Source organism: Gordionus sp. m RMFG-2023, chromosome 5 (genome assembly GCF_954871325.1).
Source record: "Gordionus sp. m RMFG-2023 chromosome 5, tfGorSpeb1-WG-v2, whole genome shotgun sequence".
In the NCBI taxonomy this organism is placed as follows: Eukaryota; Metazoa; Nematomorpha; class Gordioida; order Chordodea; family Parachordodidae; genus Gordionus; species Gordionus sp. m RMFG-2023.
Genome location: NC_088779.1, coordinates 14,255,947 through 14,328,035, shown reverse-complemented (window position 1 = coordinate 14,328,035; position 72,089 = coordinate 14,255,947). Strand labels below are relative to the sequence as shown.

General features: G+C 25.4%; 1 protein-coding gene across 1 annotated transcript; it reads left to right on the top strand.

Moving 5' to 3' along the window:
• The first annotated feature begins 49,202 nt into the window (after positions 1–49,202).
• Positions 49,203–52,002, top strand: LOC135929364 (proliferation-associated protein 2G4-like). The gene is made up of 12 exons (XM_065465907.1): positions 49,203–49,355; positions 49,400–49,528; positions 49,575–49,680; positions 49,721–49,793; positions 49,835–49,991; positions 50,030–50,108; positions 50,152–50,230; positions 50,763–50,841; positions 50,881–50,932; positions 50,983–51,077; positions 51,119–51,246; positions 51,293–52,002. The coding sequence occupies exons 1-12, from the start codon at positions 49,259–49,261 to the stop codon at positions 51,401–51,403; spliced, it is 1,185 nt and encodes a 394-aa protein (XP_065321979.1). The 5' UTR covers positions 49,203–49,258; the 3' UTR covers positions 51,404–52,002.
• Positions 52,003–72,089: the final 20,087 nt, after the last annotated feature.

Below are 72,089 nucleotides of genomic sequence, written 5' to 3'. Positions count from 1 at the left end.
CATTCGGTCAAATCATAATATTTTCAAAATATTTTTTAGGATAATGTTTAACACCTAAATATACACACCAAAAATGAAGAGATTTTCTATGTATAACGCCAGCAAGACAGTATTTCGGTTTTAAATCGGTTATCGGTCAAATCACGATATTTTTAAAATATTTTTTGGGATAATGATTTGCACGTATTTATAGATATATTAACCAAAAATGAACATTTTCCAAATAATATTACTACCAAATTTGGTAGATCGAATATTTAGTAAGTGGTCGGTTTTGAGCTCGCCATTCGGTCAAATCATAATATTTTCAAAATATTTTTTAGGATAATGTTTAACACCTAAATATACACCTATAAACCAAAAATGAAGAGATTTTCTATGTATAACGCCAGCAAGACAGTATTTCGGTTTCAAATCGGTTATCGGTCAAATCACGATATTTTTAAAATATTTTTTGGGATAATGATTTGCACGTATTTATAGATATATTAGCCAAAAATGAACATTTTCCAAATAATATTACTACCAAAATTGGTAGATCGAATATTTAGTAAGTGGTCGGTTTTGAGCTCGCCATTCGGTCAAATCATAATATTTTCAAAATATTTTTTAGGATAATGTTTAACACCTAAATATACACCTATAAACCAAATATGAAGAGATTTTTTATGTATATCGCCAGCAAGACAGTATTTCGGTTTCAAATCGGTTATCGGTCAAATCACTATATTTTTAAAATATTTTTTGGGATAATGATTTGCACGTATTTATAGATATATTAACCAAATATGAACATTTTCCAAATATTATTACTACCAAATTTGGTAGATCGAATATTTAGTAAGTGGTCGGTTTTGAGCTCGCCATTCGGTCAAATTATAATATTTTCAAAAAATTAATTAGGATAATGCTTAACACGTTATTGTTCACGTATAAACCAAAAATAAAGAATTTTCCATGTATAACGCCAGCAAGACAGTATTTAATCATTGGGCCGGTTTCAAATCGGTTTTCTGTCAAATCACGATATTTTTAAAATATTTTTGGGGATAATGATTTGCACGTATTTATAGATAAATACACCAAAAAATGAACATTTTCCAAATAATATTAACACCAAATTTGGTCGATCGAATATTAGTAATTGGTCGGTTTTAAGCCCGGCATTCGGTCAAATCATAATATTTTCAAAATATTTTTTAGGATAATGTTTAACACCTAAATATACAAGTATAAACCAAAAATGAAGAGATTTTGATCAATAACGCCAGCAATATGTTCCTTACAAACTTTCTACTATTTTTCGCTTCTAAACCTACTCATTAATTAATTCTCAAAGAAACCTCTATTTTTAAAATTTTTTTTAGGTTTTTCACATGTATTTACACCCAAATACAAAAAAAGCGCTATCCAATATTTATTCTGGTTACCTAAGAATATATTTTCATATTTATGTATTTAACGCCCTCTTATGGATATAAATTTGTTAAATTTTGTAATTGAAAAATAAAATATAAGTTGTAATAAGCTAGTAAATATATTTTTTTTCCAATAAAATTAATTAAAAATAGAATTTTAAATTATTTGATATTTATTATCAATTTTTTAATTAATTAAAAATTGATTTATGTAAAATAAATAAAATGTTTTAGAAAAATTTTTTTAAAAGATATTATATCATCAAATTATGATTAATTGCTTTTTAGCAAGACAGTTTAGCAAGACAGTTTAGCAAGACAGTATTTAGTCATACCGCTTTCGACTTTTAGACCTTGCGTTTTTTTTGATTTTTTTGAAAGTAAATGGTAAATTTTTTATTAAATTAAAATAAAAATACCCCCTCTCCCCCCCCCCCGTTTTGGTACAAAATATAATTTAAAACAAATCAAAACAATGAATTTTATATGCCAAAAAATAAAATTATTCCCCTCATTCCCAGGTGCCAGCTAGGCGTTAACAAATTATAAGAATAAAAATAGATTAAGTTATTTATTTTTAAATTTTATAGAGTCTTATAAAAATAATTAAAATTGAAGGTAATATTTCGTTAAGAGATATTGATGATGGTGAGGATAATTTTAATTATTGATAATATAGATATAGATTCGCCCACAAATGCACTCCACATAGAACTTGATAATATTCATGAAGGTGCTAATATTCATACAGTTACTGCTTTATTAATGGCAGGTAAAATTAGTAAAAGAAAAATAGGGAGACCTTTAAATGAAACTCCTAAATTACAAAAAGGTTCTAGGTTATTTCAGGTAATATCATAAGTTAGATGATAATATAGGGCATTGGCCAGAAGCGTCCAAAACTCGAAAAAGGTGTAAACTATGTGTTAGCGTATATTCAAGGACTAAGTGTGAAAAATGTGAAATTTATTTATACTCTAACCAGAATAGAAATTGTTTCAAAACTTTTCATAATAAATACATATATATTTTTTTATACATGCAATTCGCTCAATGATGTCAAATTGTATCGTGATTTTTTTTTTACCTGTAAACTATGAAAAAAAAGTAGAAATAAAATTTGTTTTTTAGTTTTATTTTAAAAAGTCGAGCTTTAAAGGGTTAATTTAGAAATTAAATTTTTGATTAAATTATATTTGGTTGAATACAATTTTTAAAAAATGGAATTTTTAAGTTTTTTTTCAAAACTAAATTGATAGTAAGTATAAAGATACTGTAAGCACTGGATTACGTAGTAATTAACAAATATAAATTAAATGGTAAATTTTTTTAAAAAAATATTTTTTCAAAGGGAAAAGGCTAACATTCTAAACGTAATTTTAATTATTTTTATATCATTGAACTAAGAATTAAATTCTCTATCCAAAAATGCTGTGTATTTTTTAAATGTTTTACGTTTTTGTTTTTACACCATTTAATAAAGTCATTTGAAATAAATTGTGGACCAGGGTTATACTCATTTTTCTAATCTATTTATTCAATTCTTACTTGAATCTTTAATTCTATCGATCTCGATATATTATAAGTATGCATCAATTCCTACCAGTGTCATTTTGGGTCGATTTTTCGCCCAAAAATTAACTCAATAAGTACATTAACAACATTAACTATACACAATATTTTATGGAATCAAAAGGCCGATAGTTTTCACATTGCAGTAGAAAATAGTTATGAAATCATAAACAATGAAGGAATCAATATTCGTGGGTTTGACACAGATTCAGATGTAATATATTTCGATAGTATAAAAATTTAACAATTTTAAAAATATATAATATAATATATCCTTTTTTTACGGTATGACTAAATACTGTCTTGCTAAACTGTCTTGCTAAAAAGCAATTAATCATAATTTGATGATATAATATCTTTTAAAAAAATTTTTCAAAAACATTTTTTTTATTTTACATAAATCAATTTTTAATTAATTAACAAATTGATAAAAAATATCAAATAATTTAAAATTCTAATTTTACTTAATTTTATTGGAAAAAAAATATATTTACTAGCTTATTACAACTTATATTTTATTTTTCAATTACAAAATTTAACAAATTTATATCCATAAGATGGCGTTAAATACATAAATATGAAAATATATTCTTAGGTAACCAGATTAAATATTGGATAGCGCTTTTTTTGTATTTGGGTGTAAATACATGTGAAAAACCTAAAAAAAAATTTAAAAATAGAGGTTTCTTTGAGAATTAATTAATGAGTAGGTTTAGAAGCGAAAAATAGTAGAAAGTTTGTAAGGAACATATTGCTGGCGTTATTGATCAAAATCTCTTCTTTTGTTTATACTTGTATATTTAGGTGTTAAACATTATCCTAAAAATTATTTTGAAAATATTATGATTTGACCGAATGCCGGGCTTAAAACCGACCAATTACTAAATATTCGATTGACCAAATTTGGTGTTAATATTATTTGGAAAATGTTCATTTTTTGGTGTATTTATCTATAAATACGTGCAAATCATTATCCCCAAAAATATTTTAAAAATATCGTGATTTGACAGAAAACCGATTTGAAACCGGCCCAATGACTAAATACTGTCTTGCTGGCGTTATACATGGAAAATTCTTTATTTTTGGTTTATACGTGAACAATAACGTGTTAAGCATTATCCTAATTAATTTTTTGAAAATATTATAATTTGACTGAATGGCGAGCTCAAAACCGACCACTTACTAAATATTCGATCTACCAAATTTGGTAGTAATATTATTTGGAAAATGTTCATTTTTGGTTAATATATCTATAAATACGTACAAATCATTATCCCAAAAAATATTTTAAAAATATCGTTATTTGACCGATAACCGATTTGAAACCGAAATACTGTCTTGCTGGCGTTATACATGGAAAATTCTTTATTTTTGGTTTATACGTGAACAATAACGTGTTAAGCATTATTCCTAATTAATATTTTGAAAATATTATGGTTTGACCGAATGGCGAGCTCAAAACCGACTACTTACTAAATATTCGATCTACCAAATTTGGTAGTAATATTATTTGGAAAATGTTCATTTTTGGTTAATATATCTATAAATACGTGCAAATCATTATCCCAAAAAATATTTTAAAAATATCGTGATTTGACCGATAACCGATTTGAAACCGAAATACTGTCTTGCTGGCGTTATACATAGAAAATCTCTTCATTTTTGGTTTATAGGTGTATATTTAGGTGTTAAACATTATCCTAAAAAATATTTTGAAAATATTATGATTTGACCGAATGGCGAGCTCAAAACCGACCACTTACTAAATATTCGATCTACCAAATTTGGTAGTAATTTTATTTGGAAAATAATCATTTTTTGGTTTATTTATCTATAAATACGTGCAAATCATTATCCCAAAAAATATTTTAAAAATATCGTGATTTGACCGATAACCGATTTGAAACCGAAATACTGTCTTGCTGGCGTTATACATAGAAAATCTCTTCATTTTTGGTTTATAGGTGTATATTTAGGTGTTAAACATTATCCTAAAAAATATTTTGAAAATATTATGATTTGACCGAATGGCGAGCTCAAAACCGACCACTTACTAAATATTCGATCTACCAAATTTGGTAGTAATATTATTTGGAAAATGTTCATTTTTGGTTAATATATCTATAAATACGTGCAAATCATTATCCCAAAAAATATTTTAAAAATATCGTGATTTGACAGAAAACCGATTTGAAACCGGCCCAATGACTAAATACTGTCTTGCTGGCGTTATACATGGAAAATCTCTTTATTTTTGGTTTATACGTGAACAATAACGTGTTAAGCATTATCCTAATTAATATTTTGAAAATATTATGATTTGACCGAATGGCGAGCTCAAAACCGACCACTTACTAAATATTCGATCTACCAAATTTGGTAGTAATATTATTTGGAAAATGTTCATTTTTGGCTAATATATCTATAAATACGTGCAAATCATTATCCCAAAAAATATTTTAAAAATATCGTGATTTGACCGATAACCGATTTGAAACCGGCCCAATGACTAAATACTGTCTTGCTGGCGTTATACATAGAAAATCTCTTCATTTTTGGTTTATAGGTGTATATTTAGGTGTTAAACATTATCCTAAATAATATTTTGAAAATATTATGATTTGACCGAATGGCGAGCTCAAAACCGACCACTTACTAAATATTCGATCTACCAAATTTGGTAGTAATTTTATTTGGAAAATAATCATTTTTGGTTTATTTATCTATAAATACGTGCAAATCATTATCCCAAAAAATATTTTAAAAATATCGTGATTTGACCGATAACCGATTTGAAACCGAAATACTGTCTTGCTGGCGTTATACATAGAAAATCTCTTCATTTTTGGTTTATAGGTGTATATTTAGGTGTTAAACATTATCCTAAAAAATATTTTGAAAATATTATGATTTGACCGAATGGCGAGCTCAAAACCGACCACTTACTAAATATTCGATCTACCAAATTTGGTAGTAATATTATTTGGAAAATGTTCATTTTTGGTTAATATATCTATAAATACGTGCAAATCATTATCCCAAAAAATATTTTAAAAATATCGTGATTTGACCGATAACCGATTTGAAACCGGCCCAATGACTAAATACTGTCTTGCTGGCGTTATACATGGAAAATCTCTTTATTTTTGGTTTATAGGTGTATATTTAACGTGTTAAACATTATCCTAATAAATATTTTGAAAATATTATGATTTGACCGAATGGCGAGCTCAAAACCGACCACTTACTAAATATTCGATCTACCAAATTTGGTAGTAATATTATTTGGAAAATGTTCATTTTTGGTTAATATATCTATAAATACGTGCAAATCATTATCCCAAAAAATATTTTAAAAATATCGTGATTTGACCGATAACCGATTTGAAACCGAAATACTGTCTTGCTGGCGTTATACATGGAAAATTCTTTATTTTTGGTTTATACGTGAACAATAACGTGTTAAGCATATTCCTAATTAATATTTTGAAAATATTATGGTTTGACCGAATGGCGAGCTCAAAACCGACTACTTACTAAATATTCGATCTACCAAATTTGGTAGTAATATTATTTGGAAAATGTTCATTTTTGGTTAATATATCTATAAATACGTGCAAATCATTATCCCAAAAAATATTTTAAAAATATCGTGATTTGACCGATAACCGATTTGAAACCGAAATACTGTCTTGCTGGCGTTATACATAGAAAATCTCTTCATATTTGGTTTATAGGTGTATATTTAGGTGTTAAACATTATCCTAAAAAATATTTTGAAAATATTATGATTTGACCGAATGGCGAGCTCAAAACCGACCACTTACTAAATATTCGATCTACCAAATTTGGTAGTAATTTTATTTGGAAAATAATCATTTTTGGTTTATTTATCTATAAATACGTGCAAATCATTATCCCAAAAAATATTTTAAAAATATCGTGATTTGACCGATAACCGATTTGAAACCGAAATACTGTCTTGCTGGCGTTATACATAGAAAATCTCTTCATTTTTGGTTTATAGGTGTATATTTAGGTGTTAAACATTATCCTAAAAAATATTTTGAAAATATTATGATTTGACCGAATGGCGAGCTCAAAACCGACCACTTACTAAATATTCGATCTACCAAATTTGGTAGTAATATTATTTGGAAAATGTTCATTTTTGGGTAATATATCTATAAATACGTGCAAATCATTATCCCAAAAAATATTTTAAAAATATCGTGATTTGACAGAAAACCGATTTGAAACCGGCCCAATGACTAAATACTGTCTTGCTGGCGTTATACATGGAAAATTCTTTATTTTTGGTTTATACGTGAACAATAACGTGTTAAGCATTATCCTAATTAATATTTTGAAAATATTATGGTTTGACCGAATGGCGAGCTCAAAACCGACCACTTACTAAATATTCGATCTACCAAATTTGGTAGTAATTTTATTTGGAAAATGTTCATTTTTGGTTAATATATCTATAAATACGTGCAAATCATTATCCCAAAAAATATTTTAAAAATATCGTGATTTGACCGATAACCGATTTGAAACCGAAATACTGTCTTGCTGGCGTTATACATAGAAAATCTCTTCATATTTGGTTTATAGGTGTATATTTAGGTGTTAAACATTATCCTAAAAAATATTTTGAAAATATTATGATTTGACCGAATGGCGAGCTCAAAACCGACCACTTACTAAATATTCGATCTACCAAATTTGGTAGTAATTTTATTTGGAAAATAATCATTTTTGGTTTATTTATCTATAAATACGTACAAATCATTATCCCAAAAAATATTTTAAAAATATCGTTATTTGACCGATAACCGATTTGAAACCGAAATACTGTCTTGCTGGCGTTATACATAGAAAATCTCTTCATTTTTGGTTTATAGGTGTATATTTAGGTGTTAAACATTATCCTAAAAAATATTTTGAAAATATTATGATTTGACCGAATGGCGAGCTCAAAACCGACCACTTACTAAATATTCGATCTACCAAATTTGGTAGTAATATTATTTGGAAAATGTTCATTTTTGGGTAATATATCTATAAATACGTGCAAATCATTATCCCAAAAAATATTTTAAAAATATCGTGATTTGACAGAAAACCGATTTGAAACCGGCCCAATGACTAAATACTGTCTTGCTGGCGTTATACATGGAAAATCTCTTTATTTTTGGTTTATACGTGAACAATAACGTGTTAAGCATTATCCTAATTAATATTTTGAAAATATTATGATTTGACCGAATGGCGAGCTCAAAACCGACTATTTACTAAATATTCGATCTACCAAATTTGGTAGTAATATTATTTGGAAAATGTTCATTTTTGGTTAATATATCTATAAATACGTGCAAATCATTATCCCAAAAAATATTTTAAAAATATCGTAATTTGACAGAAAACCGATTTGAAACCGGCCCAATGACTAAATACTGTCTTTCTGGCGTTATACATGGAAAATTCTTTATTTTTGGTTTATACGTGAACAATAACGTGTTAAGCATTATCCTAATTAATATTTTGAAAATATTATGATTTGACCGAATGGCGAGCTCAAAACCGACTATTTACTAAATATTCGATCTACCAAATTTGGTAGTAATTTTATTTGGAAAATAATCATTTTTGGTTTATTTATCTATAAATACGTACCAATCATTATCCCAAAAAATATTTTAAAAATATCGTGATTTGACCGATAACCGATTAGAAACCGAAATACTGTATTGCTGGCGTTATACATAGAAAATCTCTTCATTTTTGGTTTATAGGTGTATATTTAGGTGTTAAACATTATCCTAAAAAATATTTTGAAAATATTATGATTTGACCGAATGGCGAGCTCAAAATCGACCACTTACTAAATATTCGATCTACCAAATTTGGTAGTAATATTATTTGGAAAATGTTCATTTTTGGTTTATTTATCTATAAATACGTCCAAATCATTATCCCAAAAAATATTTTAAAAATATCGTGATTTGACCGATAACCGATTTGAAACCGAAATACTGTCTTGCTGGCGTTATACATAGAAAATCTCTTCATTTTTGGTTTTAGGTGTATATTTAGGTATTAAACATTATCCTAAAAAACATTTTGAAAATATTATGATTTGACCGAATGGCGAGCTCAAAACCGACCACTTACTAAATATTCGATCTACCAAATTTGGTAGTAATATTATTTGGAAAATGTTCATTTTTGGTTAATATATCTATAAATACGTGCAAATCATTATCCCAAAAAATATTTTAAAAATATCGTGATTTGACAGAAAACCGATTTGAAACCGAAATACTGTCTTTCTAGCGTTATACATAGAAAATTCTTTATCTTAATAAATATTTTATTTTTTATCTATTATATAATATCATATTAATCCAAAAAATAAAATATAATTTTATTAAATTAATGTCGATATAAGACATTTGATACAAAAATTATACCAAAAACAAAAGCGAAAAATAAATATAATTAAACGAGGATCAGATATCCCTAGTATTTTCATCTATATATATCATCATTTCCTCATATATTTTAAAATATATTTAACAAAATAGAAATTATGAATAATCAATTAAATTATGCGATGTAAAAAAAAATATTTTAAAAAAATTTGGTATTTGTGATGATATGAATAAAAATTAAAAAAAATTAATATTTGTATGCGATGTCAATAAAAAAAAATTTTAAAAATTTGGTATTTGTGACGATATGAATGAATATAAGTTACAAAAATATATTTAAAAAATTTGGTATTTGTGATGATATGAATAAAAATTAAAAATAATTAATATTTGTATGCGATGTCAATAAAAATGTGACGATATGAATGAATAAAAGTTACAAAAAATTAATATTTAAAAAATTTGGTATTTGTGACGATATGAATAAAAATTAAAAAAAAATTAATATTTGCATGCGATGTGAATAAATTTTTTTTAAAAATTATGATTAGGATGAAGCATTGTTTCGATACAAAAATCTATTGTAAAATTAAAAAATTGATTTAATAAATATGAAAAAGAGTACGAAGTTTAGGGCCTTATTATTTTTCAATTTTAATTTTTTTTATTGATACTGTTCTATTTTTTTTTTATTCTAATTTTTTGACATGGTTTTTTAGAATTTTTAGGCTTTAAAAGTATTAATTCCCCGAATGATGACATGACATTTTCTCTTTCCCGTTTTTTACTTCCTTTTATTAAATTTTCTACCTCTTTTTTTTATCTTCCTCACTAAATTTCTCCCAAATTGATAAATCTATCTGAAATGACTTATACCCCTCAGCCAAATAAAATTCTCCTCTTCCTATCAAAGCTCTTTCGAGATCTTTTTCTTGTATTTGTACTTTATTATATATTATATCAATTAAATTAATTAAATTACTTGATTGCCAATTTGTATAACTTTTAAATACATGATTCATGGACTCACAATTGTTGTTAGTCCATAAATCACTTATAATTTTATTTTTTATTGGGATAAACACATGATTGTACAAATTATTTTCTAAATAAATGTTAATATATTCTATAAAAAAATAGTAGTGATTATTTTCGCAAAATTTTCGTAAATTATTAAGTTTATCAAAAAAAATCTCATCAGAATTGGAAAATATCAAGCCATTGTTAACAAAAATTAAAAATATTATTTTATTTCTTATTACTTCGGGAACCTCCTCTTTATCTCTCAAATAATTTTTAATATTTTCTTTTATATGTCTTGTGCATAATAATTGCACAGAATTCGGAAAATTTTGTTTTATGGAGGTATGTAGAGCTTTTTCATCATCTGTCCCAAAAATTATATTGTTTTTATTAATTAGATTTTTTTTAAAAATTCCCTCTAAATCTGAAAAGAAATTATTATAAGTTTGATAATCTGCATTCCCATGCAAATAAACTGGGCCGAGAAAAATTGGATAGTCATTAGTAGACCCAAGTTTGATAGACTTATGCTTAAAAACTGAAGCCGTAACATATAAATCACTGAGATTAAATGTACGATCGAAACCAAGGATTGATGGATTATTTTCTGCACACATATATTTTATATTTTTTATCATTAAGGGTGTATAAAGAATAATAGAAGTAATTTTATTTTTTTTATGTATTACACTTTGTACAAAAGGGTGCTTTTCAATATTAGAAATTATATTTAATATATTATCAGAAAAATTATTTGAACAAACTATTTTATTTTTTCGATTGATATTATATTTTACATTTAGGAGCTGCTTAATATTATGAGGACTCGTTTTAAAATCATTATTTATAATTAAATTTTTATATAATTTAGGAATTTTTTCAGTGTTAATACTTTTCTCAATTTCCCTTAAAATATTTGGATGGGTACGTATATACTCTTTTTCATATTTATCTTCATTTATAACATTTACTGGATAAAAACCTAGATATTCAACTAAATACACGTTTTTTAAATTAAGTTTAGAGGTATTATCAAATTTATTTAAAATACTAATTTTTCTTTTATAGTTTTCATCCCTTTTTAAATAAGTATAATATATATTATATATAAACATGTAACTTTTATCTGGTGATTTAATTATTATGTCATATATAGGTTTATTATTCCTCCTAGTATATTTGCAAAGGCAATTATTATTAAAAACATATGGGCCTAATATATTATTTTTATCTAAGAAATAAATATTTTTTTTTAAACTGGATTTGACACTACTCCAAGCACCACAATCATCAACATATGCATTGCGATATCCAATATTTTTTATATTATTAGTATTATTAATTATATAATATTTATTATTTTTGATACCTATTGGTATAGAATTTAAAATATTTTTAGGATCTAGTAAAAGCTGTATTACCTGTGTAGTCTCGATAAATGAATTTTTTAAGATGATATCACTACTATCGCATGGTAAAAAAATTTTATTTTGTGAAGAGTTTGATGATAAAATGTTTTTTATTGAAAAATTAGTGAATTTTTGATTATTAGTATATTTATTATCATTAATTGGGGAAAATTTTATATTATTCAAATTTGATTTTATAGGTGTAAATTCATGCGATTCCTTAAAAGATTTATTATCATAATTACTGCTTATATCATTTATTGGGGAAGAGAATATATAATTTAAATTTGATTTTATAGGTATAAATTTAGGCGATTCGTTAATAGATTTTTTAACATAATTAACATTAATTGGGGAAAATTTTATATTATTTAAATTTGATTTTATAGGTGTAAATTCATGCGATTCTTTAATAGATTTATTATCATAATTATCATTAATTGGAGAAAATTTTATATTATTTAAATTTACTTTTATAGGTATAAATTTAGGCGATTCGTTAATAGATTTTGTATCATAATTATCATCAATTGGGGAAAATTTTATATTATTTAAATTTGATTTTATAGGAGTAAATTCATGCGATTCGTTAATAGATTTATTATCATAATTACCGCTGATATCATTAATTGGGGAAGAGTTTATATAATGTAAATTTGATTTTATAGGTATAAATTTAGGCGATTCGTTAATAGATTTTTTATCATAATTATCATTAATTTAGAAAAATTTTATATTATTTAAATTTGATTTTATTATAAATTTAGGCGATTCATTAATAGATTTTTTATCATAATTACCGCTGATATCATTAATTGGGGAAGAGTTTATATAATTTAAATTCGATTTTTTAACATTATCCGTATTAGTTATAAAATCATGGGATTCATTAATAGATATAGTATCAAATGAACTGTCAATATTAACTATTTTATCATGTGGGTTGAAATTAAGCTTTTGTAAATAAATAAAATGATTTATAGAAATATTTAAAATATCATTGGGTATACTACAAGATGTCCACATTATGTTAATTTTTATATCAGAACATCTGCTAACATCCCGACCATATATATCAAGGGTATAAGGACTTGGGCTTAATAAATTAAATGATAAAGGGGGACAAAAAGATTTAATAGGCGTATTTAAAGCCCCACTTAAAACAAAAATAATAATCATGCCCGACCAATCCCCTATTTTAAGTATGTTATTTAAAGTATGATTATAAGAATAAAATAAAATACGTTCTCTCATGGAAACTGGTACAATATAATTAACATTTTCTAAATCATAAAAGTCTCTATTGAGTATGACCTCGATTGCGGCTATAATACGAAAATAAATGTGGTACGTTTCTTCACCGAAAATTGCTAATGACACAGCACGATATAGGCAATTTCCATCCCCAATCGTTTTCCTTGGTGAAAATCTTAATAATATAGTTTGTTTTTAAAAAAATATTCATTATTTTTTAAACAATTAAAAATGATTCAAATAAAAGTTTAATATAGTTCATATTATCTAATCAATATTCATATAAAAGCAGATTTTCCTTTTAAACGGCCTGGCCGAATTTTTTAAAAAAAATACCAACCCGGGTAGAATTTTTATTTTACAAAATTTTTCGGTACGGCCATTGTCTTTTTTATATTTTAAAAAATTAAAACATGGCCTGCTACATATACCCGGGGCCAAGGATAAAAGTTGTAATATATATATATATTTATATTTACTTCAACAATATTGTTGGTTGAATTCTCTCTAATATATGCTTAGTAATTACATCAACATACCCGACTAATCCATTTGAAGAATGATACATCATAGGCACAATATCTTCACTTTTTATCTCTTTAAGAATTTCGAGAGCCACCTCAGGAGATGGCTTCTCAATTAATCTAATATAAAAAAAAATTAATATTTATAATTTTATAGAACTTACCGATTCATATAGGGCAGGAAATCAGGCATTTTATCACAAAAAGAATATTTATAATTATATAATAATAATAAATTTTAACGGAAAATATTTAAAATTATTTATTTATTTGTTTATTATTTTTTTATGCACATTAATTTTTATTTTTTTTAGGAATATGCCAAATTATTTTTTAAAAAATTATTTTTTTAAAAAAATTATAATTTTGTATAAATTTTTAATTTTTATGAAATAAAAAAATAACAGGAACCCGAGAATTTTCGATGGAGGTGAGGGGAGGGATGATTTTTTATAGAAATTATTTTTTTTGGAGATTAAAAATTTATTGTAATTAAGATTATCTGAGCTCGGTATTCGGTCATATCTTAATATTTTCAAAAAATAATTTAGGATAATGCTTACTTAACCTTATTGTTAACTTATAAACCAAAAATGAAGAATTCTACATGGAGAGCGCCAGCAACGCAGTATTTCGGTTTTAAATTAACCAAAAATGAATTTTCCAAATAATATTACTACCAAATTTGGTAGATCAAATATGTAGTAATTGGTCGGTTTTAAGCTCGGCATTCGGTCAAATCATAATATTTTCAAAAAATTAATTAGGATAATGCTTAACACGTTATTGTTCACGTATAAACCAAAAATAAAGAATTTTCCATGTATAACGCAAGCAAGACAGTATTTAGTCATTGGGCCGGTTTCACTTTCTGTCAAATCACGATATTTTTAAAATATTTTTTGGGATAATGATTTGCACGTATTTATAGATATATTAACCAAAAATGAACATTTTCCAAATAATATTACTACCAAATTTGGTAGATCGAATATTTAGTAAGTGGTCGGTTTTGAGCTCGCCATTCGGTCAAATCATAATATTTTCAAAATGTTTTTTAGGATAATGTTTAACACCTAAATATACATCTATAAACCAAAAATGAAGAGATTTTCTATGTATAACGCCAGCAAGACAGTATTTCGGTTTCAAATCGGTTATCGGTCAAATCACGATATTTTTAAAATATTTTTTGGGATAATGATTTGCACGTATTTATAGATAAATAAACCAAAAATGAACATTTTCCAAATAATATTACTACCAAATTTGGTAGATCGAATATTTAGTAAGTGGTCGATTTTGAGCTCGCCATTCGGTCAAATCATAATATTTTCAAAATAATTTTTAGGATAATGCTTAACACCTAAATATACATCTATAAACCAAAAATGAAGAGATTTTCTATGTATAACGCCAGCAAGACAGTATTTCGGTTTCAAATCGGTTATCGGTCAAATCACGATATTTTTAAAATATTTTTTGGGATAATGATTTGCACGTATTTATAGATATATTAACCAAAAATGAACATTTTCCAAATAATATTACTACCAAATTTGGTAGATCGAATATTTAGTAAGTGGTCGGTTTTGAGCTCGCCATTCGGTCAAATCATAATATTTTCAAAATATTTTTTAGGATAATGTTTAACACCTAAATATACATCTATAAACCAAAAATGAAGAGATTTTCTATGTATAACGCCAGCAAGACAGTATTTCGGTTTCAAATCGGTTATCGGTCAAATCACGATATTTTTAAAATATTTTTTGGGATAATGATTTGCACGTATTTATAGATAAATAAACCAAAAATGAACATTTTCCAAATAATATTACTACCAAATTTGGTAGATCGAATATTTAGTAAGTGGTCGATTTTGAGCTCGCCATTCGGTCAAATCATAATATTTTCAAAATAATTTTTAGGATAATGCTTAACACCTAAATATACACCTATAAACCAAAAATGAAGAGATTTTCTATGTATAACGCCAGCAAGACAGTATTTCGGTTTCAAATCGGTTATCGGTCAAATCACGATATTTTTAAAATATTTTTTGGGATAATGATTTGCACGTATTTATAGATATATTAACCAAAAATGAACATTTTCCAAATAATATTACTACCAAATTTGGTAGATCGAAACTATAGCAAGTGGTCGGTTTTGAGCTCGCCATTCGGTCAAATTATAATATTTTCAAAAAATTAATTAGGATAATGCTTAACACGTTATTGTTCACGTATAAACCAAAAATAAAGAATTTTCCATGTATAACGCCAGCAAGACAGTATTTAGTCATTGGGCCGGTTTCAAATCGGTTTTCTGTCAAATCACGATATTTTTAAAATATTTTTGGGGATAATGATTTGCACGTATTTATAGATAAATAAACCAAAAAATAAACATTTTCCAAATAATATTAACACCAAATTTGGTCGATCGAATATTTAGTAATTGGTCGGTTTTAAGCCGGCATTCGGTCAAATCATAATATTTTCAAAATATTTTTTAGAATAATGTTTAACACCTAAATATACAAGTATAAACCAAAAATGAAGAGATTTTGATCAATAACGCCAGCAATATGTTCCTTACAAACTTTCTACTATTTTTCGCTTCTAAACCTACTCATTAATTAATTCTCAAAGAAACCTCTATTTTTAAAATTTTTTTTAGGTTTTTCACATGTATTTACACCCAAATACAAAAAAAGCGCTATCCAATATTTATTCTGGTTACCTAAGAATATATTTTCATATTTATGTATTTAACGCCCTCTTATGGATATAAATTTGTTAAATTTTGTAATTGAAAAATAAAATATAAGTTGTTAAGCTAGTAAATATATTTTTTTTCCAATAAAATTAATTAAAAATAGAATTTTAAATTATTTGATATTTATTATCAATTTTTTAATTAATTAAAAATTGATTTATGTAAAATAAATAAAATGTTTTTGAAAAATTTTTTTTTAAAGATATTATATCATCAAATTATGATTAATTATGATTAATTGCTTTTTAGCAAGACAGTTTAGCAAGACAGTTTAGCAAGACAGTATTTAGTCATACCCTTTTTTTTATAATAACAATAAATCACAAATGATAAAATATATTTTTTATGTATAAATAATATATAGATAGAGCCCTTGACTAGCCAAGATGCTATTATATTGACTTATCACAGATTTCAGATATATCTACATCTAGAAAGTTAAATATTTCCAATGTATTCAAGATGACAACGACAAAATCTCGCCGAAAGTGTATATACTGCAATACACATTATTTAAATACAGCCTCAAGTATGTATAATTAAAATTTAATATACGATTATAATATATTTTTAGCAAATTTAAAAAGGCACATTTCTAAATCACATTCGCATTTAAAAATGGAAAACAAAAACAAAAAAAGGCATTCATTAGTGGGGATAAGAAATTTAGTATCTCACGAAAATACACAATTGAATAAATTAATTATGAGATATATTATAAAATGTAACATCTAATTTAATAAAATAGAATCTCCATATTTCAGAGATATTTTCTCTTTTATATTTAAAAATGAGAGAATATGGTGCAGGCAGACGGCTGCCTGCTATGTTAAAGATTTATATAAAAAATCTAAAAATAAAATTATTAAAGACCTTAAACAGGTCAATAGTAAAATCTGCCTTACAACGGACATATGGACCGGAATAAACTCAATATCTTATTGTTCTATAACAATACATTATATTGACAAAAATTGGAAATTTGTCAATTTCCTATTTGATCTAATAGATTTACCTCATCCACATACGGGTGAGGAAATATCAAATAATCTTTTATCCTCTCTCCATTGGCATACAAGAAAAAGTAATGTCCATTACTATCGATAATGCAAAAAATTTTCTCTCCTCTGTGTCTATTATGACAAAATTTTATATAGATAAATACGGTTATTCTCTATATAGCATTAGATGCCTGGCTCATATATTAAATATAATAGTGAGCTCAGGAATGAATATCATGAATGAAAAATTGGAAAAAATAAATAAATTCGTTAAAAAGTTGCATAATTCCCCCAAATTTATGAAGGAATATATGGAATTATCAGGTGGGACTCGTATACCACTTGATGTCGTCACAAGATGGAATTCCAACTTCTTAATGATTTCCATAATTAACAAAGTAATAACAAAAACCATTTTTAAATTTAATTTTATATTTAAAGAATATTGATGTGGTAAATGATTTAGGCAAAAAAGGCAGCCTTCCTGATAATCAAATTATTATAAATAATGAAGAGGCCAAATTTTTAAAAGATATTGAAATATTTTTGAAACCATTCTTCAATATTACCCAAGAAATATCCTCAGATACAAATTCTACAATTGGTTCGGCAGTTTTATTTATAGATGAAATTGTCAAAACACTAGAAGATGTTAGTGAAAATCATGAAAACGAAACAATAAAAAATTCTGCTAGTTTTATGTTAAAAAATCAAAGATATATATGAAACACATAAATACTCTTTCAAATTATATATCGTGTTTGTTAGACCCAAAGACAAAGAAAAAATTTTTGCCTAAATTTATAAATCTGATATTTTAAAAATTTCGAAACGTTATATATTAAATATAAAAGTACAATGTCAGGATCGTCAGCTACGATTACAATGAGCCCGATATGGAAGCCATGCCTTATTCTGTGCTTATACATAATAAACTAAGAAGTTAAATATGATTACATAGTTATATATATATTGTCTTTATTATTTAGGGCTAATTATGAAATTCCACAACATGCCACAGATGAAATAGATACATATTTAAAAGAGGAAGTAGCTAGTCCGACAACCAATGTACTCGATTGGTGGCAAAAAAACAGCTCAATATATCCAACTTTGTCTTTAATGGCCAGAGACTTTTTGGCTCAGCAAACTACGAGTGTTGCCAGGGAAAGAATCTTTAGCAAAACGGTGGAATGCATGACTAAAAAACGTAACCGCCTTTCATCCATCACTTTGAAGCAATGTTTATCTATTGATTGCTGGGACATGAACTTTTATAATGATATTATATTAACATTTTTTAAATATATATTTCCGCGTATTTTAATGAAAATATTTTTATATTATGTGTACGTTTATTTATTAATAAATTGAATTAAATTAAATGCGTCTTCCTTTGAATTTTTTTTATCATAAAGAATGCAGAATTTTTAGTTATTGAAGCGATATTTAATCATTGGTAAAAAAATGTGAAATAAAAATTTAAATAATTTTTATAGACTTTTCGTCTTGCCCTGCCCATATAAAAAAATTAAAACCACGCTCGCCCCCCATATAAATATAAATATGCCCATTCTTCAAATTTTTTAAGCATCTAATAAAAAATAAATTATTTAGTTTCACCCTTACTAAAAATTTCATAATTTAGTAAGCATAAAAAAATATTCGATTTAAATGATGATATTGCCAATTGTGTAAGTTTTTCCAAGGCCTTTTCAGAAATACCTTTACTATTTTTTTCATCAAAATGTAGGAAGTAAATATTACACATCCAAAATAAGTTCTCTTTTCGCCGAAAAAAACAGTTCTGATGTTTATAATTTTATCAATTATAGGACGAAATAATTGTAATCAAATCCAAGTATTTTTATTAACTCATTAATTTTTCCGACGAATCCGAAACAGTTATCGATAATGTGGTATATAAAATTTTTTTTATAAGAATATATTTTTTAATGTTTATCTATGAATTTTAAATGAAAAATAAAAGTTAAAAATTTGTTAGCCTTCCTATTGTTAAAATTTTTCAAAGATCCGTTAGCACTTTTAAAAATTCGAAAATATTTTAAATATAACAATTGTCACCTTTCTATGGTACATCTTCACTGAAATTTTATTTTAACATCTTTACAATATATATTTTTACCTATATGTTTTAAAAAAATCCAAAAAAGTTCACAAATAACGATTATGACAATTGTCACTTTTCTATGGTACATCTTTACTCAAATTTTATTTTAACATCTTTACAATATATATTTTTACCTATTTATTTTAAAAAAATTAAAAAAAGTTCAAAAATAACGAATATGACAATTGTCACCTTTCTATGGTACATCTTCACTGAAATTTTATTTTAACATCTTTACAATATATATACCTATTTGTTTTAAAAAAATTCAAAAAAGTTCACAAATAACGATTATAACAATTGTCACCTATCTATGGTACATCTTCACTGAAATTTTATTTTAACATCTTTACAATATATATTTTTACCTATTTGCTTTGAAAAAATTCAAAAAAGTTCAAAAATAACGATTATGACAATTGTCACTTTTGTATGATACATCTTCACTGAAATTTCAACTTAATATGTTTACGATATATATTTTTACCTTTAACCTATATATGCTGCTAACTAAAAAAATCAACTTAGTCGACTAAATTAGTCGTTTTAGTCGACTATGTTAGTCGTTTTAGTCGACTATATTAGTCGTTTTAGTCGACTATGTTAGTCGTTTTAGTCGACTATATTAGTCGTTTTAGTCGACCAAATTAGTCGACTAATAGATTAATTTAGTCGCTAAAGTTTTTAGTCGATTTCCATGACTACGACTATTAGTCGTAGTCGAAAGAACTCGACTAATTAACAACACTAGTCGACAGACATTTCTCAGCCGAGCGATATTTAGTAATAAATGATTTATTATGTGGTTAGCCGAACGACATTTTTCAGCCGAGCGATATTTAGTAATAAAATGATTTACAGTGTGGTTAGCCGAGCGATGTTTCCTAGCTGTGCAATATTTTCAGCCGAGCGACAAATAGACCCACCGATCCGATTTTTGCCTTTTTTTAGGATTTTTCTCTTTTTGAAATTTTTACAAATAAATACAAATTTATTAATAATCAAATAAAAAATATATTTTTTTATTATAATTTTGACTCACGAAAATAATATTAATTTTACGCAAGGTCTATAAGTCGAGAAGCTTGGTAATACGAAAGGATAAAAAATAATATTGAAAATACCGTAAAAATCTTTAAAAAAATCCGGGTCGTGCCCTGCAAATGGTACCTTTGCAGGGCTCTGTTATTCTTCTTAAAAAAGAGAATGTTCTCTCATTAGTTTACTATTGGGAAGAGTTGCTAATATATTTAAACCCTTTTAATACATTGGGAATATAATCTAAAATGTGTTTGAAATAATGCAGAGCATCCATAACATTTTTTGGGAATGTATCAACCATAGTTAATCTTATAAACATTTTACGTTTTTTAATTTTTTTTTATATTGTTTAGTTTGACTTGTGAAATCAGCAAAAATAAAAAACTAAAATAATTGAAGATCTAATGATTTATTTCCATAATTAATTCTTCATAAATATTACAAATTTATGTAATCTAGAATATTTTGAATTTTTTTTTTGATTAATCATAACTTTGCAGTTATTTCTATTTAATAAAATGCGAATAGAAGAAAAAGGAAAAGTCATAATATTCAAATGAATTAGTTACTATTATATCAAAGTTATATCGATGTGCATTATCTTAAATTGTAATTAGGAGGCATTAATTATCAGTAAAATCTTCTAAAATTAAAATAATCTGAGAAAATCAATAAAAAATTCTTAGCTTTCAGTATATTTTTTTTATCTAGATTAGAAATAAAGTATTACTTTAAATGACATAAAGCACACTTTTAAATTTTATGTTGGGGGGGGTTAACTTATTCTGCTAAAAACTTAACCCAAAAAGTCCGCTCCATACTTACAACCATGAGTGAGTGAGACCAGGAAGACTAATATATTTTCTATCACATCAGATAGAGGGTTACATGCTTATTAAATAAACAATACGTAATAAAATATTCTTAAAACATTCGCGTTTATGATTTAAGAAACTTCGTTTGGTAAATGGGTTCGCGATCAAAGTTTCGCTAAAATGTATTCGCTCTAAAGTATTCGCGGTTTAGGTTTCGCGGTAATAAATTCGCGATAATGAGTTCGCGATCAAAGTTTCGCTAAAATGTATTCGCTATAAAGTATTCGCGGTTAAAGTTTCGCGAAAATAAATTCGCTATAAAGAGTTCGCGATAAAAGTTTCGCTAAAATATATTCGCTATAAAGTATTCGCGGTTAAGGTTTCGCGGAAATAAATTTGCTATAACGAGTTCGCGATCAAAGTTTCGCTAAAATGTATTCACTATAAAGTATTCCCGGTTAAGGTTTCGCGGAAATAAATTCGCGATAATAAGTTCGCGATATTGTCTTCGCTATAAATGTTTCGCGGAAAAAAATTCACGGAATTGGTTTCGCTATATTACCTTCGCTATAAAATTTCTTCGCGATAAACGACATTCGCGATAAAAGTTTCTCGAAAAGGTGTTTCGCGATAAAAGTTTCGCTGAATTGACCTGATACGTTCGGGAATATCTAGATGCCTTAAATCAATGGGGTGGAGCAGGAAAAGGGTTGGAAAAGAACCCGATAGACGGAATTCCCCAGATGTTATAAATATTCGTAAAGAATATTGCTTAAAAATGATGAACGTGCCATTTCAAAATATATTCTATTTAGATGAAACAGGCTTCAATTCCCACCTCATTTCCCACTATGGATGGGCACCTCTGGGTAAGAGGCTATCCGTCAAACTCCCTCTTTCGAAGGGGAAAGACGTGTCGGTTTTATGCACCATAGGAATTAATGGTTTCAAAAAATACATGATTATAGATGGGGCATTTACATCAATAAAATTCAAAACTTACCTGGATGAATTATCATCCATTTTACCGTTAAATTCGCTAATAATAATGGATAATGCGCCCATTCACCGAGCTCATATAATAACAGAAAACTATCAAAATATAGTATATCTTCCACCCTATTCCCCTCAATTAAACCCCATTGAGAATGAATTAATATGACTTTTGATGATTATAAAGTTAGTGGACTCTTAGTATAGTTGGGATACGCTATTTTAGCTCACTTTATTATTTACTAGTGATGCGGAATTTCAATAAAAAGGATAGGAGAATATTCTGTAAAGAAGATTATGAAAATGCTTTAAATTTATATCCAACACTCAATCAGAAAGTTATCATTACATAACAAGCAAGATTATTTATATAATTATATATATTTATATAAAAATTTTTAGGCATTAAAATCAAATATAGCTAGATATTATCAAAAAAGAAGAAAATTAAAAATAATTCAATACCTACAATAGGGTATTCAATTCAAAAATGTGTTTTAATAAAGTGGAGGAAGAAAATATAGTTAATTACAAATTCCTCTAAAATCTTTTATGGACTTACCAAAAAATTCTCACCTTAAAATAATATCATATTCTAGTTAATAATTTTTAAGTATGAAATAAATATTTTTAATGATATTATTTTAAATGGTGAGATCATTATCACAATGATAATCTATTAACAAGTATATAATTTTTAAGTATGAATGAACATTTTATTATTAATTTAGTATTGTAAATAATTCTCAAAATTATAATGATAAAAAAAGTAAAGACAAAATCTCAAAAAGACTTATATTACCTCTGGGTTATAACACAGAAATGAAAATAAGTCCAGATTAAATATTTAAAATGTAAATATTTACATTATATGTCACAAAAAATATATAAAAAAATTATGAAAAGGAAGATTGGTTCCAATGCATGGGTTGTGTTATATAAAAAAAAAATTCGCAAAATTTAGGAAATTTAAAAAATTTGTAAAAAAAATTTTTTTTTTAACATAAAGTGAAAGATAAGTTATCAAATTTGGCATAACTTCCGTATTGGATTACTGACTTTAAATTTATTTAGACCTCTATTTTATGAGTGTTCCAACTATCGCATATGTGCGTCCCAACGTACAGAGTCTGTCATGGTTAGGACAAAAAATAATTTTTTAATCAATTTTCTAAATAAATATAGTCTTTATAAAATATTATTAATTATTTTAAATAGCCTATAGGGGAGACCGGGGTACATTGAGTACAGGGGAACGTTAGGACATTCTAATTATAATTTGAGCTATTATTTTATAAGACTGGAAATTTGAGCCTAACATAGATAATTTTGTCATACATGATTGGCTAAAAAAGATTTGAAAAATATTTTGTATTTTAATTTTTACAGAAGAAAATGTGTTTTGGCATACCAAAAGTAATAAAAAATATTTGCAAACTTTATCGTTTATATTTATAAATAAAGCTTCAAAAATCATAATAAATAGATTTTAGGAAAGCCTAAACCCTATTTTCCAATCTGGCAAACTTTCAGAATCAATAAACATGAATTAATATGATTTTGGATGATATTTATAAAGTTAGTGGGCTCGGTCATAGTTGGTCATAGTATAGTTGGGACACGCCATTTTAGCTCATTTTATAAACAATTTAATAATTTTATTATTAATTTAGTATTGTGAATAATAAATAATTAAATACTTATCTTTCACTATGTTTATGATAAAAAAATTTTTTTTACATTTTTTTCTTTACAATTTTTTTTTTCGCCAAAATAAATTTCCTAAATTTTGCTAAAATTTTTTTTATATAGTTATTGATTATGAATTATAATATTAACAATAAAATCATATGTGTCATAGTCTCTAGTTTTACTGGATTACTGATTTTAAATTTTTAAATTTATTTAGACCTCTATTTCACGAGTGTCCCAACTATCACATATGTGTGTCCCAACGTACACAGAGTCTGTCATAGTTGGGACAAAAAAAATTTTTTTTTTAATTCAATTTTCTAAAAAAATATAATCTTAATAAAATATATATTAATTATTTCAAATAGCCTATACTTTTGGGATTCAGAAGATATTTTAATTATTCAGATTAGTCTACTAATATTAAAATTATTAAGGTTTGAACGAAAAGTGTCCCAACTATCCCCGGTCTCCCCTACTTTTGGGATGATTCAGAAGATGTTTTACTTATTCCGATTAGTCTATATTAAAATTATTAAGGTTTGAACGAAAAATGTTCCAACCATCCCTAGTCTCCCCTACTTATAAAAAATTTCTTTTTGAGATTAGAAAAAATCAGAAACCAACAGTAAATGTTTTATTTTGATATGGCCGAACCTGTTTCTGTAAAAATATTAATTAGAAATAATTGAATATATTGACTATAATATATAAATCTTAATTGCTTTCATCATATCACTCTCATCCTTATTTCTATCCTTACCGTGTAAATAACTCAAGGCTTCAATATTTTTGAGTAATTATTTTTTTTAATATTTTTAGTTTATCAATTTATCTAACATAATAAATTCTGATATGAGTTTACATCGTGAAAGTCATGCCTATTACTGCAAATTGTCCAGCATCTATTATTTTGTGATATAATTTAATATTACTACTCCTACTGCTGAGAGCATTTGATTGCATAATTTAGATGAGCAATAATAGTGGTTTATATACCATTAATAATGGATGATAATCTTTTAGAAATTTATTATCTCACAATAATTTTTTCGAAGCTTCCATAACATCTAAGAGATATAGTTTTATGATTTGGATTAGTCGTTTATATTCTCTTCTTCAAGAATTATTGATTTGGCTGAGCCTACAATTTTTTCTTATTAGTCCATTCTATAACACATTGTCTAAAATTGTAGCAGAGGTTATATTATTTTCTGCGTGTTTTTTTAAACCATTATCATTTGAGGCAGTGTGTGAATTAATTAATCTTTTGTATCACTTGTAATTCTATAGCAAAATTATGTTATATCTGCAATAAAAATATATAATACTGTAATAATTAGATAATTAGATAAATATTTTGTATTAAAAAATATTGTCTTTAGAAATTTTTTTTTTCTCTTTAGCTTTCACCTTTTCTGGTGGTAAGCTCCTTTAACATCTCTCTCCACTTTATGTTATTCATACAATCATATTTATCTAATTTATACTTCTTTATATTGGCTCTAACTTTATGGCCCCATTGAAGTTTTGGCCTTCCTCTTTTACGTTTGTCCATCACTTCCAAACTCTCAACCTTATTTCCTATGTATTTCATAGGCCTTCTCATTGTGTGCCCATACCACCTAAGACTGTTTACCATTAACTTAGTCTTAATGGGCACTACCTTTAAACTACTTAGTATTCTTGTACTGCGCACTTTATCCTTTCTTGTTACCCCAGCAATCATCCTCAGCATTCTCATCTCTATAGTTTGTAGACTTCTCTCGTCAGATTCTTTGGTTGGTTATGTTTCCGAACTATATAGAATAGTTGGTTGTACTATGGAACTGTAAATTTTTCCCTTTAATTTGGGTGGGATTCTTTTGTCAAATAGCACTCCAGATAAAGATCTCCACTTTAACCACCCTTGATTAATTTTACTCTTTATCTCTTTTTCTATTGTGCCGTTTGTTTGTATAGTGGAGCCCAAATATTTGCAGCTTTCAATTGCCGATATCTGCCATTCATTTATATCAATACTCTCTGTTTCATCTTCTCCTATCACCATATATTCCGTCTTTTCTCTATTTAATTTTAGTCCGTGCTTATCTAGGATATTTATCCAACTCACTAATCTTTCTTTCATTTCATCCTTGGATTTAGCAAGTATCACAATATCATCTGAAAATATCATATTCCACGGAACTGTTTGAGGTATAGACTGTGCTAATACATCTATTACTGTAATGAAGAGAAGTGGGCTGAGAGCCTACCCTTGATGAACTCCTTCGGCTATTGTGAAGCCTGCTGAAGTACCTGTTATGCTACGGACCATTGTTGTATGGCCCATATACATCTCCTGTATTATTCTTATATATTTTTCGGGAACCCTTTTGTCGCGTAGCGCCCACCAGATAAATTTTCTTGGGATTCTCTCAAAGGCCTTTTCTAGATCGAGAAAGACCATGTGTAGCTTTTTGTTCTTTTCCCTGTATTTTTCACTCATTTGCCTAATTGCGTGGATAGCATCAGTTGTTGATCTTCCAGGCATAAAGCCAAACTGAGTCTCTCCTATTTCGATTATGTCTCTTAATCTTTTTTCTATTATTTTTTCGTATAGTTTTAGACAGAACGCAGGTTCAATCCTGGTAAGGAGCATAAAAACTTTCAAGTTTTTCTTGATGTTTAAAGACATTGGTATGATGAATTTCGTAGCTTAGAGATGACACCCCGGTCACCGACAGGCCTGGACAGCCGGGTGCTAAGGATACCTGTCCAATAAACAAAATGAAGGAAACAAATGGAAATATGAATATGAAAGCTAGGGCGTTCCCTCCAAGCGACGCGCAGGGTGTAGACCTACATCCTGTGAAAAGTAAAATAAAGGTCAAAGCAAAGAAGACAAGATTAGCAAGTTTGAATATTGGGACGCTTAAAGGTAAGACGAGAGTATTGGCATCAATGTTGAACAAGAGAAAAGTTGATATAGCATGCATACAAGAGACGAAATGGAAGGACAGAAGACTTTGATGATTGGAGATGGGTATAAATTGTACTATAATGGAATTGTTAGCAATAGGAACGGTGTCGGCATCATCCTCAGTCAAGATCTCCTCCTCAGTAGTAGAAGTCAACAGGATCTCTGATAGACTAATGAAGATAAAACTCTGCATTGGTCAATCAATACTACACATCCTTTCAGTATATGCTCCTCAAACTGGTTGCAAGGATGAAGAGAAAGATGACTTTAGAGCTACCCTTGATGAAGCTGTAATGGAAATCCCTAATGATGACCTGGTCATAATAGGTGGTGACTTAAATGCGCATGTGGGAAAAGCAAGAGATAGCTATAAAAGGCATCATGGTGGTTTTGGATATGGAGAAAGAAATGATGAAGGAGAGCACATACTGAAATTTGCGCAAGCCTTCGACCTTGCCTTAACCAACACCTACTATAGGAAAAAAGACAGTCATTTTCTTTTTAAATAAAAATGTTTTTTTTCTCACAAATTTGAATTATTTAAAAAATTATTAACTTTTATTTCTTTTTTTCAAATTTTGTTTATAGTAATATATTATATATAGCAAAGGGGATTGGGATGTGGAGGAAGAGAGAGGGGGTTAATTTTTATTGGTTTAAAATTATTTTACAAGAACAGACAAATTTCCGAATAGAGGAAACAACCTATAATAATCAGTAATTATTCCTCAGGACTGATAAGATTTTTTGAAATTAATATAGATAATACAATATTGACATGGGTTCGATGGATTGCCCATAAATCTGGTATATGTCTTAGAATGTTCAATCTAACAATTTTAAATTCTATACATGTTAAGGTCATCTGTAATCAATGTAGGCAAATAACAAACATCATTGAAATCTGAATGTCTTCCAAATTTCATCTTTTAATAACGAATTTTAATGGGACACTTTTTAATGCATTTAATATCTCCGTTCAAATGTTTCTTTATTTAAGTACATTAGGTTGAACTCCATAACCTTAAGTTTAAATGATTTTATATAAGATTGAAAGGATACATTAGAGCCTAAAATGGTCAGGGAACGTTTTAATATAATATAAATTGCTGCATTTTATCTTAAAATTTAATTCTTATATGTTTTATATTGATTAATTTTAAAACTGACTTTTTATTCTCTTCTTATATATGATTTATTTAATTTGTGTAATAAAAATTATCAATCTAAAAGTATTTAATCAAAATGATAAAGATTTCTGTGTCGCGGTTGATATAGATCATAGCCTACGAATTAAGATCTAGTTGACAATAGTAGGCTCTATATTTTCTAGGTTAAAAAATTCTCTCCTTGTATGTTAAAAAAATGTTTAAATTTTGACTCCTTATATGTTTATGTATAAAAAATCAAGAAGAAAATTAAAAAGTAAACTTGGTTTCTAGTCGAATATTATTGCAATATATAACTTATTAATTTACATACATCAAACAGAGTATAATTAAATTTATCATTTGCATAATAAGTAAAAAACATTTTTTACAATTACCCATTGGAATTTAAAAAATTAATTACAATATATATAAATTATCCATAAATTTAGTCATAGGTTCGTTTCTATTATTCAAACAAAAACAAAATAATTTTTCTTTGTGTTAATTTTAATTTGCATTCTAATTTAAAAAATAATTTTATAACGATGCCCAAATTAGACAAACTTGTGATTTACTAAAATCATAAGGCCATTTTCAATTCTATTAATTTTTATTTTTAACGAGTATGTCGTCAGTCTCAAAACCATTTAACTAACATTTTTAAAATTTTACAGGAGACAAAAAAAAGGTTTTTAATATTAATGATAAATTTAAATTTAATAGAAATAAGTTATTTGAATAATAAAATAAAATTATTCTTTATAACATAAATAAACATCCATTAAACAAATATTATAGAATGTGAAATATAATTTTACCTAAATTACAAAATAAAGATAGATTTTGAGGTTTTAAAATTTGAAATAAGGGATTATAAATTGATATTTTATTATGAACTTTTAATATTATGACAGAAAACATTCATAAACTCATAAATAGAAAAAACCATTTTGAAAATTTTGCTAGTTATACTGTTTTCAATTAATATCTTCATATTTAATAATTAATTTTATCAGATGAGAGTTTAATTTAGGTACAATTTATGATTTAGGAAATGTTAGGAGTATTTTTGTTTTTATAAAAAATTATATAATATCATTTATATTAATAATTCAAAAAAATATTATTCATTAATTATTAATATATATATAATTCGTAAATTTAACTTGTCATGATACGAACGACTAGAGTTGATATAGCTTGTGTTTATCAATATTGTTAAATGAGGCGGTCTCGTCAAACTAGGGAAAAAAGAGTATTAATAGTTATGATATTAAGAACAATATTAGGCAGGAAGAGGAATGAGGGAATTAATTAATTATGATGGCCAATAATAGTGAATTAAATTAGAACGCTTTTTTTAAGAAGTTATCATATTATTCATAATCTATAAAATTCGTAATTAATATTATAATCTTGATTTTACTTAATGATATGACTCGGAAATATATTTTGTTTAGCAAATCCAAGCTATTATGCAAGTTAAAATAAATTACCTTAGATGCATGCATTGCAAGACTGTTCAGATAGTACCCGTGTATTAAGCTTACAATATGATATAGAATCGTGAATTGACATATAACCAATTATATAGTTGCGGCTACTTCTAACTGAAAGTTCTTCTCTATGGAAAGAAAATTTTCACAAGATTATTCAAACTACTGGGTTATAAGAGAAATGAGTGATTACTGATTACTTAAATACGTGAAAAAAACGAATTTATTTAAGATTCGAGAAATCTAAAATTTTATCTTGAGCAACTATATGGAACCCATATAATAAATTATAATAAGAAATGATAATTTTTGGGAGAAAATTATAAGAACAAAAATATGAGGACTTAAAATAAATTCATGATATATTAATATTAACTTCAAATTAAGGTATTCAAATAAACAAAATTAATTTTAATTTAAAGATGAAGCGAAAGAATACATATATAAATTAATAAATCATTAGAATAATGACCAAAATCAGACTGATATATTTAAAAATAGTCACTATGTGTTTAAAAAATGGCATTTATATGACTAAAAGCTATAAATTCAATCATTTTGATTTCATGACCAATAACTAGGTACTCTTTTATATATTTTAAATTGCTGTATTCATATTTTAATCTACCAAAAACCATATCTAAATATACTCCAATATTTATAATTTATTGATCAAATGCAAAATTCAGCTTCAACCTATATTTTTACAACCAATGATGAATTTAAACTAAAAATTGATGAAAATACGATATTGTATTTTAACAACTTTTATCGGTACTACCTTGTGTATTAGTATTAACAATACAATTCATATATAATACTTTAAATTTTTAAAAGTCATAATGTCTTTTTAATGTTAGAGAAAATTTTTTATAAAAATGTGAAATTCAGAAAAAATTTAGGAAAAAATAAGCATAATGCAAAAATTCGAAAAAATATTTAGGTAATTTGAATATTTCAAAATTAAACTGAAAATATATAAATCTCTAAAGAATTCTATATAATAATTTCTTGAATTTTAATGACCGAACAAATGTTTATTTATTTTTTATAATTATAAGGGTATATACTGATCTAATTTACTTATCAAAATCTTAATATAATATTATATGACGATATATAAGGGACTAGAAAAATATTTATAAAATCAATTGATTATTACATATATTGAAAGATAGTATATCAAAAAAATATATGGTTTAAAATCGAAAACTAAGAATTTAGGTTTAAATTAATAACGCTGGTCATGCTCAGCAAACCCGATTGGTTGATTTTATAAAATAAATTTTTCTGTTAGATTTAAAAAATATAATTTAATTAAAATGAATGAATATAATAATGTATAAGTCTACATTTTTTTCATTTAAAAAAAATCTTTGTCATTGCAAGTTTATTAATTAACCCTATTAAATTATGACCTAATGTTTAAATGAAAATACTTTTTTCAACAATAAAAGAATTAATTTTTGCTTAAATTTTTTAAAATCTAATTAATAAATAAACCGTTTTAAATTTTATAAAATCATTTAAAGATAATAATAATATTAAAGATTTATACATGAAGTCAAATTAAGAACATTCCCCAGGCTCTTATAAATTTAACAAAATAGGTTTTAATACAATCATTATTTAGTATCAACAGATGATTCAATATTTAAAAATAGCTATTAAAAATAAATTGTTAATTCGAATTGGCCAATGAATGCGTAGATCAAATGAATATAAGGAGTTAATAATTATATCAAAACAAAATGCCAACTTTTTACTATGTGTAAAAATATCAAAGAGTTATCTATCATTTATTTCTTAAAGGAAAGGAACAAAAGAGAGAAGAAGCAGAAAAGGGAATGATTTAGCTTGTTAAACGGCTTGGGTCGATTTTTAAAAACGGTCCAATAAAGATTTCAGCCAAAATAATATTATGCAAGCCTCGAGATGGCAAATAAAGGTGATCTTTCGGCTACCGCTGAGCAAAATCTCCAGGCCTACATAATATTATTTTAGCCAAAATCTTAATATGGTTATTAAAAAATCGACCCAACTCGCGTTTAACAGCACTAGAATGATAAAATTTTTGCATTATAATTTTTATAATACATATTTTTACATTACATTTTATATATAACATAACAAGAAAAACAAAGAAGTGAGAACCAGAATATGTACTATTAATTATAAATAGAGTTTATATAAAATTTAGAATCAACATTCAAAAAAGTAAAAATATAGACTTCTTATCAAAATTAGTTATAATTATATAATAATTATAAACATCCTTTAATTATAGCTTTAAAAATATTCTAGTTAAATAGATATATTTGTTTAATTAAGTGCTCCTTTTTCATATTTAAATGCCTCAAACAAATTATTTATTTATCAAACAAATAATTGTTCATAGATCAATTCTCGATATGCATGATTAGTAGTTTTGATCATGTAGCAAATTGGAATATATCTTTGCCTACCATAAAATGCTAAGTAAATCCTAGACATCAAATTAACTTGGTGATTCAACTACCAAAAAATTATTTCTAAACCTGTCTGCTCTTGACTGTGGTAATATTTCCCTTCTTCAAGTCGATAGTAATAGTATTTAAAAAATGCCACCACCTACTTAAGGCTTGGGGTAGATCGAGAAGTTTAAATTATTATTAATAGTAGTTTGTTATACTTTTATTTTTAATTAACATGTAATAGATATAATAATTACTTTAAATCGAAATGTCATTAAGAATTATATAAAATATTATTTAGGCTAAAAAATTATCATGCATTTATATTTTTTTTACCTTTATGACAGAATTTTATATTAAATATATAAAGAAGAGAATTAAAGTCTTCCTTTTTTTAAATATCTACCAATTTTAACTATTAATTCTTGTCCAAATTTTAATAATTATCATGAGGAGGATTGTTAAACGAATATTGGTAAATTTAATTTAAAAAATTTATTTATTAAATTAAAAAATGAAATAATAAAGAGATAGACATATTATTTTGCCAATTTAAAAATATTTCATAAATAAAAGCTATTAAAATAATATTGGTAATATTGGTATATACAATAAATTATATATTAGCTAATAATATAATTAAAGCTCTATACTATACTATTAGTAAGCCATGAAAGAAAGAATTTTATTTGGAATAAAGAAAAGAATTTTAAAAATCAAAAATTCAACTTTAAAATTCATATATGAACTAAGTTGTTTTGTATCAATAGAGTTAAAAATAGCAGCGATGCCCACAATTTCACATTTTTTGAAACCTTTACCAATTCGTGGATATTAAAGAACCAATTAATTAAGCATCTAAACTAATATAACATTATCACAATTTAGTTTAATTAAACCACTCTATAGAATCAATTAGAAAATAAGCAAATAAGTATTGATTATTTAAAAAATAATATAATTAATTTTTAAAATATATCCTACTTTTTTGATATTGTAAATTATTATTAATATAATATTTATAAAAATATTTTACAGATTTTGCAGAAAACGAATTAGAGACTAATCATAATTAAATTTTTTATGTACTAGTTCGAACTTATTCATATCTCTTCACTGTAATTCTGTAGAATATAGTTTTAAAACATATTTTTTTAAATCTACTGATTAGGTTTGCAACCCTCTACAAGTCCTCAACTACAGGAGGGCATTTTGATCTTGCCCTCTTGAGTGTAAAGCAATATGCCTGCATTATAATTTGTCAAAATTATGGTTCTTAATTCTGAAAAGAGATTTTTCAAATACCTCTAGGGGATCTTTTATGAGGTTTTTTAAATATTGATTTTGACATAATGTGATGGTGCCTAATACTCTTGAAAATCTACTATAAGTTCCAAAGTTGTATTCTATTCAGATAGTAATTCTAAATAAAAAAGAAAAACGAGCTAGGAAGCACCACAAAGATTAAAATTGATAATAGTTGGTCTCTAGGCATATGCAGGGATGGGTGAAAGGGATTCCTCATTCCTTAGCAAATATGCAAGTTTTATAAATATCATTTTAGACAAATAAAAAATTATCACCCTGATGCCTAGCGAAAATTAATGTAACATATTAATAATTTTTTTAATATATAAATTAAATAATTTTTAAAAATAATGACTTATAAACTGAAATTTGCAAGAAGAAAAAAGCAGGGTTGTGGGTCCGAATTTGGGTTCAGAAATTTAAAATTGTTTGGTTGGGCATTTTGACATAACAGTCTAAACTTAGACCGATTTATGGGAACAAATTAAACCCGAGCTAATATGGACCCGGGGCGTGTTCGGACCTTTTTTAGAGACCTCTTTTTGAACTGTTATCAAAATTTCCACTAAATAGAATTTAAATTTATGAACCCGAATTCGGGTCCACAACTCAGGAAAAAGTGAAAACCCCAATTTTTTTTTATAAAATGAAAAATCAATAGGCAAGCCTTCCAATATAATTAATAATATGAAAATTTACACAAAATATATAATCCTCCTTAGAAAAATCTTGTTGAATGTAAAATTTTTTGTATTTTTTCATCCTCCAGTATTTTAATAAATTTGCCAACAAATATAATTTTTTCCCTGGTGCGTTTTGGAAAATCAGTATCGCTCTATATATCCCAAACCCAATAACAGAATTCATATAATTGAGGCAATTACTAGCCTATTACTTAATTTCACTAATTTCAATTTCACAGCCTTCTATTCACATACGATACAATATATCGAAGAGGGAATCCGATATATTTCTTTGAACAATTAAATTAATAAATTATTACACTAAATTATTATATAATATAGATATATTTTTTCGTTATATGTGCAATACAAATAGAAAAATAAATATTTTTTGATCTTTTATTATGTAAATAAAATATATGGTTTGACTAAACTACAAATGCCAAGGTAAACTGCAAATGCTTAGGTAAAAATAGGAAAAAATTTTTGTTATATTCTCTCTTAATTGGAGCGAGATTCATTTTCTTATTCTATAAATAACTTATAAAAAATTATATTCATAATTACATTTTAAATTTCTTTAATATTAAATCCGCAAGTTAGCGTATTATTATTTAATAAAAAAAAATTAAATAATAATACGCCAACTAGCGGATTTTATATTATTGTAATTTAAAATGTAATTATAATTATTAATGTCTATTCATTTATTATTGATTATATCTATAATAATATAATTTTTTTATACATATCATAAGAAAATGAATCTTACTCCAATTAATATAATTTTGCAGTTTACCTTGGCATTTGTAGTTTACTCAAACATGTGAAACACGTCAAACACCTTTTTAAATAATAATATAATATGATTTTAAAATATACTAAAACAAAGAAAATTTATAATTTTTTTCTTTAAATAATAATACGCCCACTTGTGGATTTAATATTAATAAAATTTTAAATATAATTAAAATTATTTTTAATTTATTTATATTAAAGGATTTAAACTATTTATTATGAGATAAAAGGAAATACAACTATTAATATCTATTCATTTTTTATTGATTATATCTAATAATATAATTTTTATAAGTTATACATATCATAAGAAAATGAAACATACTCCAATTAATAGAATATATATCAAAAATTTTACCTAAGCATTTGCATTTTACCTTGGCATTTGCAGTTTACCTTAGCATTTGCAGTTTAATCAAACCCTAAAATATACATTAAATAAAGATTTCACAAGTCATGTTCGAAACTTTAATATAAGAAAGGTAAATTTGATAGAAAATAAAATAAACAATGAAGAAATAAGTTTAAAATTATCATAATTTGACCTTAAATTTTACCCATAAAAAAATTGTATATTTTATAACTCATTCAGAAAGTTTCTTTAGTTTATATATAAAAATTAATTTTAAAGAAAAAAAAATATTTTAATTTTTTTTTTATAAATTTGAAAAGTTTTAAAAATAATTTATAAGTTTTTAAGAAAAAGAATAGTTTTAAATTTTTTTGTTATTTTAATTATTTCTGCTAGCAATATAATTATACATGAATGGGTTTAAATTTAATCGTCAATATGTGTCATTAAATCATCACAACACAAATTCTCATTAAATATTTTCTTTGTTATTTTTTATTTTTCAATATTATTTTTTAGCCTTTCGTATCATGCAGCCTTTCATAGACCTTGTGAAAAAAGTGTTTATAAAAAGTTTCGGGATAATATTATATTTTTATAACATATGATCAGTAATACTACGAAAAAGAAAATTTCTGGATGGATAAACACTTCCGGTGGAAAATTTGAAGTGGTAGAACGGTAAATATTATTTTATTTTAATCATATTTATTTACAGATTCTATGAACATTATATCTCAATATTGATAGTAATTATAACTTACACTAAAGAAATTAAACTTAAAATCAGCCATCACCCACCTTTAAAGTAATTACGGGTATAGGCTTTTTATTTGTCCCACTCCTTCTAAATTAAAGCCTATAGAGGTTTAAGCAACATTTTTCGAAATGTTGTGCCTACAAGTACGTGCGGCTTGCCCACAAACGTGTGGAGGGCTCCTCATATTTTTACTTTTATACCCAAATTAAATTGTTCCAATTAGATGGAAATGAGGAAAACCTAGCGTAGCTCTGTTGTGTATTCAACGTTAGAGGGCGATGCGCTATATATCACGTATCACGTATTTATTTTGTTATTTTTTAATAATTTTTATTTTTTTAATATTAATTTAATTGTTTATATTTTTAATAATAATTTTTCTCCAAGATAATAAATAAAAAAAATAAATTAAAATATTTTTATTCTTATAATTATCGTCTAGTTGGCACCAAAGGGGAGGGGAATAATTTTTTTTTTGGATAAAATTAATTGTTTTTTTATTTAATTTTTTTTTAGCAAAGCGGGGGGGGGGGGGGGGTATTTTTATTTTAATTTAAGAAACGATATTAATTTTTAGAATATACTTATGGAATAAAAGGATTCATTTTTAGAATAGTATTGTAATTGTAAAATTTCAAATCATGATTTAAATCAGAAACCTGTAGAGGTACCATTTGCAAGGTCCTGCCGGGATTTTTTTTAAAAAAATTAAAATTTGGGCTGGGTCGGGCCGAATTTTTTTTAAGAAAATTCGGGCCGGTCGAGTGGGCCTTAGAAATTTTTTTATATAAATTTATCAATTTTCTGATTAATTTTTTATGTAAAATATAAATATTTTATTTTATTTATAGAAACTAGATACATTATAATAAATATCGTTTAATTAGAGAAATTATATAAATCAATTTCTGTATTTAAATTAATTCGAGCCGGGCCGGTAAATTTTTTTAAAAATATTTCGGGCCGGGCCTGAAAAATTAGGCCCGATGCAGATCACTAATTCAAAGCTATTTTTTGAATATTTTGTTATATATTATAACCTTCTTATAGCAATTATATTGAAGTCATTATAATTGCAAAATATTGGTAACTAAATTATATAATAATAAAATAGTATAGGGGAGACTAGGGTTAAGTAAACCCTGGGGCTTGGAAAACCATTTAATCTCATTTTAAAATTAAATACACCAGAAGATTAAAATTTTATCCTAATATAGTTTTCATTAGTAAATGATTGCTAAAAATTTTAAATTTTCAAATGATTTTTATAAAATATATAATAATTTATATATTTTAAATATTATTGAAAAGTTTAAACACTCTTTTATAATTTGAATAAGTTTTATGAGTATTTATCAAATCTAGATATTAATTCAATCATGATTTGTCAATTTAGAGCTAGCGAGGTTTGCTAAACTATACACGTCAATCAGTTAACAATAACGGGCGTAGGTCAATCAGTTAACAATAACGGGCGTAGGCTAAAGTCAGCTCGTTTCAGCAAAAAAGATGAAAAATAAATATTATGACAATTGTCATTTTTCTATGGTACATCTTCACTGAAATTTTATTTTAACATCTTTACGATACATATTTTTACCTATTTGTTTTAAAAAAATTTAAAAAGGTTAAAAATAACGATTATGACAATTGTCACTCTTCTATAGTACATCTTCACTGAAATTTTATTTTAACATATTTACAATATATATTTTTACCTCTTTACTTTAAAAAAATTCAAAAAAGATCAAAAATAACGATTATGACAATTGTCACTCTTCTATGGTACATCTTCACTGAAATTTTATTTTAACATCTTTACAATATATATTTTTACCTATTTACTTTAAAAAAAAATTAAAAAAGTTCACTTATGACAATTGTCACTCTTCTATGGTACATCTTTACTGAAATTTTATTATAACATCTTTACAATATATATTTTTACCTATTTACTTTAAAGAAATTTAAAAAAGTTCACAAATAACGATTATGACAATTGTCATTCTTCTATGGTACATCTTCACTGAAATGTTATTCATCTTTACAATATATATTTTTACCTATTTATTAAAAAAAATTCAAAAAAGTTAAAAAATAACGAATATGACAATTGTCACTTTTCTATGGTACATCTTCACTGAAATTTTATTTTAACATCCTTACAATATATATTCTTACCTATTTACTTAAAAAATTCAAAAAAGTTCAAAAATAACGATTATGACAATTGTGACTTTTCTGTGGTATCTTCACTAAAATTTTAACATAACATGTTTACAATATATATTTTTGCCTATTTGCTTTAAAAAAATTCAAAAAGGTTCAAAAATAACGATTATGACAATTGTCACTTTTCTATGGTACATCTTCACTGAAATTTTATTTTAACATCTTTACAATATATATTTTTACCTATTTAATTTAAAAAAAGTTAAAAAATAACGATTATGACAATTGTCACTTTTCTATGGTACATCTTAACTGAAATTTTATTAACATCTTTACAATATTTATTTTTACCTATTTGTTTAAAAAAATTCAAAAAAGTTCACAAATAACGATTATGACAATTGTCACTTTTCTATGGTACATTTTCTCTGAAATTTTATTTTAACATCTTTACAATATATATTTTTACCTAATTACTTTAAAAAAAGTTAAAAAATAACGATTATGACAATTGTCACTCTTCTATGGTACATCTTCATTGAAATTTTATTTTAACATCTTTACAATATATATTCTTACCTATTTACTTTAAAAAAATTCAAAAAAGTTTAAAAATAACAATTATGACAATTGTCACTCTTCTATGGTACATCTTCACTGAAATTTTATTTTAACACATTTACAATAAATATATTTTTACCTATTTACTTTTCAAAAATAACGATTATGTCAATTGATATTTTTCTATGATGGTACATCTTCACTGAATTTTATTTTTACATCTTTACAACATATATTTTTACCTAAAAAATCAAAAATAACGATTATGACTTAATTTAGTCGACTTAATTAGTTCTTTTAGTCGACTTAATTAGTTCTTTTAGTCGACTAAATTAGTCGTTTTAGTCGACTATATTAGTTGTTTTAGTCGACTATATTAGTCGTTTTAGTCGACTGTATTAGTCGTTTTAGTCGACTATATTAGTCGTTTTAGTCGAATAAATTAGTCTACTTAATTAGTTCTTTTAGTCGACTAAATTAGTCGTTTTAGTCGACTATATTAGTCGTTTTAGTCGACTATATTAGTCGTTTTAGTCGACTATATTAGTCGTTTTAGTCGAATAAATTAGTCGATCAAATTAGTCGATTAATAATTTAGTTGCTAAAGTTTTTAGTCGAATTTTTCTACTAAAACTATTAGTTAGTCGTCTGTTAGTTGACTAAATTTTGTCGATTAACAACACTAGGTATATGTGTTGGATAAAAGAATTAAGTCTGCTTTTCTTTATCAAGATCTTTTCTCAAACTAGAAATAAGTTCAAGCATTCTTCCATTGTTGACATCTCATTTTATCCAGGGCCAATCCAATTTATAGCAAGGAAATTATTACGGATAGTATATTCATCTTTATAGATGTGTTTGAATCTATTGAAAATGAAAGATAATCAAAATATATATTGTAGGCTATATTTATACTGTATACCTTTTATCTAAGCCTTCCAGGATTGAATTAATAAGCAGCTTACAAAACTTGAAATTATTTAAAGCCATTTTTTTTAAGTTTTACGCTTATAATAGTTATCATGGGAGTGAGATATCCCAAATGCATTTTTTTTTCGCTCTCTAAAATTGAAATAGCCATAGTATTCGGTTTCATAACCTATAAAATCATATATATCCATGTCATCTTAATTAACACTAATACTATATCTATCCATGAACGACTCATAGGCGTAGCCAGGATTTTCCTAAGGTGGGGGGGGGGGATTAAAAAATCCCTGGGAGCTTCACCCACAGACACGCTTTTTTTTGGCAAGCCTTCGGCCGGGTTACCTTAGTCTATATATAGTTATATTATATTTTTACAAGATAGGAAGTTAATTTTAATAAAAGAAAAGCCTGGAACAAATATGAAATATATTTTCATTAGTTTGTATAAAATATAATGAATTACTTGTATATACATTAATATAAAAGCATGGTAATAATTTATTCCAAATAAGTATAAAAAATTTATTTACAAAAAGTAAGTAGTCATATAGTTGATATTCCTCTATTATATAGAATTAGTTACAAAAAACTAGGTAAAATTCCACTTTTACAGACATATTTGACAGTTAGAGAATATATTACAGTTAATATTTTAACAAATTTTACTAATCGATGCTCTTGATAATATATATAGCAACAATTAGCATTTATTTATTTAACGCCATCTATTTATTTTAAATAAAAAATGATATTAAAAATTAATTTTGTTATTATTCGTCCCACAATGCTTTAAAAGATATTTTCTGATGTCATTATCAATATTTTATAGTTTTCTGTAAAATATATAATTCGCTATATTGGTAAAAACTACTTGATTGTCATAAGATAATTGATAAAATTAGATATAATGTAAATATACGACATATAATATTCCATTTGTATTGTGCTTTAATTTTTTTATTTAATTTATGATTTAATTTTATCAATAGTTTTATAATTATATTTTACTTTTATTAAGATAAATAAATTAAAATTACTCACTTTGTAAAAAATTATATTTGATATATTATATTATTTAGTAATTTTATGGATCTATTATCTATATTATAATTTTCCGATGTCTTCACTACGTCATCGTGACGTCATGTCATTGCTACGTCATGTCATCGGTACGTATTTATTTTTATTTTTTTTATTTGCTGATTTTATTTATTTATTTTATACAAACAGATGAATGGAATTTCGAGAATTGATGGTGTACACATACCTAACATGGATTGAGAGATTTGAAAAATCGTCTTTGAATTGATAAAAACAATAATCCCTCAACTTTGTAAATATGAATGAAACTTTTTATTTCACTTAATCCTTTCTTTATTTTTTAGATTACCTTATCAATTTTCATCTCAGATTATCAATTACACATTAATAAAATCTCTACAAGATACTCAACTTGTATATTTATTTTGAACATACTCACAATTTTTGTCAGTATTTACATTACAATTTTTTATAATCATATTTTTCTTTCATAACCAATAATTAAGAAGATAACCAAATATATTCAAATATTTAAATATTATTATCCTAACCTATTTATAATCTCCAACCCTTTTAAATAACTCTTTCTATATTTTTTTCCCCTCCCTTAATGAATTTATTTATCACTAAATTTTATTATCTCATTCTTTTCCTTCTATCTCTATTATCTATTAACCACTAGTTCTCAAAACCTTATCAATTCCTTTAATTTAATTTTTATTAACTATATTATAATTTTCCAATGTCATCACTACGTCATCGTGACGTCATGTCATCGTTACGTCATGTCATCGGTACGTATTTATTTATATTTTTTATTTGTTTAATTTATTTATTTATTTTATACAAACAGATGATCCTATAACTTAAATTTTATATGCAACTGTAGGAGGCCATATTTAAACCAAATAGTAATATATTATTTACTATTGTTGATTTTATTTATTTATTTTATACAAAGAGATGATCCTATAACTTAAATTTTCTATGCAACTATGGGAGGCTATATTAAAACCAAAAAGTAATACATTATTTACTAAATATTACAAATTATTAATATTTTATATCTCTAGACTTGGAAAATTTTTTTTAAAATTAATGCAACTATAGGTGGCACAATATTAAGAAGCATATAATTATAAAAAAGTTTATCAAGCCCATCTCGACCCTTAATAATTTGTAAAAGATATTCCTATGTCAGGTGCAAGCTAATATAAATTTTGAGGTTCCAAGCCCAGTCGTATCAATATAATTTTTAAAATTTTTTCCCACCTAGGAGATAGTTAAATTTTTAATTGATTTATCATCACATGAAGGGTAAATATCTGATTTACCCATTAGTTTAAAATGTAAAAAAAAACATAAATTATATTAGGGCAGACCTTATTTTGTCATGATTCTCTAATAAATGCTTTACTCAGGCTTTCTCAGTTTCCCTTATTACCAATTCACATGATATTTTTCAAAATTAGTGCAACTGTAGGAGGCCATATTAAAACCAATTGTCAAAGTAATACATTATTTACTAAATATTATAAATTATTAAAATTTTATATAGAAATTCATAACTGAGTTAATTCAATAAATTTAATATCTCTAGGCTTGGGAAAATTTTTTCAAAAATATTATGGGTTGGGCTTAAAAAAATTTCTCAAAATTAATATTGGCTTGGTTTTCAAAAATTATTAGGGATTGAAATGGGCTTGAGAAAATCTTTTTAAATTATTAAGATCTTGGATGGAAATTTTTCCCAAATATTGTAGGCTTGAAATTATATTGGAATTTTTTAATGTTAAATGTTAGTCTTATGTTAATATTTTTATAAAGTATTATATTTTACCCGTAGACTAAATGGTAAATCAGAGATTTCCCCTTCATTAATTATAAATTTAATATCTCTGCCCCCCCCCCCAATTTTTTTATGATATCCCTCCAACTACTAGATGTATGCATCTAATATTGACCCATCTACTGGTTTACAGAATTTTAATGTTCGTTTTATTTCAATAATAATGTTTATTTATATTTTTGCCTGATTTCTTTATTTGTCTAGGCTAATCCAACCTTAATCCCTCACATTGCTACAAAACATGATGAATCTATTAAAGATAAGCAAAAAAAATAATGACAAATAAACAAACGCCTTGCCCGTTCTAGAGTTACTGGTAGCCAAAATAATAAAAAACTACTCTTGAAATAAACTCTGGAGGTTTATTTTATTTTTTTTGTTTTATATTTATATGTTTATTTTATTTTCACCCAGTTGCCTCCAAATAATATTTCTATCACCACTACCACAATCCCTATGAAACCTCTGCCTATTTTTTAACAAATATAAGCATTCAATTCCGTACTATCATTCACTTCACTAGGAGTTATTATAAATATTACTTTATCCAAATCTCTGAGAAACTTTCATGATTATTTAGAGGAATGTTTAAACTTGAATGTGCAGTACGGCCATTTTCATCAACTTTATTAATGGAAAAATATGCAGTAGTTCTGTCATGGCCTTTATAACTCTTACTACCTTTTTATGGTTGAGTTAACATTGTCGTTCATGATTCTATTTTAGAGGGGGCTACCAATGCTGACATTGACGGAAATATAATTCTGCGTTCTTCTTTTACCAGTATCCCAAGGCATAGGCATATGACTCATCTTTATCTTAACGTATTTGTACACTGCTTTGGTAATCCGTCATTACTTTCATCTACAACCCTAAATGATATGAAATTGTACATTAATTATTTCCTTTCCAGACAACCTTCCAGATTTATTTTGTCGCTTTTTCCATCAAAAATAATAATGTCAACAAGGATTTGCCCTTAATTTTATCAAATACACAACATAATAATTATTCCTTATTATTTTTTAAAAAAATTAGACTAAATTTATGTCAATAAAAAATATTTTATAATTTGCATATAAGTTTCATTAGTGTTTAATGTCATTTTTGTTATTTAAATAGATAGCATTTTTTTTTACTTAACATAAAATTTAGACAAATAATTTTTGAAATGAAAGACGTTCATTAAATTTATCCGAAAAGCTACAATAACCCTATATAATAAACAACAATTTATTTTTTATATATAATTATAATTGATCATATTACCAAAAAGTATAAGAGTCGGTTATTTTTATTTTATTTGTCATGATTCTCTAATAAGTGGTTTATCCAGGCCTTCCCACTTTCCCTTAATACGGAATTCACATGTTTTTTTTACATCTTAAACTAATTTGTAAATCAGATAATTCCCCTTCATATGATGATAAATCAATTCAAAATTTAACTATCTCCGAGGTGGGATAAAATTTTCAAAATTATATTGGATACGACTGGGCTTGGAACCTCAAAATTTATATTAGCTTGCACCTGACATGGGAATATCTTTAACAAATTATTAAGGGTTGAGCTGGGCTGGATAAACTTTTTAATAATTATATGCTTCCTAATATTGTGAACTTGGATTTGGCATGACATCTATCGTAAAAAAATAAATAAAAATCTCATTCCCCGTCATTTTTGACAGGCTTTCTACTAGTTTTTATAATATAATAATTTATACCTTCTTTTTCCCCCCTTTTTTAAGCTTATTTTTTAATTACCTTACAATTAATTAACCTTAATCGTAATAATATTACATTCATCTTGTTATTTTTTAACTTTTAGAATATCATAATAGGCCTGATAAGTCCCCCAAAAATTTTTTTGATGATAGCCCTCCAACTACTAGAAATATGCATCTAATATTGACCCATCTACCGTTTTTACATTATTTTAATGTTTTTTTAATTTCAAAAATAGTTTATTTATATTTTTGCCTGATTTCTTTATTTGTCTAGGCTAACCCTAATCCCTCACATTGCTACAAAACATGATGAATCTGTTATTAAAGATAAGCAAAGAAAATAATGACGATTAAACAAACGCCTTACCCGTTCTAGAGTTACTGGTAGACAAAATAATAAAGAATTACGCTTGAAATGAACTCATCTGGAGGTTTATTTTGTTTTTTTTATCTTATGTTTTATATCTATGTTTATTTTATTTTCACCCAGTTCTCCAAATTATACTATCACCACTACCACAATCCCTATGCCTCCGCCTATTTTTTAACAAATATAAACATTTAATTCTGTACTATCAATTCACTAGGAGTTAATATAAATATTACTTTATCCAATTCTCTAAGAAACTTTCATGAATATTTTTAGAGGAATTTTTAAGCTTGTATGTACAGTATGGCCAATTTCATCAACTTTATTAATGGAAAAATATGCAGTAGTTCTGTCGTGGCCTTTAAAACAATACTTACGACCGTTTTATGGTTGAGTTAACATTGTCGTTCATGATTCTATTTTAGAAGGGGGATACCAATGCTGACATTGACAGAAATATCGTTTTGCGTTCTTCTTTTACCAGTATCCCAAGGCATAGGCATATCATCTTTATCAGGACGTAATGTGTTTTGTACACTGCTTTGTTAATCCGTCATCACTTTCATCTACAACCCTAAATGATATAAAATTATATATTAATTATTTCCTCTCCAGACGACCGCCCAGATTTATTTTGTCGCTTTTTCCATCAAAAATTAAAATGTCAACAAGGATTTGCTCTTAATTTTATCAAATACATAATAAATAATCCTCATTATTTTTAAAAAAATTATCCTAAATTTATATGTCAATAAAAAAAAATATCTTAAATAATATATAAATAATTTGCATATAAGTTTCATTAGTGTTTAATGGCATTTTTGTAATTTAAATAGACAGCATTTTTTTTTTTACTTAACATAAAAAAATATATATCCCTTATCAAATTATTAACATAAAAAAATATATATCCCCTATCAAATTATTAACATAAAAAAATTTATATCTCTTATCAAATTCTTTGACAAATAATTTCAGAAATGCAAGACATACATTAAATTTATCTGAAAAACAACAATAACCCTATATAATAAACAACATATTTTTTATATATAATTTTAATTGATCATATTACACAAAAAGTATAAGAGTCGGTTATTTTTATTTTATTTGTCAAGATTCTCTAATAAGTGGTTGCCAAGGCCTGCCAGTTTCCCTAATACAGAATTTACATGTTTTTTTTCCACATTAGACTAATTGGTAAATCAGATATTTCCCATTCATGTGATAATATTAAAAATTTAATTATCTCCGAGGCGGGAAAAAATTTTCAAAATTTTAATGGGTAGGACTGGGCTTGGAACCTCAAAATTAATATTAGCTTGCACCTGACTTGGGAATATCTTTAACAAATTATTAAGGGTTGAGCTGGGCTTGATAAACTTATTTAAATTTATAAGATCTTGGATGCTTCCTAATATTGTAAGCTTGAACCTAGCATGACATCTATCGTAAAAAATGAATAAAAATCTCATTCCCTGTCATTTTTGACGGGCTTTCTACTAGTTAATAATTAAAATACATTACACTTTTGTCTTAAGACTTATCTTTGGCTTACATTCCATTTATTAAAAAACATTTTTGGACAAATGCCTTTTTCCAAAAATGTATAAATTATGATGAATAGTTTTATAAAAAAAATTTCAACTTTTACATTCTTTCTTTCAAATTATTGTTTAAGATATATACATACATTTTTGAGAGTCATGGAGTGGGGGGATATATTAGAAATAAACTTCTGAGGGGGGGGGGGTTCCCCTTGCCCCCCCCTATGGCTACGCCTATGGAACGACTTGTCGTTTTCTGAAAATCTCTGTAATTCAGATTTATCACAAGACTCATAAATTTTTTTGCAATTCTCCATAATAAGACTATGTATTAATTTAACTTATAGAAAGAGTTTCATCTTGTTACAACCAGTTTAATCAGATATCTTCCCATGTTTTCCTTAAAAATGGCTGCACAGTATGAAGATTGCCAATGCTTATTCCACAATAGCTTACACTTAGAAAATATAATTTTTGAAATGGTTTTAAAATGGACATTGTTACCTTCCTTTTCAATAACAAATCAACACTTGCAATGAAATGAGGCCACTTTAAAAAATGCCCACGAGGCCAGCGTCGCCAGTCCGATCCAGAGGTCTAACTATTTTAAATTACATTTAAAAGGATAGAAGAATATTCTATTTAGATAATAATGTCCATAATTATTTGCAATATATAGATTAGGTCAAAAATCAATATTACTGATTTACAATAGGTCTATAATAAAAGTATTAATTTTTAAAGCAAAATATTTTATCATATTTCATTTTAAAAATTTAATGGATAATCCTCCAATATCCTACACCCAAAGGCGTCTACTCCGTACCCCCCTCGAGAAAATTGCAAGCTGCCCCCCTTCCTTCCCATTTGTTCATGTAGACGTTACATATAATAAAAATTATATCATATAATCTGATACAAAATCATGTTTCCATATTCACCTACAAACATTCTAGGATGTTTCTCCATTTCCAAAAACCCAGGATGATTGTTATATATATCTTTTTAGGTAGCTAATCGTTACAATTATTTATACTATGTCAAAAAAAATGAAATCATTTTTACTAAGTTAAAAAAAATTATATTATTTTTACTAAGTTAAAAATATTCATACGGGAACCAAATATAAAATTATCATTTTTTATAATAAATAAAAAGAAAATTATGTGTATATATTGTTTAAATTTATTTTAAAAATAACCGTCTAGGAAGCAAATAAAAAAAGTACTTAATTTTTTTAATAAATAAAAGAGAAGAAAATTATTTATCTAGTCTAATTTAATAAGTCTATTAATTGAATTGTGGGTAGAGAAAGTGCATATGTAATATCTTTTATTTCTAAAATATAGCATTATAACAATTTCCAAAGGTAAAATAAAATAATAATTTTTATATGCTAAAACTTTTCATTTTATAACAATCATCATTGAAATAACATGATTGTTGCAGTTGTTCAAAATGGCAATTAAATAATTTAATTAACAATATATTATAAGGAATGGCAATCAATTTGGATTTTGTATATTTTGTTTTTATATAAATAATTCATATTTTTGAAAGGAATTGTATTTTGAAGAAGTAAATTTCTGGGTTGTTGGTAATAATAATAACATAATAAAAGTTAAACAGTTAAGAATTTGCGATATTTGATAAAGTTAAGAAAAGTATCTAAAAAATTAACAACATTTCAAAATAATGATAAATAACAATATTCGACTAAATATAATTAATTTAATATTAAATAATATTATTAACCAGTGAAGCCAAAATAACATTTCAAATAAAAAGATATAATATCTTAAATTTGATATTGTAACAGTATGGTTGAAAATTTATTCGAAATATATTTAAACTCATGAAAAAATTGATTATCCAAAAAGGTAAACCAACAACAACTAATTAACAAAATTTGGAGAAATTATCAAAACTTCTTTTCCTATCACAAACAAAGGCAGAGTAGTAATTTTTATCTTTAAGAATAATACAAACTTATAATAGAATCACAAGTCATAATAGTTTTTCCAATTTGTCACTGATTAATTAAACAAGTTTTTATAAAAAAAATCTAGCGAATTACTTTTATAATTTAGTTATCTAGATTTTCTCATAAAAAATGACAAATTCTGCACATTAATATGTACAATGTAATCTTTTAGTGTGGCTATGAAAATAAAAAAATTCTGCTTCCCTGAGACTGAATTTCACACATCGTCATTTGTATGATATAATGCATACAGAGTCTACTTCACTGGATGTAAAACCCATCAAAAATTATGCCTACCCCTCCCCCACTTCCCTTAATTTTGGCCGCCATTAGTAATTACACCTTTTTTATTATAATAAATTTAAAAAAAAATTACTTAAATTATTTTAGATTACTACCAACTATCAAAATATTGTGGAAAAAGAGTTATTTTTTGATAATGAATTCAATTAAAAGCCTTCTCATTTACAATGAATGCATCATTATAGTATATGGCATGAGTATGAGTTTGCTGAGAATGTCTAACCCTTTTAAATGTATTAGAAAGTTTTATTTGGAAAATAACGTCTATAATTGTTCATAATATATAGATTAGATCGATGATTAGCAATATCATTATATTAAAATAGGTCTATAATAAAAATATTAATTTTTACAGCAATATATTTTTCCCTATTTTATCAAAAAATTTGATAAATAACTTCTCAATGAATTTACCATACCCCCTACCTTCCTCGTGCAAACTATTACTACACCCCCCCCCCCCCCTCATGTACACTCTGAATGCATATAAAAATTAATATAAGAAAATTCATTTTGAAAATTAAAAAAAAATAATATACAAATTTAAATATATCGAAGATATACTTTTAAAAAATAGTTAATTTTTTTTAAGTTACATGAAACCATATTATCCAAGTCAATGTTTTTAATGTAAAATTACACGTGCGACTATCAATGTCAGAAATGATCAATCACTATATAATATTATAAAAAGTGTAATTTTCTAATACCGTACGAAATGTCATCCTCATCTACTAAATCTGGTGATGAAGAACAAACCATCGCGAATGACTTGGTTGTTACAAAGTATAACATGGCTGGAGAGATCGTCAATAGTAAACCCTTTTAATTGATTAAGATAAACTATTTTTATATATAGAAACTCTTAAATTAGTAATTGAAAAATGTGTTGAAGGTGCCAAAATACATGAAATATGTCTATTTGGAGATAAATTAATAGAAGATGAAACTTCTAAAGTTTTCAAAAAGAATAAAGAAATTAAGAAAGGTAATAAATATTTATTTTTAAGCTTAAAATGCTGTTTTCTTTTAAGGAATTGCATTTCCAACATGCATATCTGTCAATAATTGTGTATGCCATTTTTCTCCCCTTGTAAGCGATCATGAAATATTATTAAAAAGTGGAGATCTTGTTAAAATGTATATTTATTTTAGAGTTATTATATATTATCTTTTTTAGTGATTTAGGTGCACATGTGGATGGTTATATAGGGGTTATTGCTCATACTATTGTTGTCAATCATATATCGAATGTATTCATTTTAGATAAATATTAACATAATTTATTTTGTAGAATAAGAAAGTTGATGGCAGAATTGCTGATGTGATATTGGCAGCACACTACTGTGCTGAGGCTTGTCATCGATTGATTAAAAATGGCAATAATAATTCTCAAGTGACAGAAGCTATGCAAAAAATATGTGAATCATTTAAATGCAAGCCAATAGAAGGTACTTTATCCAAATTTTATTATCCTTGATTATTATAGGTATATTGATGCATCAATTAAAACAACATCAAATTGAGGGTGACAAATCTATTATTCAAAATCCATCAGACACACAAAAGTATATTCAATAGTTGGTTTATTTATTAAGAAATGAATTTCAGACAAGAACATGAAAAAAGTGAATTTAAAACTTATGAGGTGTATGGAGTTGATTGCTTAATTAGCACAGGTGATGGTAAGGTAATTATAATATATTATTTAATAGTTTTGATTTAAAAATGGATATTTGATTCATTTTTTATCAGCGATACACTAATGTAACTTTTTTTTACTGATACCAATAAAGTGATGTTGTCCAATATCAATTTTAAATGAAATATAATCTAAACCTTTTATTTATTTATTTTTTTTAAAAAATGAAATTTTCCAAGTTTCTATTATTTTTAATTTAAGTCATAAAATGCCTTTCAATTTTAATGAAACTTTTATATAGTTAATTTTCTTATTCTGTTAATTTCACAATAAAATTTTACAAATAAAAAGAATTAATATAATTTTTTTAATGTTCTTTCTTACCTGTTGAAATTTTAATAATTTTATTTATAAATTTATGGCTTAATAGGCAGGTTTTTTTAAATTGAATATTATTTTGGGGATTAATGAGTTAAAATTAAGCCAGTATTGCTTTTATTAGATACAAGATGCCATCAACCCTGTATACACATTATTAAATTGTTTATTTAAAGTTAATATAAATTATATGTTTAAAAAGGGTAAAGAAATGGATGCTAGGACCACTGTATATAAAAAAACTGATGAAATATATAACCTAAAATTGAAAGCCTCAAGAGGTATTTAACAGTAATTTCATATATATAAATTTTTTTAAGCTTTATATAGTGAAGTTGATAAAAAATTTGGATTGATGCCATTTACCTTAAGGTGTGTCACTCTTAATATATATATGTATTTTCATCCTGTTATAATTATAGGGGTTGTGAAGATGAAAAAAAAGCAAGAATGGGTTTACTTGAATGTGTCAATCATAAACTGATGATACCCTTTCCTGTACTTTGGGAAAAGGAAGGTCTTTTAAAAAATTTAATGTTATTTATACTTATTTTATAGGTGAATATGTTGCTCATTTTAAATACACATTATTAATCATGCCAAACAATAATGTTAGGATTACTTCTGGTCCATTTATTCTTGACAATTTTGAATCAAAATTTAAAATTGAAGATGATTCAATAAATGTATGTATTTTTTATTATTTATAGGAATTATAAAATTAAAATTAAGGCACTACTTAAATCATCAACAAAACGGGTTATAAAAAAGAAGAAAAAGAAAATAGACATTGTAGAATTAATGAAAGCAGCACCATTAACAATAAATGGAGAAGCTAGTTAAATTAGCATATGCTATCATCATATTTTATAAACATTATAAAAATATTTTGTAATAGATCATTTCAGAATTAAATAAATTAAATATGTAACATTAATGTATAATTTTTAATTGCTCACACATAGTTTTTTAATTAAGATTCAAAAATTTTGCTTGTTGTTTATAAAATCTCGTATTTTTTTATCTCAAAGCCTTTCAAGTGTTATTTTTCCAATAATAGTGATTGTTTAAAAATTTAAATCATGAACTTTGATTGTGAATTATAGGTTTAGATTGAAAATTATCTTCTTTTTTTACCTCAATATAATATTTCATTGAAATCACTAATCTGATTTGATATTTTATCTAATTATAGTTAATTACCTAAAAAGGCTGAAAGTTAATCGGAAATAAATACAAACCCAGAGTCTTCATTTAGTGGTTTGCATTCTTGATTTACCACATTTTTATGGAATTTGTAAATAATCATGTGAGAATAAATCACAGGTGGCAGGATTCATCGATATTTTACTTATTATTTTTACATAAATATTTTATAATAATCTAAATTCTTTTATTGCTTTTAATTTTTTTTCACAATATGTAATAGATCATAATAATTGTTTTGGTTGAATTTTATGAATAAAATTTATTTTAAAAAAGTATTCAATGAAAAATAAGATATATCAAATTAAGCCACATTTCTGGCAAATTTTACAACAAATATGAACTTAGTTCAGGAAATTATATAGGTGTGGATTGATCCTTTTAATCTTTGCAAAATCATTAAGGATTGGTTCATTTGGGCCCTCTTATTTCCTAATTTATATTTGAATCAGACCAACCAGAGATACCAAGCATGGCGAATCTGGGGGGGGGGGGCACCTTCAAAAATATGTCCCTTTTGTGAATCATTTTAAACTAATAAAAAAAATATACTCATTAGCCCCCTCCCCATCTTCTGTTCACCAAAAATATGTGCATATATCTTAAACAATAATTTTAAAGAAAGAATGTAAAAGTTAATAATTTTTTGACCTAAAACTAATGACTACAATTTATATTTTTGGAAAAAAGCATTTATATAAAAAATGATAAACCAAAAATATTATTTAAGAAATGAAATATAAGATAAAGGCAAGTCTATAAAAATATTCTCTAGCTAAATGTAAGCTAAGGATACCCAGAATAACGTTTTAGTACCAACCAATAGTATTTAATAAGTGCATTCAAAACAAATTCTTAAATTGTAGTGTAATATATGAGTGGGTGATTTGATCAGGGTTCGAGTCAGGGAAAATTTTAAAAAGGGGTTTGGTCACGAGTTATTTCAGTCGGCCAAATCCAGGTTCAATCCAGATTCATAATTTTTAAGAAACAAATCAATATTATATAAAAAATAATATCGAATTAAATTATATTTGCATTTTATAAGTTTCTTTCCCTAATTAATTTCTGCTAAAAAAGATATTTGACAAAGAAAATCTGAGATAATAAGATTATAACTCAAAGTATTAATTCAAATTATGTACTAGTAATTTTAATTAAGATCATATTAGCAAAATAATAAATATTTATTCAAATTTATAAGTAAAATTTTTGATACATAATTGATTTTGAAATAGCTTAAAATTTTTATGCTCTCCATAAAAATAGAAATATTTAATTTCTTATATTTATATTATTAAGGGATTAAATTAATTGATAAGGTATTTATCAGGAAAAAATCCCACCCGGGTTTACCTAAATATTTTAAGGCCCATGTTTGGTTAGGGTTCGGAAAAAGAACCCTGAAGCCGGGTTCGGTCCAGATCCCTGGATTTGATCAAAGAAAAAGGGAGATGATAGACTTACGCGAAGTGGCATATTAGTAAGAAATAAAAGCTATATTTTTTCTTATTTATACGCATTTTCCGAATCGATAAAAAGTTACGAAGTTAATTGCCAATATTTTTTGGTCAAGAAAATGTATATAAAAAGGATAAATCAATAAAAAGTTAAAAATTCATATGATGTTTACAATAGTTCTTTATATACAAATTCATAACTCTTTTTAATTAGATAATAAAAAAATCTTCTTTACACCTTTTGAAGGATCTTCAAGTGAGCTAGTAGACTTTGTACACTCAGACTCAAAGTTAAAAAATTCTAATTATTTACAGTTAATTGTAATACTTAAAAATCATGATAAATTTCCTTTTTTAAATATTTAAAGCCATAGATGACACATTCATTAAAATCATTCAACATTTTTATAATCCAACTACCAATATTTGAGAAAATATGCTTCTCACTTGAATTTAATGTCAGTAAAAAAGAAAGTTCTCCAAAATATAGGAAGGGTGGTAACTGTTCAATCACGGATGAAAACAATTGAACCAGATGAGAATTGTTTTTACTGGTAATTTAAAAATTATAAAAAAATTTGCCCGATTATATAGGTTCATATTTTATAAATTATGATTGTATTTTTTATACTAATATTCATTCGTGGGATGTGGTTTTATTTTTTTCTTTACCTTAAATTTTAATGATTATATCCTATATTAATTAGAGCATTATTTTTTTTTAAAGCATGATTGGTTTTTAGAAATAGTAACATTTAAATTTTTAAAAAAAATAATTAGATCTATGGAGATTACAGGAAAACAAGACTCCTATGGTTTGATTAGATCACATGTGGTCTTGCTGATGCTGCAAAAAAATATATTAGAATGCTTAGGGTCAAAATACATGTGAAGATGATGTACAACAGTATATAATAGAAAAGGTAAATAAGAATGCTGAATGGGCAATGATGCAAAGTGTTGCCACATTTCTCATTACCCCGATTATGGTGTATGACAACTATGGAGCTTTATTTGCTGGCAAATGTATCTGCTATTTAGATATGATGATGGAAATATAAAAAACATTTATATTAACAATTCTGGATCACATTTTGTTAATATTATTGATTTTGAAGATTAATTACAAATGTTGATATTTTTACTAATAGTATTTTAGTTGATTGTATTTGTCTAGTTTTTATGCATATTTCTTTTTATTTATCCTATTTAAAGCATATTATAAATAAATATATAGAATAAAGGTATCTTTTTTAATCATACCATTTTTATATACATTTCATTACAACACCATATAATCACACCAATTATGTTTACTTTAGATTAATTTGTATTGCTTATACAATTTCACAGTCTAAAAATAAATTTAGAAATTTTTTTAAAATCTGAACTAATCTTTTTTTTAAAATCATCAACTCAAAAATGACGATATTAAAAATTTAGTATATAACATGAATATCATTTTTTAAATAAAAAAAATTGCCACCAAATAAGTTTTAATAAAATGTTAAAATTCGTAATGAATATTTTAATGGCAAAATTTTGCCAAAATACATAATTTGACCAGTTTGAAGTAATTCTAGCAACCCTGAAGAACCATAAGAAAATCTCAATAAGTCTGTTAGAAATTGGTATAAATATTTTCCAAATGGTTCTTAAGTTTTTAAAATTATATTAATTTAGGTAAATTAATTAAGATTATGGGAGCTCATTAAGAGTAATTTATTTTTATAAACTCTATTTAAAAAAATATATCAAAAGATATAATTAAGAAATTTCAACATAATAAATTCAAAAAAAAAATTTATAATTTATAAATTTCAACATAATAAATTCAATAAAAAAATTTATAATTTATAAATTTCAACATAATAAATTCAATAAAAAAATTTATATAAAAAAAGAGAAATTGTTTGTAAATTTGAAGCTTGCTAGGGATTGTTGTGTGTCAATTTTAAAGAATAATTCATCCCAAGGTAAGAACTTTAATGTTTCCAAGTAACCTTTAAAATAAGACGTACAATATAATTTAAAATGTATTTCTTTATATTTATTATTTTCTCAATTATTTTAAATTTCCTAATTCATTGCCATCTCATTTTTATTTTATATACCAAAAATTAACAACTATAATTACTTGGAGTGACCAAAATTTAAAAAAATGATATATAACATTACTGAATAGATGTCTATAGATATCATACCTTAGAATATATAATTTACTATTAACAATAAATAAAGTCAATTTACTTTTTTGTGAATCCAATACTGTAAATCCTAGGTTTGTATTTGAAGCTTGCTAAGGATTGTTTTGTGTCAATTTTAAGAATAAGTCATCACAAGGTAAGAACTTTAATGTTTCCAAGTAACCTTTGAAATAAGACACACAATATAATTAAAAATGTATTTCTTAATATATATATTATTTTCTAAATTTCCTAATTCATTGCCATCTTATTTTTATTTTATATATCAAAAATTATCCTTAAAAATTAACTACAATTACTTGGAGTGGCCAAAATTTAAAAAAACGATATATAACATATTACTGAAAAGCTGGCAATAGATATCATCATACCTACGAATATATAATTTACTATTGACAATAAGGTCTGTACTTTTTTATGAATGCAATACTCTAAATAGTAATTTTAAATTCTGAGGTAATTGAGTTTACGATATTATTTATACATCCATTTTCTATTCTTTTTATATAGATATAATTAACTGCTCCTTTGAGCAGGAATATCAGTAAATCTTTTATTTAATGATTAAGCTTAACAATTTTAATAGATTTCTTTATCCAGATTTTCTCGAATCTTAGCATAATATTAAAATATTTTTGAATATTTTACTATGAATTATATATACATTTATTTAGTTGTTTCTATAATATTATTAAATTAAACTAATGGTTAACATAAAATAACTTGAATTATAATGTAATAAAATAAGAGAAACTTTTAATTAATATAATGACCATAAACTGATGCTTAAATCTATACAAGACCTATTGTATTAAAGTGTATTATAAATTGTTTGAGAGTAATAAATAAAATTAATTCCCCATTTCATAGATTTACATTAAATTATTTAAAAATTAAGCTTGTTGATTTCAGATTCCACATTTGTTTGCATATACTTTTAAACAGAATATAGTTATCAATATAATTAAAAATATAATATTTAAACTATATTTGTGAATCAAAAATGTCAGTTACTAAAAAATTTAATCTTTACAAGCCAATCATAAATGTCAGTTTTACAAAAATATTATACTTAGTCATTATACGTCAGTCATAACCAATATTACTAAATAAATTATTCATGAATACAAGTATCACGAAAAACATTTATTCTAATTATTACATGCTAGTCATAATTGTCAACATTACAAAGCAGTGATAGAACGGAGAAATACATCGGCCGAGTTCAAAAATGGGATTGGGGGCAAAGTGCCCTATAAATTTATTAACCCCACCCATAGAAAATTCTGGAGGCGTCTATGGTTTGAGTCTTAAAATAATTTTTACCAGAATTCACGCAATAAGGTTAATGATTATTAAATTTTAACATGTTTTAAAAAAGTAACTGCATATACAGATGTAAGTATCTTACTAAAAATGTCAAAAGAATTACAAGATTAAAAGTATCTTGTATCTAAGATACAAGTAATCCCTGTCCAGCCTAACTCTGAGTGTAATTATGGCAAATGAATACGAATACAAAGGTATACAATAATAATTCAATAATTTTTTTCCTTTTAAATTTATAGATATCATTTGAAAGATTGTGAAAGATAATTTGTTCATCTAGAGAAAAATATATAATTTTTTGTTTAGCCATGACACGTATTAACAATAAATAAATATGTGTAATATATTTTAATGATTTAGCTATAAATATATATTTTAAAATATTTAGATGAATTATAAAATATTTTTATGCATCAAAATTAATTCACAATATTTAATAAACAGATAAATCTATTTATATATTTTATAAACTCATTTTTATATTGAATTATAAGTTTTGTGTAAAAAATTATATATTTTTTAATATAATAAGTGGGAATGACTAAAATACGCGTCCCCAAAAACTACGCGTCCCTACGCGTCCCCGGTCAAAACGATTTATTTTTATTAATATTAATAGGAAATCTTATTAAGCTTTATAAGATGAGTTAGAAAATGTTTTTTTTAATTTAAAAAAAATACGGTAACTATATAAAATTTACAAAAATTTATTTTTTTAAAAAATAAACTACGCGTCCCTACGCGTCCCCGGTCAAAATACAGTTTTTTTAAAAAAATCAAAACGGATTCATATTTAGCTTATTAAAAGAATACAGAATATGTAAATATTATATTTTAAACTATTTTATAACTTAGTGATTTTTTCAAAAAACACTTTTTTTTTCAAAAACACTACGCGTCCCCGGTCAAAAAACCTTTTTTTTAAAAAAATAATAGCAGATTCATGTTTAACTTTTTAAGGAGATTCAGAAAATGGTATTAATAAAAAAAAAATTTTAAAAAAAATTTTTTCCAAAAAAATTTTTTTTGGCTAAACTACGCGTCCCTACGCGTCCCCGGTCAAAATACACTTTTTTTAAAAAAATCAAAACGGATTCATATTTAGCTCATTAAAAGAATACAGAATATGTAAATATTTTATTTTAAACTATTTTATAACTTAGTGATTTTTTCAAAAAACACTTTTTTTTTCAAAAACACTACGCGTCCCCGGTCAAAAAACCGTTTTTTTTAAAAAATAAAAGCAGATTCATGTTTAGCTTTTTAAGGAGATTCAGAAAATGGTATTAATAAAAAAAAATTTAAAAAGAAATTTTTTCCAAAAAAATTTTTTTTTGGCTAAACTAAGCGTCCCTACGCGTCCCCGGTCAAAATACACTTTTTTTAAAAAAATCAAAACGGATTCATATTTAGCTCATTAAAAGAATACAGAATATGTAAATATTATATATTAAACTATTTTATAACTTAGTGATTTTTTCAAAAAACACTTTTTTTTTTCAAAAACACTACGCGTCCCCGGTCAAAAAACCGTTTTTTTTAAAAAATAAAAGCAGATTCATGTTTAGCTTTTTAAGGAGATTCAGAAAATGGTATTAATAAAAAAAAAATTTAAAAAGAAATTTTTTCCAAAAAAATTTTTTTTTGGCTAAACTACGCGTCCCTACGCGTCCCCGGTCAAAATACACTTTTTTTAAAAAAATCAAAACGGATTCATATTTAGCTCATTAAAAGAATACAGAATATGTAAATATTATATATTAAACTATTTTATAACTTAGTGATTTTTTCAAAAAACACTTTTTTTTTTCAAAAACACTACGCGTCCCCGGTCAAAAAACCGTTTTTTTTAAAAAATAAAAGCAGATTCATGTTTAGCTTTTTAAGGAGATTCAGAAAATGGTATTAATAAAAAAAAATTTAAAAAGAAATTTTTTCCAAAAAAATTTTTTTTTGGCTAAACTACGCGTCCCTACGCGTCCCCGGTCAAAATACAGTTTTTTTAAAAAAATCAAAACGGATTCATATTTAGCTCATTAAAAGAATACAGAATATGTAAATATTATATTTTAAACTATTTTATAACTTAGTGATTTTTTTCAAAAAACACTTTTTTTTTTCAAAAACACTACGCGTCCCCGGTCAAAAAACCGTTTTTTTTAAAAAATAAAAGCAGATTCATGTTTAGCTTTTTAAGGAGATTCAGAAAATGGTATTAATAAAAAAAAAATTTAAAAAGAAATTTTTTCCAAAAAAATTTTTTTTTGGCTAAACTACGCGTCCCTACGCGTCCCCGGTCAAAATACACTTTTTTTAAAAAAATCAAAACGGATTCATATTTAGCTCATTAAAAGAATACAGAATATGTAAATATTATATTTTAAACTATTTTATAACTTAGTGATTTTTTCAAAAAACTACTTTTTTTTCAAAAACACTACGCGTCCCCGGTCAAAAAACCGTTTTTTTTAAAAAATAAAAGCAGATTCATGTTTAGCTTTTTAAGGAGATTCAGAAAATGGTATTAATTAAAAAAAAATTTAAAAAAAAATTTTTTCCAAAAAATTTTTTTTTTGGCTAAACTACGCGTCCCTACGCGTCCCCGGTCAAAATACAGTTTTTTTTAAAAAATCAAAACGGATTCATATTTAGCTCATTAAAAGAATACAGAATATGTAAATATTATATTTTAAACTATTTTATAACTTAGTGATTTTTTCAAAAAACACTTTTTTTTTCAAAAACACTACGCGTCCCCGGTCAAAAAACCGTTTTTTTTAAAAAAATAAAAGCAGATTCATGTTTAGCTTTTTAAGGAGATTCAGAAAATGGTATTAATAAAAAAAATTTAAAAAAAAATTTTTTCGAAAAATTTTTTTTTGGCTAAACTACGCGTCCCTACGCGTCCCCGGTCAAAATACAGTTTTTTTAAAAAAATCAAAACGGATTCATATTTAGCTCATTAAAAGAATACAGAATATGTAAATATTATATTTTAAACTATTTTATAACTTAGTGATTTTTTCAAAAAACACTTTTTTTTTCAAAAACACTACGCGTCCCCGGTCAAAAAACCTTTTTTTTAAAAAATAAAAGCAGATTCATGTTTAGCTTTTCAAGGAGATTCAGAAAATGGTATTAATAAAAAAATTTAAAAAAAAAATTTTTCGAAAAATTTTTTTTTTGGCTAAACTACGCGTCCCCGGTCAAAATACAGTTTTTTTAAAAAAATCAAAACGGATTCATATTTAGCTCATTAAAAGAATACAGAATATGTAAATATTATATTTTAAACTATTTTATAACTTAGTGATTTTTTCAAAAAACACTTTTTTTTTCAAAAACACTACGCGTCCCCGGTCAAAATACAGTTTTTTTTAAAAAATCAAAACGGATTCATATTTAGCTCATTAAAAGAATACAGAATATGTAAATATTATATTTTAAACTATTTTATAACTTAGTGATTTTTTCAAAAAACACTTTTTTTCGAAAACACTACGCGTCCCCGGTCAAAAAACCGTTTTTTTTAAAAAATAAAAGCAGATTCATGTTTAGCTTTTTAAGGAGATTCAGAAAATGGTATTAATAAAAAAAATTTAAAAAAAAAATTTTTTCGAAAAAAATTATTTTTTGGCTAAACTACGCGTCCCTACGCGTCCCCGGTCAAAATACAGTTTTTTTAAAAAAATCAAAACGGATTCATATTTAGCTCATTAAAAGAATACAGAATATGTAAATATTATATTTTAAATTATTTTATAACTTAGTGATTTTTTCAAAAAACACTTTTTTTCGAAAACACTACGCGTCCCAGGTCAAAAAACTGTTTTTTTTTTAAAATAAAAGCAGATTCATGTTTAGCTTTTCAAGGAGATTCAGAATAATTTTGGTAGTTGAGAATTCAAATAAAATATTTAAAAAAGCCAATGTCTAGCCCATATTTAAAATTAAAAAATTTTCAAGGATATCTATTTTAAATTTTACCCAAGTTGATTTCTATCATAAATGTAAATTATGATATTTCTAATACCCTTACATTGCAACATTTTTACCTCTTTTTCTCCTAAATATTAATATTTTTATGAAATATATTATTAAAGCATATTTAGTATCGTATACACCTAACTAATTAGTAATTACCCATCAACCCCGTCATTCTGATTAAATTAAATTAATTTTATAAAAAAAATTTTTTAATATATATATATACAAATATATCAAAATATAAAATTGACGGGGGGGCTCAATGGTTAGAACGTATGCCTTCCGAACGATAAGTTGCGAGTTCGAATCCCGTATTGCCATAAAAAATTTAAAAAAAAAATTTTTAACATTAGCGAGATAATAATAGCTCTCGATTTATTTAACATTAAGATGATAGGAAAGTTGATAGAAAAAAAAAATTTTAACATTAGGAGATAGGAAAGTGAAATTAACGTTAAGAAGATAGGTAGGTTGATAGAAAAAAAATTAACATTACCAAGATACGAAAACGTTCATTTCTTGATTACATTTATAGATAGATAGATATATATCATATTAAATCAATGTGTTAAAAAGCTAAAAAATCAAACAAAGTTGAGGGTTCTAAATCTGATTGATGAATTAGAAAATATTATAATTATTAATTTATTTTTCATTTATGTTAGTAATAAGTTTTTTAAAATAACTTTCTAATCTTACATTAATAGTTAAAATTTATCATTTTATGTTTTGTATATGGGAGACTGGGGTTAGGACCCCGGGCTTGGCAAACCACTTAATCTCATTTCAAAATTAAATATCCTAATATAGTTTTTATTAGTTTACATCTATAGACAAAAATCTTTTGAAATATTTAAATTATTAAAAATTTTATTTAAGAAATAAAATTTTGATGAAATTTTCAAAAGATTTTTACATGACAAAATTTTAATTTTATTAAAATATATAATCATTTATATGTAAATTAAATTTTATAGTTAATTTTAAACACTCTTCTATAATTTGGAAATGTTCAATGTGTATTTATTATATCTAGATAATATTTCAATCATAATTTGTCAATTTAGAGCTAGCGGCGCTTGCTAAACCATACAAGTCAATTAAAGCAGTTAATAATGAAAAAAATTTCAAAATCTTGTAAAGGCAATTCATGTCTATTTTATAATTGGTGTTTAGGATTTATGCTATCATAATCTCTCCTTAATATCTTTATTTTTTATGTCCAAAATGTTTATTAAATTAACCAAAATTAAGTTTCAATTTTTATATAAAATAAGCCTCAATTTATAAGTATATGATATATACTACAATACAACAAAATTATTCTATTTGTATCATTATTAATAAATAAAAATACATTTCAATTTATTATGGCCTTAAAAAACCAATGGTTTAGGAAGCCCCTTGAAGTGGTTTGCCTCACCCCGCTATTGGGGATTGTTAGACATATATTTGATTTTTACAAAAAATAAAATTAAAAAAAAATAAATATATTCTTAAATTTTTTTATAAGGCCCCTTTATAAAGTATTGTTTTCGGTATCTAATCATATTTTATTTTTTATATTATGTAAAAAAAAACCAGAAACTATAGCCAATTTTTTAAAAATAGGTTAGACTAACCGCAGTCTCTCCTACTATATTCACCAAATTTATAAAACAAATAATTTTATTAATCAGATAAATATACCATTTATTATTTCAAGAAATATACAATTTATTAAATATAATAAGATTACTAAAACATATTTTTTAATAAAATACCATTTATATTACATATTATTATATACAATCGTAATAGGTAAAAAAATGTAAATATTCGTTTGTTGTAAAATAATGTGGGTGTTTCAATCACGGTAGTCTTTATAGAATGTTGTTTCCGACGTATCACGATTTAGTTTTCCAATTTCAATCATTGACCAAACTATAATATGATGTTGTTTTCATCTTCGATATCTATTTATAGTTTATATAATAATATAATATATTTATTTTTATATGCCTTTTTACCTTCAATAATTATAGTCAAAAATTTCAAATTATAGGACTTTAATAATTGGTAATATTTAAACTTAAAAATAACTATTTATATTGTTATTACAAAAAAATAATTGGATGCATTGTTCTAACTGTACAAACTTTCTCTAATATTAGCTAAACAATATTACATTATTTATACTATATTAATGATTTGTCCCGCTATTGCTTTTGATCTTATATTTAATATATTTTATAGTTATAATATTATGGTTTTAGCCATAAAAATATAAAAATTATTAATTTTAATATTTTTATGTTTCCGCTCTTAGCCACGTGGAGGCAACCAGTTGAAAGAGCTTTTAGGTCTTAGTTTAAAAAAAATACCAAGACCATGGATATATAATAGGTTTAAAATTTTAAACCTGAAATATAACCAAAATATAATATATTAAAAAGTTTACATTAATTTAAAAAAAAATATTAAACAAAAAAAATATTAAACAAAAAATTTATTTGTCCTAGTCTAATAACTCATCTTCTATATGATGGTCATTAGACGTGACGTTTAAATCAAGCATATTAACCTCCGACGCCAAGTCAACCTGTTAACTTGGGCTCGGTGGTGTTGCCGATACGGGAATCGGCCCGGCTGGAATGAGCGCCCATACGTGAATCGGCACGGCTGGAATGGGCGCCGTTAGGGAGGGGGCAGAAGTGCGCCTTGTCGTTTGTCTCCAAAAAGTGACGATTAGTTGGGCGCACTGGGGTGAGGTTTGTCTCCAAAACATCATAATAGGTTCGGCGCAGCTCTGGACAGTATCTTATATAATGATTTCCCTCACATCTCCAATAGCCCGAGGCTTCCCTGGCGCCTCCCGAGAAAGACTCTCTTTCTCCGTACCTGTAGGTACCATAGCCCCTTCTTGGGCTACCCGACCTACGAGACCGTCTGTCTCGAGTAGGTCTCGCTATATTAAGCATTTGCCAATATAGCCTGAAAGCTTCTAGTCTGGCCTCCTCCAGCCTATTGTCCGACTCCAATGATCCGTCAATCATCCCAAATAATTGTCAACACGGAATGTGGATGTCATATAAAAATAATAAAATAAAGCAAATATATACAAACTATTTAAAAATTAGCATCCGTATGCTATCAGAGTTATTTGTATACGGCAACAATATACTAAACACTAGAGCAGTTTGGTTAGTTTTAATTAACCACAGGTCGGTATAACCATCCTCATATATAATGGGCCCTATCATTTTTGCGATGAGTACAATGACTACATTCTTCGAGACTATTTAATTCCATTTCTTTTCCCATTTACGGCACCTCTTATAACCATCAACATGATATCAATGTTGATCCAATCTAATGATTTGGTAGCGATCGAGGAATTCGCCATGATAGCCTGCAATTAGATCAATTAATTTGTGTAAACATCGGACCATTTATTATGTTACGTGCACGTGAGAAGAAATATCATAAGATACTATTAAGACGACAAACAGGGAGTCGATGTAAATCATCGCAACAAAAATTTATACGTGATATATTTGGCAATAGAGGGACTTAGTATTTTCGATAAATGAAGAGATGTATAATCGTAGATTGTTGCAATTAAAATCATATTGCATCGAAATAAATGATATAATTCATTTCGATGCAATATGATTTAAATAACAACAATCTACGAGGATACATTTCATTTGCTTATCGAATTTACTAAGTCCATCTACAGCCAAAAAAATAATGTATAAATTTATGGTGCGAATAACGATTGTGAATCGTCTTAATAGTATGTTAAATATCTTTAGTAGATAGAAAGACGTCGGCTTTACACATTTTAATTGAAAAAATAGCCAATAAGAATAGGGTTCAAGAAAAAGAACTTGAACGGGCAGTCATTGGATTGGGCCAATTTGTTGTTGTTGACAGTTATAAGAAATTTATATTTGGGAAAAAATTGGGATAAAATAAGTGTCGAAGAACGTCGTCATCGTACTCATCGCAATGATGAAAGGACGGATTATAAATGATGATGATATTATATCGACCTGCGGTCAATTAAAATTAACCAAACCTAAAGGGTCTAAAAAACCGACACAGTATAAAAATAATTAAAGTAAAGCATACGGATGCTAATTTTTAAATAGTTTGTATATATTTGCTTTATTTTATTATTTTTATATGACATCCACATTCCGTGTTGACAATTATTTGGGATGATTGACGGATCATTGGAGTCGGACAATAGGCTGGAGGAGGCCAGACTAGAAGCTTTCAGGCTATATTGGCAAATGCTTAATATAGCGAGACCTACTCGAGACAGACGGTCTCGTAGGTCGGGTAGCCCAAGAAGGGGCTATGGTACCTACAGGTACGGAGAAAGAGAGTCTTTCTCGGGAGGCGCCAGGGAAGCCTCGGGCTATTGGAGATGTGAGGGAAATCATTATATAAGATACTGTCCAGAGCTGCGCCGAACCTATTATGATGTTTTGGAGACAAACCTCACCCCAGTGCGCCCAACTAATCGTCACTTTTTGGAGACAAACGACAAGGCGCACTTCTGCCCCCTCCCTAACGGCGCCCATTCCAGCCGTGCCGATTCACGTATGGGCGCTCATTCCAGCCGGGCCGATTCCCGTATCGGCAACACCACCGAGCCCAAGTTAACAGGTTGACTTGGCGTCGGAGGTTAATATGCTTGATTTAAACGTCACGTCTAATGACCATCATATAGAAGATGAGTTATTAGACTAGGACAAATAAATTTTTTGTTTAATATTTTTTTTGTTTAATATTTTTTTTTAAATTAATGTAAACTTTTTAATATATTATATTTTGGTTATATTTCAGGTTTAAAATTTTAAACCTATTATATATCCATGGTCTTGGTATTTTTTTTAAACTAAGACCTAAAAGCTCTTTCAACTGGTTGCCTCCACGTGGCTAAGAGCGGAAACATAAAAATATTAAAATTAATAATTTTTATATTTTTATGGCTAAAACCATAATATTATAACTATAAAATATATTAAATATAAGATCAAAAGCAATAGCGGGACAAATCATTAATATAGTATAAATAATGTAATATTGTTTAGCTAATATTAGAGAAAGTTTGTACAGTTAGAACAATGCATCCAATTATTTTTTTGTAATAACAATATAAATAGTTATTTTTAAGTTTAAATATTACCAATTATTAAAGTCCTATAATTTGAAATTTTTGACTATAATTATTGAAGGTAAAAAGGCATATAAAATTAAATATATTATATTATTATATAAACTATAAATAGATATCGAAGATGAAAACAACATCATATTATAGTTTGGTCAATGATTGAAATTGGAAAACTAAATCGTGATACGTCGGAAACAACATTCTATAAAGACTACCGTGATTGAAACACCCACATTATTTTACAACAAACGAATATTTACATTTTTTTACCTATTACGATTGTATATAATAATATGTAATATAAATGGTATTTTATTAAAAAATATGTTTTAGTAATCTTATTATATTTAATAAATTGTATATTTCTTGAAATAATAAATGGTATATTTATCTGATTAATAAAATTATTTGTTTTATAAATTTGGTGAATATAGTAGGAGAGACTGCGGTTAGTCTAACCTATTTTTAAAAAATTGGCTATAGTTTCTGGTTTTTTTTTACATAATATAAAAAATAAAATATGATTAGATACCGAAAACAATACTTTATAAAGGGGCCTTATAAAAAAATTTAAGAATATATTTATTTTTTTTTAATTTTATTTTTTGTAAAAATCAAATATATGTCTAACAATCCCCAATAGCGGGGTGAGGCAAACCACTTCAAGGGGCTTCCTAAACCATTGGTTTTTTAAGGCCATAATAAATTGAAATGTATTTTTATTTATTAATAATGATACAAATAGAATAATTTTGTTGTATTGTAGTATATATCATATACTTATAAATTGAGGCTTATTTTATATAAAAATTGAAACTTAATTTTGGTTAATTTAATAAACATTTTGGACATAAAAAATAAAGATATTAAGGAGAGATTATGATAGCATAAATCCTAAACACCAATTATAAAATAGACATGAATTGCCTTTACAAGATTTTGAAATTTTTTTCATTATTAACTGCTTTAATTGACTTGTATGGTTTAGCAAGCGCCGCTAGCTCTAAATTGACAAATTATGATTGAAATATTATCTAGATATAATAAATACACATTGAACATTTCCAAATTATAGAAGAGTGTTTAAAATTAACTATAAAATTTAATTTACATATAAATGATTATATATTATAATTAAAATTCTATCATGTAAAAATCTTTTGAAAACTTCATCAAAATTTTATTTCTTAAATAAAATTTTTAATAATTTAATATTTCAAAAGATTTTTTGTCTATAGATGTAAACTAATAAAAACTATATTAGGATATTTAATTTTGAAATGAGATTAAGTGGTTTGCCAAGCCCGGGGTCCTAACCCCAGTCTCCCATATACAAAACATATAAAATGATAAATTTTAACTATTAATGTAAGATTAGAAAGTTATTTTAAAAAACTTATTACTAACATAAATGAAAAATAAATTATAATTATAATATTTTCTAATTCATCAATCAGATTTAGAACCCTCAACTTTGTTTGATTTTTTAGCTTTTTAACACATTGATTTAATATGATATATATCTATCTATCTATAAATGTAATCAAGAAATGAACGTTTTCGTATCTTGGTAATGTTAATTTTTTTTCTATCAACTTACCTATCTTCTTAACGTTAATTTCACTTTCCTATCTCCTAATGTTAAAATTTTTTTTTTCTATCAACTTTCCTATCATCTTAATGTTAAATAAATCGAGAGCTATTATTATCTCGCTAATGTTAAAAATTTTTTTTTTAAATTTTTTATGGCAATACGGGATTCGAACTCGCAACTTATCGTTCGGAAGGCATACGTTCTAACCATTGAGCCCCCCCGTCAATTTTATATTTTGATATATTTGTATATATATATATTAAAAAATTTTTTTTATAAAATTAATTTAATTTAATCAGAATGACGGGGTTGATGGGTAATTACTAATTAGTTAGGTGTATACGATACTAAATATGCTTTAATAATATATTTCATAAAAATATTAATATTTAGGAGAAAAAGAGGTAAAAATGTTGCAATGTAAGGGTATTAGAAATATCATAATTTACATTTATGATAGAAATCAACTTGGGTAAAATTTAAAATAGATATCCTTGAAAATTTTTTAATTTTAAATATGGGCTAGACATTGGCTTTTTTAAATATTTTATTTGAATTCTCAACTACCAAAATTATTCTGAATCTCCTTGAAAAGCTAACATGAATCTGCTTTTATTTTAAAAAAAAAACAGTTTTTTGACCTGGGACGCGTAGTGTTTTCGAAAAAAAGTGTTTTTTGAAAAAATCACTAAGTTATAAAATAGTTTAAAATATAATATTTACATATTCTGTATTCTTTTAATGAGCTAAATATGAATCCGTTTTGATTTTTTTAAAAAAACTGTATTTTGACCGGGGACGCGTAGGGACGCGTAGTTTAGCCAAAAAATAATTTTTTTCGAAAAAATTTTTTTTTTAAATTTTTTTTATTAATACCATTTTCTGAATCTCCTTAAAAAGCTAAACATGAATCTGCTTTTATTTTTTAAAAAAAAACGGTTTTTTGACCGGGGACGCGTAGTGTTTTCGAAAAAAGTGTTTTTTGAAAAAATCACTAAGTTATAAAATAGTTTAAAATATAATATTTACATATTCTGTATTCTTTTAATGAGCTAAATATGAATCCGTTTTGATTTTTTAAAAAAAACTGTATTTTGACCGGGGACGCGTAGTGTTTTTGAAAAAAAAAGTGTTTTTTGAAAAAATCACTAAGTTATAAAATAGTTTAAAATATAATATTTACATATTCTGTATTCTTTTAATGAGCTAAATATGAATCCGTTTTGATTTTTTTAAAAAAACTGTATTTTGACCGGGGACGCGTAGTTTAGCCAAAAAAAAATTTTTCGAAAAATTTTTTTTTTAAATTTTTTTTTATTAATACCATTTTCTGAATCTCCTTGAAAAGCTAAACATGAATCTGCTTTTATTTTTTAAAAAAAAAGGTTTTTTGACCGGGGACGCGTAGTGTTTTTGAAAAAAAAAAGTGTTTTTTGAAAAAATCACTAAGTTATAAAATAGTTTAATATATAATATTTACATATTCTGTATTCTTTTAATGAGCTAAATATGAATCCGTTTTGATTTTTTTAAAAAAACTGTATTTTGACCGGGGACGCGTAGGGACGCGTAGTTTAGCCAAAAAAAAATTTTTTGGAAAAAATTTTTTTTTAAATTTTTTTTTATTAATACCATTTTCTGAATCTCCTTAAAAAGCTAAACATGAATCTGCTTTTATTTTTTTAAAAAAAAGGTTTTTTGACCGGGGACGCGTAGTGTTTTTGAAAAAAAAAGTGTTTTTTGAAAAAATCACTAAGTTATAAAATAGTTTAAAATAAAATATTTACATATTCTGTATTCTTTTAATGAGCTAAATATGAATCCGTTTTGATTTTTTAAAAAAAACTGTATTTTGACCGGGGACGCGTAGGGACGCGTAGGGACGCGTAGTTTATTTTTTACAAAAATAAATTTTTGTAAATTTTATATAGTTACCGTATTTTTTTTAAATTAAAAAAAACATTTTCTAACTCATCTTATAAAGCTTAATAAGATTTCCTATTAATATTAATAAAAATAAATCGTTTTGACCGGGGACGCGTAGGGACGCGTAGTTTTTGGGGACGCGTATTTTAGTCATTCCCTAATAAGTTAAAAAATAAAATTTGGAAAACATGATAAAAGGCAATAATATTTTTACAAGTATTTTATTTTATTATATTAAAATTGAAAGGGGTTTATAAAAAATTGTTTACATATTATAAGGATCTCAAAATAAAGGTTTCTAAATCTAATCGAAAATAATGGCCAACCTTGTGAAATAATTCTGAGGTGCATTATCATAACTCAAACTAGGAAATTCAAATATAATTCCATTCTAGCCTTGAAAATATTGCCTATAACTATAACTAGGTATGTGGCTAATATTTTAGCCCTTTTTCAAATTTTGAACTTTAATATTTTTTTAAATAATATAATTTTTATATGGTCATAAAAATATTTTTTTATTTTATATTTATTTTTAGAGCCAAGTATAAAATAGAGAGTAAATTTGATTTATCAATATTTACATGTTATATTTTATTATGAACAAAAATAAAAATTTTGATTTATCTCATTTTAACAATTTCATGGATATTAGGAATTTTTTTCAGGTTAATAAAATATTTTTTTCAAAATATAATTCATATTAAATAAACAAAGCTAATAAAAACGGTGCTGTTTAGAGAAGAAAATATAATTAGTGGTAACAATAGGGCGAGGATCTGTCTATCCACTGAAATGTTTTTAGATATTATTGTAACATTATTATTTTGACAAATTTTCTTTGAGTAGAGTGAGGTTACCATCGGCAAATAATTTGAGCCTACTCAAAAAGCTGAACCAAATTTTTGAGCCAAAACTATCATCTTAGCCTCAAATAAAGTTTAAATTTAAACTTAGGATAACCCAACCAATCTTAAAAATATATACTTTTGTATCAAGACTTAATAGCAAATGTTTTCGAGATTGGTAGGATTGAGCAGATTTAACAAAACTAGTTGCAGGAGTCTAATTTAAGAATAACTCTTAAATATTGTTTGTTGTTAAGACTAATATCTACTTCGAAAAAAATTATATAATAGGATATTGTCTTTTGTCAACTTCTTCTGTTTCCTCCTACCAATGAACATTTTTATTGATCGACTGATATTTTTAAAAATTAAATTATTAGGTACAGGTTGGTAATAATATATAAATATAGCAGTAAATATTTATAGATATCGCTCGAATCAGAAATTATGCCATTAAGAAAATCTAAAACAAATAAGATTGAAAATAGACCATTTTAAAATTTCTTTAAAAAGATAGTCCCGTTTAATGAATAACTGTAAAATGAGGGTAAAACAGTAGCGTAACTAGAGAGGATCGCAGGGGCTCAAGCCACCTAAAAAATTTGAATAGCCCTCTGAAGCAAAAAAAATTTTTTTTAATGTAATTTTAGCCACTAGAACTATAAATTTTTTTGATTGTCCCCTGAACGATTTATTTTATATTTCTATTAAGTAATATATAGATTTAATTTTATTATTTAAAAATTAAAAAGACTGTCTAAATTTTTATTAAATGATTACTATTTTAAATATTAGATTAGATTAATGCATATAAATTATATTTTCATTATGTCAGTTTGCAATCAAATTCTGTGTTAAATATAGAATATCAATATCACTCACTAAATATTAATTTAGCATTAACAGTTGAAGCTTAATTGATTATTATTATTTAAATTATTATATAACCCTAATTAAATAAATATATACATTTATTAATTTACAACTAACAAATTTATATTGTAATTAGCGAGTTCAAAATGACTAATCAACTGTATATTAATTTAATTATCATACCTATTCCTGAAAATATTTCCAAGGTCCAAATAAGTATAAGATATTTATTTATAAAAAGTAAGTAAATTGACATATAGTTTATAATCCTCTATTATATACAGTTGGTTATAAAATATTAGATAAAATGCTACTTTTATAGAAGTATTTGACAATTATATAATATATTACAGTTAATTTTATAATAAATTTAACTAATAAATGCTTTTGATAATAAATAGAGTAACAATTGGCTTCCAAGATTTAACGCCATCTATTTAGCTATAATAATTTTAAAAATTAAACATTTTATTAACATTGTATAATGGATGTAATAAATTAGATATCTTTTCTTTTCTTATTTTACGTGTTTTTAGGAAGGCTATTTTTTTCTTTTCGAAAAACAGTTTTGAGTTAAATTTTTAATACAAGTATATTTTTGATATTATTACAAGCTACTATTATTTTAAGATATAATATACCGACTAGAGGTGTTGCGACAATATATAAAATCTTAATGGTTTCCTCATATCATTCTCTGGTCTTTAATTTATAGGTAGAAAATGTTTCATTTCTAATATGGCATACTTGCCATGAAAAAAAGATTTTTAGTGTTTTTATTTTATCTTATCAATTTATCACCATAGTGTTGTTAAACGGCTCATTGAGCCGATTTTTAAAAACAGATAACCTATTATTTTACCCAGAAAAAAATATTATGCAAGCCTAAAGATTTTTCTCATAGATGGAACATAGGATTGAAATCTATT

Bases quoted from the DNA above. Each gene is read 5' to 3' on its own strand.
- LOC135929364 (XM_065465907.1), top strand. From the start codon at position 49,259: ATGTCATCCTCATCTACTAAATCTGGTGATGAAGAACAAACCATCGCG. The intron at 49,992-50,029 runs GTACTTTATCCA...TGATTATTATAG, and splicing joins TAAATGCAAGCCAATAGAAG to GTATATTGATGCATCAATTA. The intron at 50,109-50,151 runs GTATATTCAATA...AATGAATTTCAG, and splicing joins AATCCATCAGACACACAAAA to ACAAGAACATGAAAAAAGTG.